We start from the raw sequence: 72,089 nt of genomic DNA on the forward strand, positions 1-72,089 counted from the left end.
GTTGACAAAGGGAAGAAGAATGACAAATGCAACAAAGAATGGTACTGAGTATCAAAAGGTGAAGAAAGAGATAGAGAATGAAAAATTGAAACGGTGGAGAAGAGAACTCAATGAATGACACAAGAAAATGCAAGACTGAAAAATTGAAAGCATGACAAACTAAAATAGAATAAATTATTTAAGAACGGCAACCATGACAAGATAAAAGAAGAACAATGAACCAATAATAATGAAGTGAAAAAGACACAAAGTCAAGAATGAGACTGATACTGAAAACACGTGACCGAAGAGAAATAAAGACTAAACTGGGGAATGACAAAGAAAACTAAAGAATTACAAGAAGAATGTTACAGAAGTGAAGAACATACCGAAGAAACAATAAAATGAAGAATGACCAAACTGAAGAAAATAAAACATAGATTGAACAAAAAGGGCTGATGAGACATGAATAACAGGAATAGAATGAAGCATGAAACAACTGAGATTGCCAAAGAAAAGAATGAGAACCTATGAGTGAAGATTTAAAAAAAATTGCACTAGTGAATGAGAAAAAGACAATGACAAATTTAAGAGACTTAAAGGTGAGAAAATGACAATGAAGAATCAAAATCAGAGAACGTAAGGGACTCAAAAAAGAGCTGAAGAAAGCAACTGATGCAAAAGACAACAATAAAAAATGAAGAGGGAGAATATAAATGACAATCATGATTGGTAATATAGCCTCAGTGTGAAAATTACTTAAAAAATTACTTAACATAACCCAACAATGAAAGAAAGAAAAGAAAGCACAGAAAGAAAGAAAAAAAGAAAGAATAAAAGAATGACAAAACGAGACAAAGAAAGAAAGTGGCATTGAAGTGGAAGAATAGAAGAGAATGAAAATCGAAAATAACGTTGACAAAGGGAAGAAGAATGACAAATGCAACAAAGAATGGTACTACTGAATATCAAAAGGTGAAGAAAGAGATAGAGAATGAAAAATTGAAACGGTGGATAAGAGAACTCAATGAATGACACAAGAAAATGCAAGACTGAAAAATTGAAAGCATGACAAACTAAAATAGAATAAATTATTTAAGAACGGCAACCATGACAAGATAAAAGAAGAATAATGAACCAATAATAATGAAGTGAAAAAGACACAAAGTCATGAATGAGACTGATACTGAAAACACGTGACCGAAGAGAAATAAATACTAAACTGGGGAATGACAAAGAAAACTAAAGAATTACAAGAAGAAAGTTACAGAAGTGAAGAACATACCGAAGAAACAATAAAATGAAGAATGACCAAACTGAAGAAAATAAAACATAGATTGAACAAAAGGGGCTGATGAGACATGAATAACAGGAATAGAATGAAGCATGAAACAACTGATATTGCCAAAGAAAAGAATGAGAACCTATGACTGAAGATTTTTTTAAAAAATTGCACTAGTGAATGAGAAAAAGACAATGACAAATTTAAGAGACTTAAAGGTGAGAAAATGACAATGAAGAATCAAAATCAGAGAACGTAAGGGACTCAAAAAAGAGCTGAAGAAAGCGACTGATGCAAAAGACAACAATAAAAAAAATGAAGAGGGAGAATAAGAATGACAAGTGAAAAAATGCAACGGACCGAAATTCAAAACTGAAGAAAGAGACTAAGAATGAAAAGTAGAAGAATGCAAGGGATGAAAGTAAAAACTGAAAAGGAGGCAAACTGAAACAAGTATGGAACTACCAAAACAACTCTTTCTCTAGCTTACAAAGAACTGTGAAAAAACTATTATACAAACTATTTTAAAAACTATCCCTGTACTCATTTCTACACTCTGAAAAATAGATATACGAGTGATGTTAAATAGACATGATTGATATGACCAAAGCAAAGGCACACTCCACACTCCACACTTATGTCTCATGAAATAGAAGGAATTCAGGGAAATGAGGATTTAACAGGAGCAAGTGCACATAATCTCCACCAATATAAGTGATTCTGTATTGTTTGCTTTTACACTAATTGGATAACGAACACATGATAAACTACTGAACGCTGACTCATGTCTCATGAAACAGAAGAAATTCGGGGAAATTAGGATTTAACAGGAGCAAGTGCACAGAATCACAACTAACACTTTTTTTTCTAAAACTATTGACGAAAATTGATAGGAAAATCTCTTGCCGATTTCTTCACTATATCCTCACCCCTACACACACATGAAACAGCCAGCTCCTCATCCATCTGCCAATACCGACGAACTAAAACTGAAAAATACAATGATAAATCTACAGATTAGAACTCTCTGAAACATGAAGTTACCGCGCATGGCAAACAAACAAAACAACACCGTAGCTGGCAAAAACGTTGAGGAAATTGGGTGCAGAGACCAACCTACTAGGCCAGGCGGCTGCCGCTCCCGTCCGAATTGACCAGATGTCCACATTTGCTCCTCTCTCCACCGCTCTGAAAATATATAGGAAGGGAAATCAAGCGGGGAGACAAAGCTCAACGACGACAGCGGCTGCTTCTGTGCCTCTCGCCTGGCTCACTTTCTCGCCGTTTTCTCTCCGCTCTCTGATGTCAACGTGTTGGACGTGAAAGCCACGGGAAGAAAAGAAAGTCAATGAAAAAGGAGACGGTAATGCGAAACGGGTTCCGAGCAAACCCGACAAAGAGCGGGCCCAAAATACTGGCGTCAAGATGCGCGCAGACCGTAACCATAGAACGGGCAGAAAAACGACTGTTGACGAATTAGAAAACAGCTAGTTGTACAATAGCAGAAATCTTTTGAAATAGGTGCAAAGTAAACTGGTATATCAAAATTATTTTATGTAACTAAGAATTTAATAAGATTGAGTAATAATTTAGGCGTGGCATGCACAAAACCGCTTTGCGTACGCGCGTGTGCCGGACGTCCTCCCAAGTCCCAACACAGGTAAACAACAGACAGAGAGTACGTACCTTAGCCATGAAGTGATCTTAATCAAGTGAGTGTACCGCGCCATTGATGGTATAGGACCGATTGTCTGCAGAACGGGCACTTCTTGCTTAATTTGTTAAGAAAACACGCACATGAATCTTAGTTGACCAAGAGATGGGTCGTCCCAGGTAGCTAGAGTTGGTTTAGGATGATCAAAAGCCATACGCATGCATGCACCTTTCCCAAACTCTCAATCAAAAGTGACCTTTTCTAAACAAAAAATCGCAGCGGAATCCATTAGTCTCTCACAGATCTCGACAGGCAAACATGGTTCGGCCTATGTATAAATTGGCACTCTCCCGGCCATGTCCAAGAACTCATCACTACTACCACCAATATCGCCACCACCACACTAGCACACATCCATTGTCTCTCCGATCAATTCGACAAGCGGTGCCAACATGGCCTGGCAGCAGGTGGTGTAGCGCTTGCCGCATTGGTGGTGCCATTATGCGCATTCGCAACCGCGGTAGACGCCACGCGCGGGTGTAAATAGACCACCGACGACGGTGTAAGCCAACCAGAAGACGACGATCCACCCAGGGAAGAGGAACCATGTGCTCACGTCCGACGACCCCAAGGATCACACCAAGCCTTGCAACTCCACATTCTTTTTTATAAAGGACTTTTTATTGCTTACAAGGTTTTAAGTATTACATCTAGCCTCTTCATAACTAGGACCAAACAAACATCCAACGTCCAATGGTACAAAAGGTAAAATATAAAAGGCACAATACACATGATCAATGAAAAATTGTAGCACTAGCCAATTAAACCAAAATTTTGAGAGAGAGAGGGGGTCGGTCATTACACTCTAGAACTCCCCCTTAAGTCTATGCTTTTTTGAGTCTTGACATGCGCAGAGAGTGCAGGCCGCAATGTTTTTTATTGTGTTTCTTTAGTTTTGAACCTTGAACATCTGGTTAAAAAAAGAGAGAGGATTGGTTATTACACTCTAACACTCCCCGTCACGCCTGAAGTCCTTTTTTGGGACTCTTGACATGTGCAGCGGGGACGAAGGTAGGCCGCAATACTTTTTTTTGTGTGTTTCCTGGATTTTGAATCTTGAACCTTTGGTTATAAGTTGTATGCACCTAACCAATTCACCCATCGGTTGGAACTTATGGAAAAAGACTATGGAGAGTATTTATATTCAACATTCCCCTCACATCTAGGCTATTTTAGTGCTTAGTGTAGGTTCAGTGCGGACCGCATAATCTTTTTTCTTTTGTTTCTATTACTACGCGATTAGGGTCTTCAACGTAAAACCTCTTGACTCTGATACCATGTAGGATTACTATCCCAGAAGTCTGAACTGAGAGAGAGGGCCAGTTGACATAGGCATCCCAAATGGGCCTGCCGAATATAGTACCCGGGGTTTATTGAAGGCCCACTACCCGAAGAATAAGAAGACTCGAGAGCCCAAGATGTATTTAAGGAAAAGATAGAATTGTAATAGGAAGTGTTATTTGTAATCTGGCGGGATGAGTTAGAAACCATCCCGGACTCTGTAATCCTTGTATAGCACGAATCCCTCGGCTCCACCTATATAAAGGGGGGGTCGAGGGACGAGAAGATCATCGAATCATTGTCTGCAAACCCTAGTTTTCATATTCGTCGAGTACTTTTCGGCTGAAACCTTCGAGATCTACTTGCCCTCTACTTCTAACTAAACCCTAGCCTACAATCCATAGGCATTGATAAGTTAATCCCTTGTCAATTGGCGCCGTCTGTGGGGATTAGAGGCGTAAGGATCTGATCTCGATGGCACGTTCAAGATCTTCGACATCGTCAACCGGAAGCAACACTATGGATCGAGGTAAACAAATCGCTGCTGGTCTTGTTGATTTTGTTCCTCACCCGCCCTCCCGTTTGGATGCATATGCGTATCTGGCGGAGCCCTTGGAGATGACGTTCGGAAGGTTCCACTTTCGCGTCGAGAAGGAAGGATCGTATCGTATCGAAATTCCGATTTCGTCGGGATCGTCGGCGGTCGATTCTGATTTTTCAAGCTATGCATCGTCAACCCGAGTCGAAGAAGAAACTTCGGCAACACGTTACGTCGGCATCGAGCAAGAGAGAAACTCGCCAAGATCTTCCAGCAACGCATCGTTTGAGTCATCCGCGGACTCATATATAAGCGATGGCTCAAGCGATGTCGACAGTTACGACTTCATCGACAAATCTCTCACAGTGGGCAAGGTCTTCATCAATCTCAACAATGATGTCACCGAACCCAACATAGATCTAAGTACAAAATATCATCAGATTTATGCTATCGAAAATCAAGAGGAAACATCGGAGGCTTTCGACGAGTTGGGAAATCCTTTTGTCGATCCCTCAGATCTAAGGAGAGGTATGGGCACTAAATATGACGGGCCCACACCACGCGTCAGAGTTCAACTTCCACGGGCAGCTTGGGACAGAGCGGCAAAAGCCTTAGATGGTTCGGAGCCAATGACGACGACGGCTACAGCTCAAGAACTGCAAGCTTATCAATATAGGCTCGCACGAACCGCCCGAGAAATAGAAAAACAGAGCAGCTGAGTTGAACGAGGAGAAAGGAGGCAGCTTACGCATCCGGCGAGGAGAAGGGCAGATCTAAGTAGACAATCTAGAGTTTCGGGTGATAGTCACAGGGAAGATCGGAACAGAGGAAGATCAAGGCTACAACACATACCCGAGGCAGAAAGAGAATACCTGGTTCAAAACCTCGACATGTCCTTTATGACGATAGATACAAGAGGAAATATTATCCCTAAAACACCGGAAGCTGGGTATATGGCGACACAAGCTTACATCCTCGCATCCAAACCACCCCCAGGAGATCCAAGGGAGACATTATACAACATGGCACTGGCAGGAGTTGGAGCTATGGGGACAGCATTCGTAGCAACGCCTCCCGAAGGAACGCCAAGGCAAAATAGTCCACGACCTGCGGCAGCAACGGCGGCAGTTCCTGAAGGACCAAGTGGAGCAAGAGACACAGGAGTACAAGCAAGGGTCGATAGAGCAAGGCAAAGCAGAAGGGATCATCGGCAGTCCCCGGAGCTTAATGACGAGGATATGTGCGGTCTACCATGCTTCACGAGAAGAGTCCGAAAAACTCGAGTCCCTTCGAGATTCAAGTTACCCGATCACTTCAAAAAGTTCGACGGCCTGCAAGATCCGGAGGACTGGCTAATTGATTACCTCGAGACGGTGAAGCTAACTGGAGGAACTAGAGCAACAGCCATGCAAAGTATTCAGGTACATTTAAGTGGAGCCGCACGATCCTGGATCAAAAAACTTCCGCCAGGATCCATCGACAGCTGGGAAAATTTCGAGGACGTATTCGTCAAGAACTTCAGATCCACATGCAAGAAGCTCCGCGTCGTTAGAAGAGGCTGAGGGCGTGTCGACAAAAGCCGGATGAGTCAATGAGAAAATACATCCAAAGGTGGAACATCATAAAAAACTCGGCAGAAAATATATCTGACGAGAGAGCAATAGATGCGTTTGTCGCGGGAATCAGGCGCGGAGACTTTGTCGAGGACTTGGGAAGGACCAATCCAAAAACAGTATCCGCGTTGATGGAAATAGCAAATAGATGGGCAGACGGAGAAGACGCTGTCCACAATAAACGACACAGGTCGCCGAGAAGAAGACCGTGGTCGAAATTATCGATCGAGGCGACGATTTCCTCGGCAGTATCCAAGTTATGACGCCCTGGGGCAAATTTCGGCGGGATTTCGAGCAAATACGGGAGGAAGCAACGAGAGACGATTATCGAGAGAAGCAATGAGCAGCGAAGCGATAATAGGGACGACTCCCGCAACGAGGCAAAATAGTGGGCCAAGGTTTCCAAGACCTTTTGTGTCTCCCGAAGAAATGTTAAATGGACCGTGCCAGATGCATTTTTTCCTCGATAGCAATGGGAAAAGACAGTCAGGACACCTGCAGAAGGATTGTCGAAATTTTCAAGCAATGTTCAGATGCGCAGAAAACGCTCACGCACGAGCAGCACGAGAGAAACCCTCGGGAGCCTAGGAGCGAAGTTCATCTACCGCCACCTCCCGCGATTACAGAGGACAATCGACACCAGCTCAGAATAGCGGCAGCACCTGCACCACCACCCTATGTTGATCCTAACTCCAACGGAGCAGTGTCGATGATTCAGAAGGGAAGGCCGTCCAATAGAGCTCAAAAAGTAATCTCACGACAGTGTTTATGGCGAGAAAAAATGCCTCCACCAACAGTTGAGTACCTTAATTGGTCAGGACAAGATATAGGCTTCACAATAGCAGATCATCCGCAGCAAGTTCCTCGACCAGGGCAGTCAGCACTTATTTTACCAGCAGTTATTGCGGGTTTTGATGTTTCTCGAGTGTTCATAGATGGTGGTAGCAGCTTAAACCTTATGTATGCAGATACATTGAGGAAGATGAACATATCCTTAGCAAACCTGAAGCCAACAGACACAAGGTTCCACGGCATCACACCAGACAAACCAAGCTACCCATTGGGAAAGATCAACCTCGACGTTCAGTTTGGAACCCGAGAAAATTATAGAATCGAGAGACTGGAGTTTGAAGTCGTGGATTTTCCATCACGAGTACCACGCTTTGTTGGGACGACCAGCATATGCTAGATTTATGGCAGTACCACACTATACATACCTGTTATGGAGATTGCCTGGACCCAAGGGACCAATCACGGTCGGAGGGAGTTTCGCCTTAGGCTGATAAGTGCGACAAGGATTTCCATCGGTTATCGAAACCTTCGGGATGCAAGCTGAATACTTGGCATCAAAAAGCATGACCGATTACGACGTATCGCCGGACGTCGGAAGGCCAAACAAAGAATCAACTTTCAACACGGAGAAAAATTCTAAGGAGGTGCAGATTCACCCGACGGATCCAAAAAGACGACATCCATTGCAAACAACATGGATATCGCATAGGAAAGCGCGCTCGTCGAGTTCCTCCGTGAGAACTGGAAAATCTTCGCATGGTGTCCAGCTGACATGCCGGGAGTACCCAGGGAACTTGCCGAGCACCACCTAAATTTGGATCCAACAGCGAAACCAATCAGACAACCTTTGCGGCGTTTTTCGGAACCAAACCGCAAATCTATGCTATCAGAAATAAATCGACTAGAGGAAGCTGGCTTTATCAGAGAGATATCTACAGAAGCCACATGGGTAGCTAACCCAGTGATGGTGCCGAAGAAAAACACGACAGTCCTTCGTATGTGCGTCGACTTCACGTGTCTCAACAAACATTGCCCTAAGGATCACTTTCCCCTCCCAAGGATCGATCAAATTATCGACTCCACGGCAGGTTGTGAACGTCTTTCCTTTTTGGATGCATACTCTGGTTATAACCAGATCAGATTAAAAGAAGATGATGAAGCCAAAACAGCGTTTATTACACCTTACGGCGTGTTCTCGCTACAAGACAATGCCCTTCGGTCTAAAAAACGCGGGAGCAACATATCGAGAGGATGATGCGAAGTGTTTAGCAACACGGATCGGGAAAAACGTGCAAGTATACATCGATGATGTCGTCATAACATCAAAAAAGGGGGCAACGTTGATCGAGGATCTCAAAGAAACTTTTGACAACCTCGACAAATTCTGCCTCAAGCTGAACCCGACGAAGTGTTCCTTTGGCGTCCCAGCAGGAGAACTTACGGGGTTTCTAGTTTCAGCAAGAGGGATTGAAGCAAATCCCGACAAAATACAAGCCATAATAACAATGAGGAAGCCAACGAAGTTGAAAGAAATACAACGAGCTAACTCGGGCGAGTCGCAGCTTTGAGCGAGGTTCGTCGCCGAGGTTAGGAGAAAAGCGTTACCATTTTATGCGCTGATAAAACAAGGAGATAAATTCCAATGGAACGATGAGGCCGATAGAGCTTTCGAGGATTTGAAGCGAAAAATCTCGACACCACCAATCCTGGTGGCTCCAAAAGAAAAGGAACCTCTCTTGTTGTATATTGCAGCCACACCCCAAGTGGTTAGCACGGTGTTAGTTGTCGAAAGAGAAGAAGAAGGGAAAATCCATGGAGTACAGCGGCCAGTATACTTCGTGAGCGAAGTCTTGTCACCCTCAAAACAAAGGTATCCTCAGTACCAAAAGCTAGCATATGGAGTGTTCACGACAGCACAAAAATTGCGTCACTATTTTTCGGCACATCCGATCATAGTGGTCAATGAAGCTCCCTTGTCAAATATACTGAACAACCCAGAAGCTACGGGTCGTGTCTCCCTTTGGGGAATAGAACTTTCCCCTCGGGACATCACGTACGAAAAAGAAAAGCAATAAAGTCGCAAATACTGCCGGACTTCATCGAGAGTGGATGGAGTTGCAAAATACAGGACCTCCAGATTTATCGAGAACCTGGACTATGAACTTTGATGGGTCCAAAAGACTAGAAGGGGCTGGCGCAGGAGTAGTACTCATATCACCTGAAGGCGACAAGTTGAAGTACATCCTTCGGATGACGTTCCCTAACGCATCCAACAACGAAGCGAGAATATGAGGCTCTCATACATGGGATGAAGATGGCGAAAGCCTGCGGAGCAACTCGATTAAAAATCTTCGGCGATTCACAATTGGTAGCTCAGCAAGTTATGAACCAATGTGACGCAGTTAATGATAGCATGATGGCATACAAGGAGGTGTACAATGAGCTCGAGAAGCTGTTTGATGGATGCGAGGTAAATCATATTAGTAGATTGAGCAACGACGAAGCCGATGTTCTTGCAAACATCGGGTCGCAGTGCCTTGCAGTCCCACCAGGTGTATTTTGGGAGGAGATAACAGAGAGATCTACTGAGCCAACAAAATCAAAAAAGAAGGAGAAGAAACCCTCGGGGGCTACCAAGGAGAAGCAAGAGGAAGAAGGAGAAGAGCAAGACCTGGTCATGGTAATACAGACACCATGGATGCAGCCATACATATCATACATCCTTAGGAAAGAAATACCCGACGATCCAGTCGAGGCAAGGCGAGTAATCCGACGCTCCAAAGCTTTCACAGTGGTTAAGGGAGAACTATATAAGCGAAGTATTTCAGGCGTCTTGCAAAGGTGCGTCACACCTGAAGAAGGAAGAATAATTCTGAAGGATGTACACGAAGGAATATGTGGCCACCACGCAAGTAGTAGAGCTATCGTAGCCAAGGTTTTTCGGGCAGGATTCTACTGGTTAACAGCAATTGAGGATGCTAAGGATATAGTACGAACTTGCGACGCATGTCAAAGGTTTGCCGCAAAACCTCACTCTCCAGCAGCAGAGCTAGCACCAATACCTTTGTCGTGGCCCTTTGCACAATGGGGACTTGACATGGTGGGCAAATTACACAAGTCTTGGCCAGGAGGAAAAGAGTATATGCTAGTAGCTGTCGATAAGTTCACAAAGTGGATAGAAGCGAAGCCGATAAATTCACCAGACGGAGCATCTGCAATAAAATTCATAAAAGGCCTCGTCTTCAGATTTGGAGTGCCCCACAGCATCGTCACAGACAACGGCAGCAACTTCACATCCAATGAATTCAAAGACTATTGCAAAGAGGTGGGTATCAAGCTGAACTTTGCGTCAGTTGCACATCCTCAAACCAATGGGCAAGTCGAGAAAGCCAATGGCATCATCTGCAATGGCATCAAGAAACATCTGTTGGGACCTTTAGAAAAAGCTCGACATACCTGGCCTGAAGAATTACCAAGTGTGTTGTGGAGCATCCGAACAACACCAAATACGGCGACACAAGAAACCCCGTTTTTTCTGGTCCATGGCGCGGAGGCAGTACTTCCAATAGAAATAGAGCACGACTCCCCTAGAGTCACAGCATATGATGAAGAAGCTTCAAAGATAGCATTGGAAGACAATGTGGACGCACTCGACGAAGCTCGAGACGAAGTACTATCTCGCGTAACAAAATATCAACAGGACCTGAAGAATTACCACAGTCGACGTCTGCGGCCAAGATCTTTTCAGGTGGGCGACCTAGTTCTTCGGCTCACGCAAAAAAGTCATGAAAAACTCGAGTCACCATGGCTTGGCCCTTACATCGTCACGGAAGTAATCGGAGGAGGAGCATACAGGATAAAGGACAAGAAGACAGGGGTGGAGGAGCCAAACCCACGGAATGTGGCGCAACTCGGGCGGTTCTACGCCTAGAGTCGAAATATAGTCCTTGTAAAACTTCAAATGTACTGAAACGCCCACGAGTTTCCAGACGCACTCTTTTCCTTTTTCGGGGCACCGAGTGGGGCCGGGAAAGGTTTTTAATGAGGCGGGCTCGTGGTGCTACAATATAATAAAGATAGTGGAGATATACTTCTTATTTTTCGACACGCTCGGGGGCTCAAACACCCAAGTCTCAAAATACATACAATATAGATTCACTGAAATATTTCGCCTTGGTACATTAATACCTCGCCAAATATAAAAAAAATCGGGAGACAGCAATCATAAATATAGTGTGTACATCAAAAAACATAAGTGCCTTGGTTTAAAAACCTCGCCATTCAAATATAGAATTTCGACATCAAAAATACTCAAAAATGGGTAATTTACCCATAAGGACAAACAAAGATGTCTTATTCCAGCAGAAAAAATAGATTTCAAGGAAGGAAAAATAGTGCAATCTTCGCCCAGTTAGACTCGGGGGCTTCAACAACATAGAGGACCTCAGCAACATACAATGAGTTCCTTCGGAATGGATCGGCTCATACAATGCGTTCCCATAGGCATTGATGTGGGTCGCAGTGTACCGTTGGATGAGGAAATCGTGTGGTGAGAATGGATCTTCTAGATTCAAGGGCAAAAAAGTATTTTTACTGAGATAGGCGTTACCGTACGTGCGCCAGAAAAGCGGAGGACGTGTGTCCCCCACTTGCACGACGTGTCAACATGGTGGGAACGATGGACCCACAAAGCGAGAAAAATTTCGACCATTGATAGAGTTGAAGAAAATTTGACAAGGGAAAATATGTCGACAAGAAAAAGGAGAATGGCGACAGGATAAGTTATTTGAATGCATCGGGAGCCTTTGGTCAGAAACAAGTTTTTGCCCAAATGCTCGGGGGCTACTTTGACAAATAGTAAAATCTCGAGTATGACAATATAGAAATGTTGAGCCTACAGTCAAGCACAAGTTCTTGGCTGTAGCCTCGGGGGCTACTCCCATCGGGAGCGCTGTTCGCGCACCCGAGAGATAAAAAATAAAAAAGAGAGAGAAGAAGAAGAGAAAAGAGTTCATATTGAGAGATAATGGCAAAATAGCGACAAGGTGGACTAAAATGTTGAGCCTACAACCAAGCACAAGCTCTTGGTTGTAGCCTCGGGGGCTACTCCCATCGGGAACGCTGTTCGCGTGCCCGATGAAATTAACAAAAGAAAAATAGAACAGCAAAAGAGTATATTTCGAGTTATAATTAACTCTACATATACTCCCATCGGGAGAGCAATATAAGTCATATTTGACTCGATAAAATGTGCCATTCCAACAGCCGGAAAAGCACTCGACAATATATTCTCAGAACGCCAAAGTTGCGATCAATTTCTGAATGCCGCAAAATTGCGAAGGTAAGACCCCAGATCTATTCTGTTGGGCGTGGCATCGCCGAAGACTGCGCTCTGCTACTTTTATCCGTATCAACAGATACGAAGAAAAATCCTAACGGACGCGTTAGGTACTCGATAAATTTGACTGGGACTCGACAGAATGGTAAGACCTTAAGCGGCACCTGTCGAAGTTTACACCCGTATCCCGAGATCATGTCCAGGGACGTGATTTTGAAGTAGGTTTTTGCGGATTGCCACTAGAGCAGTTAACTAGTACCTGATCCGTCAGATGAACTAGCCCCAACTACCAAAATCCCTGTACAATATAGAATTTTATGAGAAGAAGTATGAAAGTTTGAGCTTCCGAGTAGAAATAAACAGTAGAGATTTTCCCTGATTCTATGATTCAAGCAAAATCTCGGGGGCTACTGACATAGGCATCCCAAATGGGCCTGCCGAATATAGTACCCGGGGTTTATTGAAGGCCCACTACCCGAAGAATAAGAAGACTCGAGAGCCCAAGATGTATTTAAGGAAAAGATAGAATTGTAATAGGAAGTGTTATTTGTAATCCGGCGGGATGAGTTAGAAACCATCCCGGACTCGTAATCCTTGTATAGCACGAATCCCTCGGCTCCACCTATATAAAGGGGGTCGAGGGACGAGAAGATCATCGAATCATTGTCCGCAAACCCTAGTTTTCATATTCGTCGAGTACTTTTCGGCTGAAACCTTCGAGATCTACTTGCCCTCTACTTCTAACTAAACCCTAGCCTACAATCCATAGGCATTGATAAGTTAATCCCTTGTCACCGGTCATTACACTATTAACAATTAATTTCGAATCAATATGAATGCGTAGGGTGGTGGAGGTCTAGTCTGCAGATTAGCCTGCCACCCATGGTGGAAAATTTCCCTCGCCATGTCCTACAACACACTATGAGAAAATTTCCCTCCAACACAAAATAGGTCGCGATTCACCACACGCTAAAGAGACGGTCATGAATGGAGAAAATCAGTGCACCGTTAGATAACCTGCAAGAGAGAACATTTTTATCATTAAAACCTAGCTAGAGCGACCAAATAATGGCAAGCGCTCTGACCCTAGTAATATTTTATACTGTTGCCACACCCGGAAACATGATCAAAAGGATGTACCATTGTGCCAACAAACATGATGGCACGTCCATCTCCGAGAAAAAATGGGAGCACTACTTCACCGTATGAGGAAATTGAAGTTAACTATTTATCCCCTTATAACCTAATTATACGACTATTCGCGCACTATAATATTAAACAAGATAGCAAATGAATGTTTTTTACTATGATGTACTAATTAGTTAGCAAGACTTGAACTTCGAGAACTTAGAGAGTGAGCACAGTGAGTGTCTGAAAGTGTGAGATGTGTTCCCAAGTGATAACCAATGGGGTCAATTGTTATAGGAAAAATGTTGGCTTGTATGAGTTGGTTTCCTTTAAGAAAAGCACAAATAAAATCTACATTACGCAGTTCAGTAGGAGATGTGCATGGTTAGAACATCTCACAACACTCGGTTTATACACTCCTCGTCACATGGAAGAAAAGGGATTAAGAATAAGGAACTCGGAGATTATAACCCCTAAGTCGTACCTGAGCAAAAAAAAGGTATTTTGTTAAAGTGAGGCGTAACCACCATATTAGGTTTCCAAAAATGATAAAATAGATGTTATTTATAGGGATGACCATTTGTGTGTGACCACATACATGAGAAATTACTCTTAGTGAGTGATCTCAATACCACATACATGATAATCCAAGAGAATTATTAACGCATAAATGTCCAACCATGGCCTTACGCTTCACTGTTTTACATTCAAAGCCCCCCCCCCCCCTCTCCTAGAAAAGCATCCAAGATTTGGATGATTTCCTAAGGTTTTAGTGCAGGATATAACAACACATAAGAGATAAAAGTAATGTACATGTATAAAACTGGTATATCAAACTATTGCATGATTATCGTGAGCAAGTTACTACTCCAAGCTAAATAGAGAAACACAATACACCATTGGGAAAAAATGAATTATACCACCAATATTTTTTCTCAAGAGGTTACACTAGAGAAGATGATGCCGAGGTTGTTGTAGAAAGCTAGGCCTTACTGTCTTGCGCACATGAGGAAGCATCCCGTGTACTATGGGAAAGCTCTAGAGATATGTGAAGAGTATACTTTGATTCCATTATGGAGATGACCAATAACTATGTAGATATCTTGGTGACAGAATAGATGTAAACTGTATCCATCAACTTTATGTTTATTATATGATATCAAATGATATTTGCATATGATATGTGAGGTTCCCTATGAGTTTTACATTCATTAATATAATTTGCAACAAAGTCCTTTTTAGTTTCTAATGCTGCAGAACAGAATGTCCCTATTTTTGCGTACTTTTGAGTTTCAGGGACCTTACGTACATTAAATTTGCCCACACTTTTTCCACCTCATTTTTTCAGCAAATAGAAGAAGATGAGAAAAATAGCTAGAGATGGATCTGCTTGGGCCAGAAGAAGAGGCCCATGGCGTGGTCCCACCCCTGGCCATGCCACGGGCCCATCTCGGTCCTCATGCACCCAATTTTGACGCCCATCAACATGTTTTGATCTAAAACTTGCCATATATAGTCCTGAATTCCTGGTATATAGTGAAGTAGCTTGTATCAATCTCTCGTTGTGTACTTCATTAATTAGAGACACATGAGTTGTCTACATGATTGTCCTCATATCTCCATTACTTTGATGGTAGAACTATTGTTATCAGACACGATTTAAGATGTAATTGATATTTTTATTTCGATGTATTTATAGATGCAATGTTACCCTATTCATGTATGATATGCTCTGATCAAACGTGTATGCAAAAAACCAGTGAGGGGATGTGTGTGTTAGCTGGATTAACTAGGTAGTATGTATGTGGAAGTGACAACAATCTATGTTATACTAAGCTTTTAGATTTCCATTGGTTATCTAACTAAGAATAAATAAATTATTTGTTTTGCTATTGTCTGTCTATTGACAATCTAGATAGACTTATTGTTAAAGTTCTTAAGGCATCATTGTGTTTATCTGAAACTTGGTTTGAGAGGGATTTCCTTTCCAATGAAGTATTAGTGAGATGTATTACATCATCTCTATGATGGACGTGAGGTCCATATGAATTTGTATAAATAAATCAATTTATTTTTCTATCACTCTTTACTTGTTATTAGAAGTTTTATTCACATGCCACATTGTTTATGAGGGATCAAGTAAAACCATGAACCCCAAACTATTTTAATCCATAAGAAAATCATTTAGTTTACGTTGCTTAAATTTTTAATTTCAGCACATATTAATTTCTACAATAAACAACTACTTTGTGCACCATCTTTGATCTACTGTATTTTGTTTTTTTATTACTTACACACCTTTGTACCGTGACAAACAACTAAATGGAGTTGGGGACACACAAAAATTTCTTTTGCATTTGCAAGTTGTATTTAGAGGATAGAGGATAGAAACACTTCTTCTCCGAGAGTTTGATAAAAACATTTATTGATCCCTTGTGGGAAAATTACACTTGTTGCATCACTATTCGCTTGGACTCTCAACGAGTTAGTAAACACATGCAGTTTTGTTTTCACCAATAACACAATTATATGCCACCATACACTTCAATGAGGATGATGCAAGGACCACTAGGTAGATTACCATGGACACTCGGTAGATAGCTACATTGAAAAAGTTTGCATTTCTCATTGGATATAATTATTTTGGTGAGAATCATCGCAATGGATGGAAATATCATGGGGAGTCACATTCTAGTGCAAAGGAAGTATTGACACCTCTTCACATTGAAGGATTATGGGAGGTCTCAGGATCTCCTTCTGATTTATGACATAATGCATCGATTATAATGCAAGTTTGTTGCGTGCAAGGTCGTCAACTTTGATGAGGTCCATGGCTATCTCATTGATCTTATGATCCAAAACCATGAGAGGAAAGGAAGCAACGAGTAACTTGATATGATAAACTTCTATAAAATGAGATGTATCTTGCTATGGTGGAAAGAAGGGCGCCTCCTTTTTGCCTCTTATATATTTTATGAAGCTAGTCTTAGCCAGATGTCATGATACTATATATGGTCAAAACGTCGAGAAACGGTTGGACTTGACCATTTACATGAGAATGGAATAAGGATTAAGAAGTACAAGGAACCTCTAATGGTGGGTTAAGAAGTTGAAGCCTCAGAAGGAAATGATGATAGTGCTCCACTTGTTGATGCAAGGTTGGATGAGGAACCAAGTTGTCTCAAGAAGCTTAAAATCAAGATGAAGAAATTTTCCTTCCCAAGTTGGACATGTATTAGGACATCACAATGAGTAAAATGCATGTGGCGGAAAAATGAGATCATGAGAGGGTTGATATTGTCGAACTCTGGTGCTCGAAGAGTATCATAACCCTCAAGTATCAGTGGTTATCCGAGCATAGTAGGTTGAGTGATGATGTAGAAGCCTATCAGCGTATACACGACATCATGGGGGATGCTGAGGAGTGATCCTCTTGGGGCGTTAGAATCGCTCTTCACCCTTTGTGATGTCTAGGTGCCAAATGGAGAGGAGAGTTTTAGTAGGATGGCCTCAATCTTGCATGGGAAATTATAAGCTCGCCTCTAATTTGTTCAGTATGCGCCTATGAATATTGGTACGTGTTTATTGAACTATGTATATGGTTGTGTGTGTTTAGTGAGAAGTTCAAAGAAACTTATGTATGTCTAAGACAATGTGTTGTTTATCATGTAAAATATTCTTCTTGTCTTAAATCTTGTTTATGGCATGTCATGTTGGGTGGATACTTCTATATATTTTTACCTTCTTTTTGTTGCTCCACCATATGATTTTTGGAAATGCATTGCTCTACCTTATATCTATGATCCTTTGCAAATATTGTTGGTCTACAAAATACAGGGGGTGTTAATTCCAGATGATATGAATTTTGCGTCTAGTGGGATCTATTCTATAATTTCTTGATCCTTTGATCCAATCATAATATATTATGCAAATTTAAGTGTTGTCATAAAAAACCAAACCGAGGAGATGATATAGCATATACCTCCCTAAGTGGTTTTGGTGTAGATGAGATGCTATTTAGCGGACTAATCTTGTGCAGGAGAAATACAGGTATAATTGATGATAGAATAAGACAGTCCGATGACCCTAAAAATGGATGAGCACAAAGAGGAGTTTCCATCTTTTTAGTTTCATTGAGTCGTAGGAAATCTGTAATATTAAGAGGGGTCCTATTAGGAAGGTATGGGGTGTGTTATCAACCTGGTGGTGTACAACATCCCAAAAAAGCACCCGCAAAGCATTCCCATGGTTTGAGGAGTTCACTCCATCGAATCTATTTTTGCATGATCCCAAGACCATTATAAAGTAGGCAGTACCGACCCTTTAACATGGCTAGGGGTAGATGCACTTGTACCACGTCTGGTAGTATTGGGATGGCTACCGGTAGTATCGCGCCCCTCCACAACTGGTAGTAGTGTGGCTAGTACCGAGCACTACACCGGAACATGCCTCCCACCCTTCATATTTTCCATTTTTAGCGATAGTGAGTACCGTAGTGGATTGGTAGTATGTGTGGACGGTAGTACCGAACCTTGGTTTTTAACTAGAGCCCGTCTACTGCCGCCGGAGAATCGTGGGAAAGCTGGCTGAATTTGCATCCAGCGGTTGGACAAGGGAGCCCCTATATAAACTGGGTCTGATTTCCCAAGAGGACTTGCCACTTTCATCTCTCTCGTCCATTAATGCTCTGAGCTCACATCCACTACATTACCGACCATAGTTATCCAAACTCCTTGATCTCATAAGATTTGGTGGAGAAGATCTAGGTCTAGGGCTTCAGCAAAGTAAAAGTAAAATCCCCTTGCATTCCTATGTGGATGTTGTTACTCTTGGGTGCTTGGGCATCCTAGATGGAAGAAGTTGTTCTAGAAGTTCGATAATCACCGTGTAAGCTTCTTTGTCGCATTGCAAACCTATAATTCAGTTGTAGATATACCCTGAACTTATTTGTAAAGGTTTTGATTGCCTCCTTCAAGACCACCACTTAGTGGATTGTGGCAGTTTTATGGTGAGGGCACGTGGAGAATAGGGCTTGGTTGACTTTATGTCGCCAACACTCTTGTAACGAAGACATAATTCCCCTAAAGCAAGCAACCTGGAGAATTAATTACATGATCAGCTCCACCATTGTGGTTACTACATCCTTTGATTACTTGTATCTCTCTTATATTCTTTGTGTACTTTCCATCAAAGATTTGAATTAGTAAAGATAACAAAAAAATTGAGAGCAACAATAAAAAATGTTAATCTCCTATTCACCCCGCTAATAGACAATGCATTATATTGCCTGCTTCATCTAAACATAGAAAATATTTTTCTCTCCATGATACTTATATTGCCTGCAAAATGGTTAATTAGTTCTCAAAAAACATGATAATCATGGTTTAAAATGTTAAACACATTTTGCAATTCATGTTAAACATATTTTTGCACAAAAAGTAAGTACAACTTGACAAGGCAAAAAAGTAAAAAGGGAGAAAAATACAAATTCTGTTTTCAACAAAGCATTAAAAAACTTTATGTTTTAATCCAAACATTTGTTGGTCTGAATAAATCATAATTGTTTTAGAAATATGACCTATAGATAATGGTGTATAATATATTTGCTGGTGTATTCATAAAGTTTAAGTTGTTTTTGAATAACATTTATGCGTATAGTGTGATATGCGACTCTGTTGTGAAACTATGTATTTAAGACAGTTCTTTGCAAAGGAAAATCTACTACTGGGGAAATGCTTGGTGTGGTTCAACACATCTGATATATATCCTAGATTTGTAAGTGTCTCCCCAAGACGAAAGCAGCTGTCACTTGACGTTAGACCAAGATTGTTGAAGCAATTGCGAGAATGTTTGACGGGTTTGCATCGTAGGCTAGCGGGAGTGTCTTTGAGTGTTTTTTTTAATCAGTTTATAAGCACATCACCAAAGTGATTATTCATAGATCTATTAAAAAAATTGAAAGCCAATTTTTTTCTGAAAATAACATTTGGTTGTGGCTCATCTTGCGTAATGAGATGGCCAAAATATATATTATGGCCAAAGGAAAATGAGTGGGTGATACGATTTGTAGTTTCTTTGTTGAGGAGGAAACAATTCATTATTTGTATTTCCGGTGTGTTGCGACTGTGTATGTAGTGTGGCTAGCAATGTGATTACGGCTTGAACTAGACCTGGGAATTACACACAACTTTTCAGGTGGATACCTCAAATTCACTTGCGCCGCTGCGATCTGTTTGCGGATATGGCAAATGAGAAATAGCGCTTGTTTTGAGGATAAACTAGTCAGGTGTCTAGGGGAGCTAATCCACCCTGCTCGTGTTTTCTTAAATATGTTGGATTTGCATAATTCACATGAAAACAATTAGCTGGAATAGGGAGCCAATGTTCTTCAAAGCATTTCTCTGGATATACACAGAAAAGAAAATGAGGATGTTGGACCAAGGACGCTGATTGCACCGATTGAGAGGCAGTGAACCAGATGCCATTTAAGCTGGTGAAAGATGATGTTGGAGGTTTTGTGCTTTCGCTGCTCTCTAAGATTATGTTAAGCTTAGTTCTTGGCTTTGCGGCACTAGGTGCTACTGTAATACTATTGTTTATGCCATGCATGGTTGCATCGAGTTGTTTTGATAGTGTTACATTAGCATTAGGCGGTGCGTTGAACCACTAGTAGAAAAAAGGCCTTCCATCCCAACCCATTAGTCCCCAAATACTTTGACCCGGGACTAATGGGTCTTTAGTCCCGGTTCTGCTGGTGAACCGAGACTAATGCTCGGAACAACCGGGACTAAAGGGCTATGGTGGGCAGCGGCCAGGGCAAGAACCTTTAATCCCGTTTAGTCCCGGTTGGTGTCCCCAACCAGGATTAAAGGTTTTTTTTTCTGATTTTTGGCTCCCCACGCACCTCCACCCCCCCTGTGGATCACCTTTTTTAGCACTGTAAAATAGAAAATAAAATGATAGAAAATTCAAAAAATAAAATGTTTTCAGATTCTTGTATGTTATGCAACCTAGTATTAGGGAAAATTAACAAATTTGAATTTTCACTTTTTTTGCAAAAAAGTTTTGAAAAATGGTAAAACCGCAATAACTTTTGCATACGACGTCGAAAAAAAACGTATAATATATCAAAATGATCGTGGGAAAAAGTTACATTCGAATTCACCCGGGTTAACTCGGTTAGCCAATTTTTAGATTCTCAAAATTCCAAATGGAAATACAAAAGCAGGAAGATTTTAGTTTTTGCTATAAATTATGGATTTTATATTTTTTTATTTTTTAAAACCTAAAATTAATAATTGCATCCTGCATAAAGATTACTTTCATTTTTACCCAATTTTTAGATTTTCAAATTTTTAGGTTTTAGGTTTGGCAAAAAAAAATTAATTAATTAATAAAATTAAAAATAATACAAATTAAAAAGTTAATGTTTATTTATTTATTCAAGATTATTATTACATCATTACTTTTGTTTATTAAAAGAATTATTTGAAATTCAAACAATAAAGAAATGTGACATCGATCAACATGTTAATAGGATTGATATGATACTACTATCACATACATGCGCGCGAAGCACTTGGATGCGGAACGGGATGGAACTCGGAAGTTAAGCGTGCTAGTGCTAGAGTAGTGGGAGGATGGGTGACCAAGCGGGAAATTTGACCACGAGTATGTAATTTGACTAGAGATAAGTGTAGTTAGAGATAGAGACTAAACTATGCAAATACCTGAAATAGTAGAAATTCTGAAAAAATAGAAAAAAAGAGGGAGTGAAAAATAATTAGAAACCCAAATGAATTAAAAAAATTAACTCAAAATAGCCTTTAGTCCCGGTTCGTGTTACAAACCGGGACTAAAGGTCCTTCGCGCCGGCGCATGCCAGCCGCCCACGTGGCGGGGCCTTTAGTCCCGGTTCGTAAGCAACCGGGACTAAAGGGGGGGGCCTTTAGTCGCGCATAATTAGTCCTGGTTGCGCAACCGGGATTAATGGCCCTTGCGAACCGGGACTAAAGCCCCTTTTTCTACTAGTGAACTATTTTCTTTTCGCTGCCCTTGAATGCTGAACCTCAGTTTTTCTTTTTGACGGGGAAATGTTAAACCTCAATTATATTGTCTTTTATTTGTCGGTAGTGAAACCTGCCCTTTTGGTAGTAGGGAAAAAATCCATAAATATATCTCTAAATTATGTAATAGGGATAGGAGTTGGGGGTGCGATGCTGGAAGACTTCCGGTCCTGCATGTCGGCCTATTGTAAGATTGTTGTATGTTTTCCAAAAAGAAGTCTTCAATACATAAAAGGTAACACATCTTCCCATCATCTCAATTTATCTGTCTGTATATATTATTTCAATATTATAACAATTGCACAAATTATGACTACAATGAGTGAGCATGCGTATTTAAAAGACAGTTCTTATCATAATGGCATCCACCGGACACCTTAATTATACAAGGCCAGATATCAGGGGCGGCTAGCCATCGAAACATGGTTTTTAACTGGCCCTGGTAGTGACCATGGAGATCCCGGCCTGGTGGCCGAACCTAGCCACCTTGCAGTCGGTGGCGAAGATATCGGAGGTGACGTAGTTCGGAGCACCACCCATGATTGGCATGTTTGCGCTAACACTGAGCTTGTTGACATAGTCAGTGCGGTAAGTTTGGCCGAGCACGCCGTGGACATCATCGGTCAGGTCATAGAACTTGAAGCCGAGGTCGAAGTGGGCAAGGCTGTCATCCTCCGTCACACCGTAGTTGTGGATAATAGAGTCCTCCACGGTGATGGGTACCACACTAGCATGGATGCTGAACACTCCCTTGAGCTCAACTTTGATGCGGTTGGTCATGGAGGTCCTCGTAACGGTCAATGCCGGCACAGTGGTGGGTTGCCATGTCTCGTCAATCTCGGTGGGGATGTCGACTTGCATGCCATCAAATGTCAGCTCGAGGCGGTCCACATCATCATCCCACATGACGGTCTTCTGGGCACCCATGTATAGGCGGTGATCGGCAAAACGGATGCCAAGAGCCTGGATCCAAGTGAAGTCACGACGCATAGCAGGGTTGCGTTTACCGATGAAATGGGTGTTGATGTGGAGGCCAGCATCAGAGACGACACAGAAGTTCTGATCCTTCTTTCCATGGAAGTAGAAGTTGTTCCCGTCGGCGCCCGTGAAACGAGGGTCCCCACATGATGTGCCGGGGAATAAGTCGCACTCTTAAAAAGAAGGTAGCTAGTAAATGTAAATAGAATGTAGTAGTAGTAGTAATAGCTAGTAAATGGAAATTGAAGCACTTTCATGTGGATCGGAAGAGGGAGGCGGACATGTCATATGTAGCTAGTAAATGTAAATAGGATGCAGGAAGCATAAGTGTGCATCCATGCTTACCACAGTATGTCTTGCAGCCTGGGCAGAGGACCAGGCACTTGCCGGGGCACTTGATGGGGCAGGTGCCCTCGCAGTACTGGCTGTTTTTGTCACCTTTGCAGGTGAGCTGTTGGTCCCTCTTCCCGAACTTCGACAGAGGCGGTAAAGTGGTGCCGGCGGCGTCGACGGCGCCGGCCAGGGCGTACATGCCAACCAAAGCGGCGAACACTGCCACAACCAGCTGCTGCCGGGCCATCTTTGGCACGACAACCAGTTGCTAGGCTGGTTTCTGTGTGGTGGACTGGTGATGATGGTGGACATTTGATGATGGTGCCAATTTATAGTGCCGGGCACTTGAATGAATTGCTAGCTAGCTTATTTGTTTGATGGAATACTACCTTGGATTCAGAATCCGGGAAAGGGGGACGCGTATGGGTTTAGGCACCCTCATAAAACTCTAGCTACACCTTCATCTCTTGGTCAACATATAGGGGGTTCCTTGTTTCTCAGTTAAACAAGATGATTCGATGCCATGCATGGGATTATACGTAGAGACAGAGTACTTGATTAAGATCACTTCGTGGCTAAGCAACTAGCGGTTTGTAAGTTTGTTACGCATAGTTGTAGGACACAATCAGTACTTCCTTATGTTGTTCTTGCCAGCAAGGCCAAACGCAAGAAAAATGAAAATTTTCAATTAGCTCAACTTGCAAAAATAGAATTGCAACCTGTATAAGTCTGGTGTTCCTTTTCCTTGATCCATACCCCCTCCACAGTGGAAAAAATCACATGTACTAAAAACACTCACTTTGTCACTTTTTCTAAAAAGTATTCCAATATAAGTAAACCTAGGGGCGGAGCAATGTTCAAGACCCGCCCAGCCCAGCCCAGCCCAAACACTAAAGAGTGAGGGACAAATTGGTCCAGAAAGCAAAGGAAAATATGGTCTTCATTGGGCAGGCCCACCCAACACTTCTGTTGTAGCTCCGCTAGTGGTTAATCAACATTATTTTTCCTAACCGGCCCTTAATTAGTAGTACAATATTTTTTCCTTTGCTTGGTTGACTAATCCACATTTAAACATAGATGGTAAGATTGTTTGCTTGATCTATATTAGGAAAGTTATTTTGAGTCATATAGTGACTCATTTTTTTTTTGTCCTTTTACACATTTGACCCGTATTTTTCCATGTGGAATACACTAAACCCATGAGCCTAGTCTTTTTTTTCGTCACTCAAATAGTGGGGAATAAAAGTTCCCACTGTGTCATTTTTCATTTATGTAAGGGGCAGAAAATTTACAATGGTACAAAAGTTATGAATAAAGTTTACAATAAGTCAAGCCAATCTTGCGTGCCCTCTTTCAGGCTAGGTTAACCCCATGCCTGACCATCATAATGGATTATTTGAAAATATTGTGAAACCTGTTAATATCATGTTGCATACCGTCAAAAATGATGGTGTTCCATTGATTCCATATACTCTAAAAAAAATGAAACCGTGTCTAGGAGGAACAAGACACTTTTTTAATATAGTAGAAGCGGAACTTGGCGTGACAATTCCGAAATTCATTCCTGACAGTAATTGAACTCCGGTTGTTGAGGTGCGCCACTGCGACCCCAACCACTGGGCTAAACCCACGTCGTCGATTCCATATACTCTAGCAACCAATGATCAGAGCTTCTTTAAAACAATTATTGGATGATCTTTGCTTTGCCTGATCAATCTTCCACCAGAAAGTCTGATTAAAATCACATGAGAAGAATAAGTGTAGTAGAGTTTCATCCGTGTTGTCATCACAGAGCACACATGATTTGGAAGTAACATGGAAGTTCTTCCTCGATGTCAGGTCTTCATTATTTAGACGGTCTTGTATCAACAACCAGAAAAAGAATCGATGCTTCGGAAGGCATGCCGATCTCCATATGCATTTAAATGGTCCAGGGGCTCTGGGAGGGTTGTTGATTAATGACAAGTACACTTTTTTAGTTGGGTATTTCATATGATTGCCATGGATTTTCCATTCATCAGGGGTCATAGATCTCTGATATGTTTCCTGAAGTATGACTTACAAATTTTGACATTGCCGAGCTGCCTCAGTGGATCACAAATTTTGACATTGCCGAGCTGCCTCAATGGAGGACAATGGCACCTGAGGATGCGTGGAGATCCTCCAGATCCATGTGGCATCAAATTTTCCGTCCGTAAAGACATCCATGGATAGAGCATGCAATCCATGATCATAGCCTATAAATACATGCATGACAATACCAACAAAAAAACAACATTTACAAACAATATTGAAAAATTGGAAAAATAACAACCCAAACCAACAAAAAAAATGAATTGTCTCATTGTCATAGAACGCGACATTTTATTATCTAGGGGTAATTGGGAAATTGTACCAACAGGCCAAGAAATACTTCATTGTCTAGATGAGATTAGGAATGTTTGCATAGTCCAAGCCATGTTACGTGGGCTCCACTCGCTTGATGGACATCTATTGGAAATCAATGGATCACAAATTTCTCCATGTCCAACAAGTGAGTTCACGGGTACCTGCCATGTGAATGCAATGGACAGAAAATGCCCTCCATGTCCATGCCAGCAGGTTAGATATTTGTGTATACATGGATCCATGGACAATATTGACATCCATACATATGGTTGATAACATGGTGGGAATTTCATACTAACATTAAATGGAATACAATAGTTTTTTTAAGTATGACAATGTATTTGTAAAAATTAAAAATTTCATAAAATTGCATGTGTATATAAGAACTATTAATATATTAGATTTGAGGTGCATAACAAAATAAGAGATGCAAACTCTCCGTGAAAGCTTATGCGTTGGTTATACATATAAATGATAAAATTTATAAATCCTAAAAATAATCATTAAACAATGAATCTTTCTAAAATTATGGAAGTATATTTGGAAAGTAGGATAGTATTGAATAATTGAAAAATTAAAAACAATGAAGACTTCCCGCGTAAGACTTTCTTTTATGTGTCAAAAACTAAATGTATTTCTTCCTTCAAAGTTGTTCGAGGAAGACTTGGATGAACTTCTCAAACATAAGATGCTTCCGCCATAACAAGATACCGAAGGGACTGCAATACCGATTTCCACGGAAAATGTAAACCCTTATGGCCTGCTTAGTTTGGACCATCCTTACTCAAAATGGAAAATATTTTCGCCTTTTGTGTATTAATGGAATCTCTATTTTCATCTAGCTAATTGTTCCACTTTTTGTTTGCCCAATAATTAGTGTACAGTTGTGCTAAATACTTCACAGTTCACACACGGTAATGGTGCTGCTGAGATAAGATTCTCTCTTCTGTCCGTGACCTTGCATGTGATACTACCACATAGTCAGGTACCCAAGGTGCCTCCCCTGCCGTGAGGATTCTGTGGCGTGTCATGCAAAGAAAGCTAATTAAGTGTTCCAGCTGTGCATATGCACGCAGCGCTCCTTCGAAGCGATGCTCTGCCGCTTTGCGTACGCCCGTGTGCTGGAAGTTTAACTACGATCCTTCCAACGCAAAACACGGCAACACGACACGGGGTTCTGAGGAACTCATACCACCGATGTGTGATCTAACATCATGGCCAGCATAGGATCATCTGCAGGACACTTCAGATTTAATTAAGCAAACACAAACAGGAAACCCCTGTAGAGTTGACCATGAGCTGGACGAGGATGATCAAAAGCCGTACGCTTGCATGCACCTTTCCTAGATTCTCAAGCCAATCACTCATCTAAGTAATCACACTCGAATCTATCGCACATCTCATGGGTAGCCATACTTTGTGCCCTATAAATTGTCACCATCCGATGTCCTAAATATCACATCACAACAACAACAACCACCATCACCACCACCACCACACTTAGCACACATCAATCATCTCACCATTGCCGTGCCAAGATGGCTCGGCAGCATATCGTTGTACTGTTTGCAGCATTGGTGGCCGTGTGCGCCTTCGCAGCTGCCGTGGACGGCGCCGGCGTGAAGGGTTCAGCGGGACCGCCGCCGAGGGCGCCACCAAACACCAAGATGATCCGCCCGGGGAAGAGGAACCAGGTGTCCAGCTGTGACAACCCCAAGGACCACATCAAGCCTTGCAATGCTACCTGCCCAAACCGCTGCGCCGAGGAGTGCCTCGTCCAATGCTCCCCAGATGAGGCTATGAACTGCAAGACATTCTGCCGTAAGCATCTATGGATCCCTTGATGCCTCCTACTATTTACATTTACCTTGCTAAACACTTAAATTTATAACCATTCTATTCCAAGTGTGCGACTTCTACGGTGTCTGCGGAGACCCACGGTTTATGGGCGCCGACGGCAACAACTTCTACTTCCACGGCAAGAAGGACCAAGACTTTTGCATCGTCTCCGATAACAACCTCCACATAAACACCCACTTCATCGGAAAGAGCAACCCCACCATGAGCCGCGACTTCACGTGGATCCAGGCTCTCGGCATCCTCTTCGCCGACCACCGCTTGTACATGGGTGCCCAGAAGACCGTCAAGTGGGACGACAATGTTGACCGCCTCGAGCTCACCTTCGACGACATGCCCATCGAAATCCCTGCCGAGGTTGATGGACAGTGGCAATCCACGGAAGTGCCTGCGTTGACCATCAGGAGGACCTCCACCGCCAATGGCCTCAGGGTCCAGCTCAAGGGAGTGTTCGACATCATCGCCAAGGTGGTGCCCATCACGAAGAAGGACTCCCTCATCCACAACTATGGAGTGACCGAGGACGACTCCCTCGCGCACTTCGACCTTGGCTTCAGATTCTATGACTTAACCGATGATGTTCACGGTGTGCTCGGCCAGACCTACCGCACTGACTACGTCAACAAGCTTAGCGTGAGCGCCAACATGCCAGTTATGGGTGGTGCATCTACCTACGTTTCTTCCGACATCTTCGCAACCGACTGCAAGGTCGCTAGGTTCGGCCGCCACGCCGGAATCTCCATGGTTACTGGTCAGGCCAACTAAAATACCCCGACTTCCACGTGGGCCACCCATCCCTAAGGGCCATAAATAAATTTGTCTTTCACAAATTGGAACTAATGATCAATTGCTGTAATACATCCTTGTTTGTCTTCACAGAGCTCCTTGTAAGGTCGATTCACATATAAGTTAATGAAGGGGTATATTTTGAATTTCTCTCTTTGCCAAACATAGTGTATCTTACTTTTTCTAAAAACCAAACGATTCAAACTTTCATCCAGTATATAGAACAATATTAGTTCATGCTATATATGCCTAGTTTCATTACGATAAGAAACTAGGATGGAAAACCGTAGAAAAAAAGAAAACACCGTTGATACAAACGGTGAGATTTTTGAACCAAACAATGATCCACAACCAAATAACAACCACTAGCTAGGGTGATTGGGAGCAATATCTTCGGAGAATTCACGAAGAAGGAGAATGACACACATAGGTGCCCTCGTCACCATCATTGACCCCCTTCGAAGACCAAGCCAAATGGAAGGGAAGTACTCTCTCGATGATGCTACCGAGAAACAAAATGATGCATTAGAGCGCCATCACCGACATCATGGACACCCCTCTTCATCTATCGGAGCTTCTGGGAGTCCACAGCAAGACCAAGCCGAAGCTATATATGACCACATAAATGATGACGAACCCACCCAATAAGGGTACATTTCATTCAAATGAGTTCAAAAGCACATGAATATGAAAAACACAGGAAAAGAATTTCATGACATTTGAAATCCTACAGGAATCTACACTACTTAAAAAGGAGGAACGTGTTCCCTATTCTGCCTTCCCCTCACTACGACCAGTTTTGGTCGTCACCCCCTCTCCAGGGCGCCCTCTCCATCAATCGCCTACCTGGGCCGCACCAAATGGGCCTCACCAAATCTCGTCCAAATCAATCTCGTCCCAGATTCTCGCACCAGAAATCTCGTCCAAAAATCAATCTCTTCCAAAAATAAATCTCGCCAAACTATCAATCTCGTTCCAGAATCAATCCCAGAAGGAATGTAACCTTGTCCCATAAGGTAATATCAATCCAAGAAGGAATGTAACCTCGTCCCAGAAGGAATGTAACCTCACCGCAGAAGGTATGTAATCACGCCCCAATCAAACTCGTCCTAGAATCAATCTCACCCCATAATCAAGCTCGTCCCATAAGGTAATATGAAGAAACATGGAATCAAGGTTAATGAGGACGTGAATTGCGCCCAGGCAGAATATTTGATGTACAAAAGCAGGAAAATGGCAGAGTATTACGCCCAGGCAGAATATTTGATGCAACCAATCCTCAACCTTACGGAGTAACCATGGCAGTACAACTTAGCCTTGGACGCGCCTGCTCGAAGAGAATAATGGCACCAAGGCCGAACTCTCACTTCGCCTAAAATCTCCACTTGTAACTTCTTCTTTCTACACTATACTGCATCAAAGATTCCATTTGTTAGTTTGACTGATACATGTGTTCTTCTCATTTCTCAGGCATGTTAGTTTCAGATTTGTTGAAGACATGCACACGTACAACCATGGTTGGGTGACGATCGCGAAAATTGTGACCGCGCGAATTAAAGTGACTCGGATGGGAGATCTTATTTACCACGCCATCCTAGCTGACAGAAATGTGAGTCCTCTAATGCATTCTTGGTACCTCTATAACATGAGTTCAGCTATGTAAACGCTTGAATCCAGTTGCTACAGCTTAGAAAAGTAGCACAATCGTTCTAGCACTTCTCTTCCTTGACTAATTGGTTTAGTGTCCAGGGATAACAATGATAAATAACATACTTTTCAGGTATAACGAAGTATTAAGGAAGTAGGTGATGTCTACTTTCGAAGCTGTAACAGGATAGTACCAGATCAACAATTTTGTGTGCATGGTCATGGTCCTTAACATTGCATGCAACAAAATATGCTATGTAAATACTCCTTGCTGCATACATTACCTGCATGTGTTTCTTTAAATTCGTTAGGAGGTAGGAGCATTTCATAATATAAATAAAGCAGTCCAGTAGACATTCCTGAAAATAGGATGAAAATAAGGACCATGAGTTGTCAGGGAGGCAAGAGCAAAGCAGCATAGCAGTGCACAAGCTTCAGAATAAAATGATTTTAGTTCATGTTCCCATAATTGTGTGATGTTCAGGTTCCTATACAAGTTTATCATTGTAGTCCGTGGATATTTTTGTTTGACTATAGAAACCTTCTTTTTCCAAGTAGTACTTATAGCTTGATCAAATTTTGGTTCTCCTCACAGTATAACTTTTTGTGAGAGGCAGAACCTATTTATTCAAGAACTTCTAATATAACTTTGTAATCTCTGTTGCATGTGCAGATATTTAGCCTCTCCTCCCTGTATGTGTTAGCCAGCAGTCAATGTGATGTACTTTCACGAGACTATTTTGTGCATGATGAAAGGATGATCTTCACACTTATGCAAGGACCAGATGGAGAGCAGGATAAATGATATAAAAAGAATTCTTTACTATTGAGTTTTTGTTCTGATGTATTACATGCTGGTCTGGACGTAAAATAATTCTCCAAGTGTAATAAACGATTCTTAGTGTACATATTACATATTATTAATTTGAAGATCACTCCATTGATGTTGAACTATAATGTATATAATCAGAAAACAATCAGAGATATGAAAACAAGAATGGCACCATAGAAGTATAAAGTTGCACGTATGAATGGAAGAATGTAAATGACAGTTAATCCATCATAAGTAAGAAAGTACCTGAAGATAAACACTGGTATTTTGGTTTTTCATTGCATACTCATGGTAGACAGAAGACACTGATGGAACAGTTACCTACACAAATCAAAGCTTCATCTGAATATACAACAAATGTAAAACAAAACATTCACAGTACTGCTATCTTGTGGTGTCAAACTGGCATCAGATATATTTGAATGCAAAGTACGTAAGAGCAACAATAGGAACAGGAATAGTGAGTCCAGTACCATTTTCTCTAGAGGGAGAACTCACATTACTTCAAGAAAAATACTTGCACAAGCTACATGAGATTGCACGCTCGGTTGTCCATGATGAGAACCCAGAAGCCCATTTTGCAGTTGGACATTCCTGATGTTGCAGAGCTCAGGGTGCCAGCTCCATTGTGTGTGGCTGGGTGAGGACCCGTTCCTGCTGTGTTCGGCACAGATGACAAATCGATACTTAGAGGAAGAGATAAAAATGTAAGACACACACATTGCAACTTCAAAACTAAAGGTCACTAAGACATAGAAATATTCAGAACTGATATGACTCAGTTCTGGATGACAGGTACATATATAACTGTTCATATCTTATTTTCAGCGAGATAATTTTGTGAAACTAGAATGTGAAAGGTGGCTACAGATCTGACTCATAGATATAGTGCATATGTGGCGCACGAATATTCTTGTCCTGTCCCAACTAAACTGGAATTTAATTTCATGTTTGAGCTAATGGTCGGATGAAGTGAAGTTTCTTTAGGGTGCAGCAATTTTTTAAGTCAACAACTCACTACAAGTTTAGTTAGTAATTTCTTGAAGTCAAGGAGCATAATAATCCATTTTATGACCTGGTTGACACCTTTGCTACATCTACATTTTCAGTTCATACAGGCTACCATCATAATTAGATGGCAACTACAGATTAATGGGATTCCCTAACATTCATTCATTGAATCTGTTCTGCACAACAAATAAAATACCAGTATACCTTATAAAAAGGGTGGAGCTTAGCCAAGTTAGAATTAACCTGAAGTTATCATTCCCTGAAGCCTTAGCAGACTCCGCAGCATACATCCACTACGAAACAAACCTCCATAGGTTTCTCACGGAGGTCATTTGGCCAGTCGGGATATATGCAAGTATGCAGCATCGGCGAAAAAGTTTACAACTCCATCGTCAGCACCTTCAGGGAGTTCTCCACAATCAAAAATCATGGTATCAGTTGTGGGATGTGCATGATACCAACTTATTGACAATTTGGAAAAGTCATATAAGCTACCCAGATTCAGATATTGGGGATTTCGCGAGTGTGGAGATGAGAGGGGAAGTAACGAACCTTGTAGAGATGCGGACCTGTTGGAGAGGCGCGGAAGCAGTAGGATACGATGATTTGTCGGGAGGGATTATCCGATAGGCCACGGTGAGCGAGGTGGGGAGGGACGTCGACCATCCATTGCTGGATGCTCGCAATACTGCCCGTCGGAGCACGCTGGCGTCCGTCTGCACTTACTCCGATTCATAGGTTTCTCGCGCAGGAGGAGGAGTCCGGTGTTGTGGATCCATCAATCGGGTTGCGGGCGTGATGTTTGCTGAACAGAACTCGCTGCAGCGGTAGGGAGGCAGGGGAAGGTCTGGTTCTTGCTGCAGCGGTAAGGAGACATGAGAGAGGTAGAACTCGCTGCAGCGGCGGGAGGCAGGGGCGGGGATCTCCTCGTGCCGGCCGTGGGGAAGCCGGTGAGGGGCTGGCCCTGGGAGCCGGCGGCCAGGACTCGGGCAGGGAGTGGAGGCGATGGTCGACGCTACTTGAGACTTGCCAAAGGCTATCTCCACTGAGAGTGGAGTGTGAGTACCGAGCGATGTGTCCGATAATCCGATTTGTGCTGCCATGTTTTATCTTTCTTTTCCTGCCTCTCCTTTAATTTCTTCTCCACTTGCTAAGAGTTTTTTCAATTCGGTCAAAAATAGTTCCATCAAAACAAATTCGGTCAAAAGTAATGCTAAAGATTTTCTTTGGTCTAGATAGTGCTAGGATTGCATATTTAAAATGATAAATGTCTTATTTTCTTTTAAATTTTAAGATATTCTACTCCCTCAATCCACTTAAGGGCATCTCCAATGAGGCGAAATCCCCAAAAAAGCGTCTGGGCCCTGGTCCAGCGGGGCGACGCAAAGTGACCGCATAGTTCACGCCAACGCAAACTTGGTCCAAATATGCGGCAGGTTTGCGTCTCCACGGACGCTACGCGGTTCCACAAAGTGACCACATTAGTTGCATCCGGGCCCGGTAGGCAGTAACTAGGTAAGCAAAATATTCCATCATTACTATTGATTGGCCAAAAAGACCATCTTTACAAAGATGGTTAGTCGAGTTAACCTAAAATTACAACGGCCGCACCTACTCGTCGTTGCGCGGCCAACCACGGCCGGGGTTAGTCGCAGTCGTGCTGCCTACTACTGGTCGCCGGAGGGGCCGGCGCCGTCATCGAAGCGCGAGCGCTTCACGCACTCATTGTGTCGCGCACGCCGCCGATCGGACATCTCGTCTTGCCGTCTGCGCCGTTCGAGGGCCTCGGCCAGACAGTAGTCCCACAAGACTCTCTGCACAGCCACCGACGCTTGGGCTGCCTCCGCCTTCTCCATCGTCGCCGCCTGCACCGCCGCCATCTAGGCGTGGTAGTGGGTCCTATACCTAGCCGCCACCGCGACCACATCCTCCCTAGCGACGATGGCATCCGCCAGCTCCCGGTTCTCCTGCTCGACCCGCGCGGGAGAAGGGCCCCTCCGCGCGAGCGAAACCAGATTGGAGCACATGTACCCCCGAGCCATGGCGACCGCATAGCTATGGGCTTCCTCCTCCGATGCCCAAGCCTGACGGCGCTGGGCATCCCCAGCAAGGGTCTCAAAGGACGCGAGCAGAACCTACTGGTCGCCGGCGCACTCAAAGCGGTTGGGTACATCGTCGTCATCATCGATGTCATGGATGATGGCGTCCGCCGGTAGGGCCGCCGGTAGTGGAGGGGGTCACGCCTCTGCGAGCGCCGCCCTGGCCTCGGCGTTTTCCGCCCTGGCCGCCGCGAGACGCTGACGCCCTAGCGCGCGCCCTACCGCCTCCGCAACCTCCGCCTCCGCCTCTGCCACCTCCAGGTCTAGCTGTTCGGCATGAAATGCGTCGGCGGCTACCTGCTCGTCCTCCTCCGGGTGGACCTAGCTAAGGTTGTGCTCGGCCATGGATGGATGTTAGGGCTTAGCTTCAGGTGTGCCCCTCGTCCCCGCCGGTGTCCACCATATATAGCCACGACGGTGCGGGAAACGACATTGCCGTGCATGTCGTTTCCCGCGTGCGAAACGCCGGTGAAACGCGCCAATGTGTTTGGCAAGCACGGGAACAACCGTCGTCGCGCGGGACAGATAATTGCCGGCGGCAGGCCTCGACGGGACGCTAAACCACCATTAATGACCTTGACGGTGGGTGTGGTAAAAAAATGCGTCCGCACCGCTGGGGATACCGACGACGCAAACGGTCGCCCGGGCCCGTATGGCATCTGCGGACCGACGCAAACAGACGCTCGCGGTCAACTTGAGCATCCAAAATGCGTCGGCCTGCTGGAGATGCCCTAAATTAAATCGAATTTAGAACTGAATTCGAGATTCGAGTCAGTTATAAAAGATCGGAGGGAGTAATATCTTTCTGAAGGGCTAAGCGTCCCCGGGGATCAAATCCTCGATACCCCGGATCGCCAGCCATTCGATACGAACGGTAAGGACTGTCAGATCGGGTCAATGCTTCAAGGAAGGAAAAAAAAGAGAACACAACCATCGAATGAAAATTCTCCCGCTCCTCTTGATGCTCACGCACGACATTGTATGCCACTTGTAGCAATATGTGACGTCGCTTGTACAAAATCACCGCCGCCGCCCATTGAAGCGGCCATCGCCATCCATTTTGTGAGACAATAAAACATCCAACAGGAGAGGTTGTTGAGTTGATGGTTATGACGGCCCAGAACAAACGTGTGGGACTTACCACGGAAGAGTAACAAGATGACGTAGAACTTAAACCACGTAGATGCATAACAAAAATGGTGCCTTGTTATTACGTTCATGTATCTTGTGGCTATGTATTAAGTTCTTATGTGATACGGCCCAACCAGCCTTTGGTCCTCTTTTGTATTGTATACTACTTTGCTATTCTATGTACCCACCTTAAAATCTACTCTCATATTTTTGAATTTTCATATGTGAGTTGTGAATTATATATGTGTATTGAGAAATAAAATTTAGCTCCCGTAGCAACGCACGAGCATTTGTACTAGTAAAAAAAAAGGTGGGAATTGGTTGCAGAAGCCGTTTGGTTGCACCACATGAAAAACACAAAAAATTTCTATAGAAATTGAGTACATGCCATAAGAAATTTTCCAAGAGGTCGAACCTCTTGCTAAAAATGCTATGAGCTTGTAGTATAGGAAACCAATCCATAGTAATTTTAAAGGGTTTAATATTTTGAATCAGATGCCCTATATAGAAAAATTTCCTATGAGTTAGAATACTAAAAAGAATCCTTTAGGAATCCTTTGAATCGAACAAACCCTAAGTCTGGGGAGGAAGCCAACTATCTGAACCGATGAACCGCACCACCACCATCAAAAGCAGGACACACACCGCTACCACATGGAACACGTTGTCCACGGTTAACACAAGCCTAGATTGGGCTTGCACTGGTCCAAATCAGGAGGCGGACACACCTCCACTCCGCCACTACCACGTAACCCGGACGTAAGCAACACATTATCGCTAGAGCGGTAAAGGAAGCCACCCATGCCCACAATGCCACTGGAGGGAGATGGTTTGGGGCGGACAGATGGGGCTCGAGCTCACTCAAAGAACGACGCAGTCGCCTCCGACAAGTAGCCACCATTGACGAACCACTTTCGGCGTTGTAGCCAGCCTACACCATTCTCCACCGGAATGTCACTCACGTGTCACCGCCCTTCTAGTACCTACACCGTGAGTAACAAAAATCTCGGCCGACTCCACCGACCAACACTTCGACTAGAGAAACATGCCCCACAGCTCCGTCAGCTCCACATAGGTTTGCCATGTGGAGTCTAGCAAAGACAACAAGAGGAGCACTTCTCCTACCTTCGCTGCTTACAACAAAAATATGAGATCCCTATGGGCGCCAAGATATATCATTCTGAAAACAACTGAAAGATGCACACATATAGAGATACCATTTTGCAACGATCCAAGTCCAATGAAAAATCCAGACTGCCTATTTGTACGGGTGCAGATATACATTTATAGTAAACATCTTGCTACCTCATTATTATATTGAAGACATTAAACTCGTTCCAAAACACAAGTATAATTCAAACTACGGGCAGGCAACAATGGGCTGAAAACAGTTTTCAGGCATGCACATACTACCAGGAAGTTGCAAGCTTGTCAAGATCGGGCAAAGATCAGAAAAGATAAGTACACAAGCAGACAGGAACAGAGATAGCGCACACCATCTTAAGTCTGAAATCCTGAATAATTTAAACACTTACCAGTAATCCATGAAGTTTGTTCTTACTCGGAAACAAAAGGAACAGAGATAGCGTGCATTCTAAAAATCTGGAGGGAGAAGCCACATGGGAGGATAAGGACCTCTCCTCGCGTAGTATCCTACCGCCCTGATCATATCCACACCATCATGGTCATCTTCCTTGAAGTACACAGGGTCGCCATCGTTGTTCGAGATTGCCAAGAACACCAGGTCATCCTCCGGGACCACATTCCTCCCTAAGCAACTACGGTGGATGTAGTAGATGCGGTTTCTCTGCACACCGCCATGCCTGTGCTCCGGCACGTGCACAGCCCTGGAGCAATTTGGACCCAAAAATAGGGCGAAGTCACCCAAGCTTTTCACCTCTTCCCATTTGAACGTGTGATATGCCATCCCCTCACCGGTGTCAACATCAACGAGGTTAAACACCTTGAAGTAAGGTCTGAAGTTGGGTGACCACGGGAACTTCACAGCCATCCCAAGCTTGCCCTTCAGTTCAAAAATGTAACTGACATCCACCTTGTTGTACCAGACATCATGAGGGGGCACCTTGTGCTCTGTGGTGACCGCCGGCCGATTGACACCTGTGACCAGTGGCGCACCATCTTTGTTTATGCCGATCTCCAACTTGACAAGGTCAAAGTACTCTAGCGTGAGGCCATAGAGCTCACCATTCCAGAAGGTGATATCTGCAAGCCCGACACTGTATCTTCGTTCTTGTATTGTCCACCCACCATCTCGACAGCCAATCCTACAGAGCGCAAGAGGAGAAACATCCGTGATGGCGGCGAGGATACAGTCGCTCGAAGTGGGTGGTTTGGAGAATATGATATTCCAAATCATTGTTTTGCAAAGGCGACCAGAGCGGGGAATCCACTTCTGTTTCTCGGAGAGCGCCACCTCAAAGCCTGAGAAGAGGTTCACGATTTTGAAAGGGCCCGGATCATACGTGGCAACCCAGCCACCTTCGTGACAGCCAATGAACCAGTGGTCGATGAAACCTCTCAGGGCCGGGACACGCAGGATCTGGTTGTCCTCATGACAGTAAAGGCGCTTCATCTTGTTGCCATCGCGTGGCAAGAGGAGCAGCCACGGGAGTGCGGGTGGAACGGGATGCCTTGAAGCTGTAGCAAACCACGACTTGCAGACAGCAGCAAAACGCACGCGGCTGCGCGGATCCGGCAACCTGTTGTAGATGAGACCGAAGAGATCCTGTGGAAGCTTGGTAGACCAGCATTGTACCGTCGTTGCACCACTATCATGAACGATAAACTCAATGGAGTCCTTGTAATCCATAAATTCTTTCCACTGATTGCTGATGATTTTCTGGTAAAGAAAAAAAGAAAGTTGTTCAGCACAACTTAGACAATATAAGGAAGATATTCAGGACAAACAGAAACACCTCAGAAAATTATCCCCACGGACCACCAACCTACTCTCAGTTCGGCACAAAATAAAAAGCTAATAATACTCCCTCTGTAGACTCTTGTGTGGCATTTGTGGACTTTGCACCAAGGTAGATGGTAAGACTGACCTCTGATCATTTACGGAGATGAGGGGATACTTTGCATGGGTGGCAGTGCTAATGAATAAGTGCATACAAGGCAGAGAAAGTAAGTACCAGCATCATGCGTAATATACTTCATTTATCCTACATCCATCACATGCATTTATCAAAGAAGCTTTGGAAATATTAAGTCTTACATTTATCATAAAAATGTTGCAATTTATTTTTAAAATCAGTGAAAAATTTCAGTCATACACAGCTCAACACGCTATTTAACTTAAATTATTACACTTTTACCTAGGATAATTTATGTTGGAAACCACAACATAGATGCATACTACAACCAAAGATGACAATCCTTTCAGGTCTATGTTTCTTCGACAATGTTCTTCTGTTCGCAGTACTGCATATATCGTTTGCGGAATTGAAGTTCCTTCAGTTATATATGTTGTACTCTTCAGATATTCAGAAAACCGTATAGTTAAAATAGCGTTTCTCGTATTCAGAACGACATTTGGCACATGCCCACTCGCTCACCACATCTAGCTCGTCCATTTCTATGTCAAGATCCATGATGGGCACCGAGTCTCCCTCGTCCTCCCTATGCATGGTGGACTCACTCGAACTTGAAATACACACACATGATTAGGTGAGGCAAACTGACGAACAGCTTCAGAGCACACACACGCGGGTAAACCACGAACTGAGTATGAGCACACGGTGATTATCCAGCCCCCCTACACACTTGGGGAGACCTTCAAGTTCTATAACTTAGAGTGGAGACTCCTCCAGCAGCAAGCTGTGCAGGTATACAACCTTGCTGGCAAGCGGCATAGACCAGGTCATGCAAGTCACCTCACAGCCCCTGTTTACAACGACACCACTGACCCATCCATGTGTGCTGACTAAAATGCAGTCCTAGTAAGTAGTGACGGAGTCCGTGTTCAGGACATGGCCTACCTAGATGTCCTCTGTCCCCGCTTACAAATAACACAAAAATGAAAACAAGGCTTAACTAACAGTGGACAAGGTTAAAAATTAACAGATCCAACACTAAAACTGTTTAAATTTGACAAGTTTTAAATCTATGATGCTGCAAACTACACTGTTGTTGCCTGTACTGAAACAATAGACTTCAGTATGAATCAACTTATACCTGAGCAGGGTCATTAGCAGAATCTTTAGTCCATACAGCTATCATGTCCTGTGTCCCACGCACGCTGAGGACTGCTCCACAAATGTCATCGCCATATTCAAATCGTCCACCAATCAACGGCAGCAACTAAACATGAAGTTGTGAAAAGGTACTTAGGGTGGAATTTACAGGTAATAAGGTAATTGTCCAAAAGAACAAGGCAAAAGACACTTACCGTATGCACCCACAACGTGTCCGATTTCTCTTTGCCACAACGGATGGTCCATTTACCCCCATTAGCACAAATGGGGTCTTCCAATTTCGGCTCAATCTTATCCTTGAGGCAGTAGAGGTCAGCTCCCACGCCCAATTTGCTAGGGTGGAGGATATTGTTGTAAAGGCTGAAATACCATCCAACTCGTTAGCCATAAAGGAATACATTAATCTAGTAAACGAAAAAGGTTAAAAATTTCAGTAAAGAAAGAATGAATTATCAAAACGAACATATCCTGATTTCCTAAGCAAGCCATTCTCCAAAAAATTGGCCTGAAATATGTTGCGAGTAACAACAGATGTTATCATCAGGGAGAAGACAATCGAGGAAGTCAGCCAATGCACACTACCCACTTAAACTTAATAGGTGGATTTTTCACATGTCTCCAAACACTAGATCGAAAGAGCATCATAGTTAATATCAATAACAATCAGACTGCTGAAGTTTCAGTATACCATGGTAGTACCCAAAATTACTTTCCCGATTGTATGAGGCTTGGAAATTCACTAAGAAACCAGCTGCTACAGTTGATTGAGAGCATCGTATCACCAATTGAAAAGTTTCATGCGTTCCCTAAGGCGAATATGTTGAGAGACATCTGAAATTACAGCATTAACTCCCGCCTACGAGTAATCAGCCGAGAAATCAAGAATACATCGGACTTATGGGATAAAACCTCCAGAATTCGTCGACGGTGGAGAAGGTGTAGACGGTCCTCTCCGAGGCGACCTGCCTTCTGGCCTCCACCTGCGGGCTGACGAGCCAGAAGGCCCAGCCGTGCTCGAGCGTTTGGCCGTTAGCCTGCCCGTGCTCGGCGACGGCGGCCGCCATCTCCGCGTCGGTGGTCGCGGGGATCGTGACGGCGACCTCGGCAATGCCGGCGGCGGCGGGGATGAGACCGTCTAGTGGTAGTTGAACGGAAAAAGCACCGTCATATTTAACTGCGAAAATACACTTTTGATAACTAATAATAAGCTGCTCCTTCCCACCTTCTCTGTCTTCTTTTATAAGCCACCAGATTTATTATCCGGATTTCTAAATTAGTTATGGGATATAACTAATTTAATAGCCTCAATTAATAAGTGTCTTATGAGAGAAGCTTGGGAGCATGCAGCTTATTTTTTAAGCTGGCAAAACAAGTTTTTTTTTTTTTTTGAAACGAGGCAAAAGCTTTGCCTTTCATTGACCTTAGACACATCGCCGTGTTTCTACGAAATTAAGACTGTATTATCAAAAATTAGAAAAGAGCCATTGTGTCTTGTGGTGACCCAGAGAGAGGGGAAATGTATCACTTTTTTTTACCAAATTCAGCTTGACCTAGTTCCGTTTTCCGTATATGAGCAACAGTGTTCCTGAGCTTTAAACATATTTCTTGTAAACAAATTGAAATTAAATACGTACATACGTATGAAGATTTCGAAAGTACGGAGAAAATTTTGAAGAAAAATATGATGTATTTTGAGCTACATAAAAAGATAAAATTCTGACAACTATATGCTCCTATACACATTCACAAATTTACAAATATAGCTTAAAAATACAACTGTATTTGTGTCAAAAAAATACACATTCACAAATTTATTTTCTCTTGTAGCTTAAAATATAGCGCAATTTCTACCAAAACTTTAGACTAATATTCAGGATATGTGTATGTATTCATAGAATAAATTTAATATATTTTCAAAACACAAATATTTTCAAAACCGGAAGCATGGGTGCTCATGTGCACCGAATTTGCTTCCCTAGTTCTGGCCATTATTTATCCACTGCATGTTTGTATTCTCCTTTAGAATTGATATGAATTGTAAGTGCAAATTTTTATCTGAGCTTTATTGAGAAAGTTCTTTTTAGAGAGTTATATTGATAAATGACATGTGCCTAGATTCGAAACGTTTCCTCTACCAAGTCAGTACTAGGTAAGACATCTATACCCATATATCCCTGGTGCACGGTTATATGGTGTGACATGCCTATCGGACTAGCCGCGACGCACGTCCAAAAGTAGTGTATCACGACTTATTCTCTCGCCTGGCTGGCAAATTTACCCACCCTTGGCCACATGGTGCATCCCAATGTAGTGTGCCACGTGCAGGTATCAGTGGTACCCGTGGCGCACGCAATACGGCCATACATCTGCACCAAGGATATATGAAAATTAAAAACTTGAAATTTGGAGCAAGTATATGCGTGGCACACAGGGTACTCGGTGAATCGCCTTTTCAGTTTTCAAAGAAAATTAAAAAAAAATGGTAGAAAATTTTAAAAATAAAATCCTTTGAGATATCAATGAGTTAAGTCCTCTAGTTATAAATAAAATTAACAAACATGAATTTTGACATATTTTGCAAAATGACTTCATATTTCGGCAAAATGGGTTTAAATCTTGCATACCACCTTTGATGAAAAGTTTTTTATATCAAAAGTATCCACAGAAATAGTTACATCCGATTTCAACTGTCTATGATCATTTACCGATTTTTCAGATTCTTCAAAATCAAAAAATAAATTGTGCTTTTTCAGTTTTTAGTTTTCGCAGCAAAAAAAAATCAAAACCTTACCTATGGAGCACCAAAATGGTGGCCATCCTCCATCACTCACTCATTTACTCCCTCATCCACCTCCACTCTCTCTTTTCTTCACTTCCTCCTCCTCCACCACTCTCTCTTTTCCACCACTAGTCATGAAAGCATGTATAGTGGCTGTTGATCAGCATTCAGTTTGCACATGCAAATGATTAACATTCAGTAAAGAATATCCACAAGCTCAATCAATTTTTTTTGCTTCCAATGCACATATCTTATATACTCACACACACACTACAGTAATGCCTACAAAAATGGCAACCTGAAGCTAGCTAGAACCAACTAAAAATCATTCCAAGCAATGAAAGAAAGTACTATTCTTCCATGTGAATTCAAAACATAGTAAAATCAACTACACACTGTTATCTACTTTATTTATGGTGCATAACAACCAATGGCAACAAGGTGCCAAAATAAGTGTTTAGGGTCAAAATAGGTCTAACTTGCCATAAAATAGAGCAAACCACCTTGGATGGTGCAAATATTTGGCACACTTGTGCATGGTGGGGTGCCTTACCCTTTTTTGTTTGGGTTTTCAAAGTTGTTTATGTGCTTCATGGTGATCTCATGGTTGGGAAGTACCAAAACAAGGGTTCTAGGGGCAAAAAAAAGGTCTAACTTGCCATAAAATAGAGCAAACCACATTGGATGTGCCAATATGTGGCACACTTGTGCATGGTGGGGTGCCCCACACTTGCTACATTGGTATTTCCAAGTTGGTTGTGTGTTTCACGGTGATCTCATGGTTGGGAGGTACCGAAACAAGGGTTTTAGGAGCAGAAAATAGGTCTAACTTGCCATAAAATAGAGCAAACCATCTTGAATGGTGCCAATATTTATCACACTTGTGAATGGTGGGGTGACCCACCCTTACTATCTTGGGATTTCCATGTTGGTTGTGTTTTTCATGTTGATCCCATGGTAGAGAGGTGCCAAAATAAGGGTTTTAGGGGCAAAATATGTCTAACTTGCCATAAAATAGTGAAAACCACCTTAGATGGTGCCAATATTTGGCACATTTTTGCATGGTGGGATACCTCACACTTGCTACCTTGGTATTTCCAAGTAGTTTGTGTGTTTCATGTTGATATCCTAGTTGGGAAGTGCCGAAAGAAGGGTTTTAGTCGCAAAATAGGTCTAACTTGCCCTAAAATAGAGCAAACCACCTTGGATGGGGCAAATATTTGGCACACTTGTACATGGTGTAGTGCCCCACCCTTGATATGTTGGGATCTCCAATTTGGAAGCTACATACGAATAATCCACCGGGTGCGGATTTTTGGATCATGAGTGATACAAAGCGTTTTTTAATGTTTCAAAAATAATGATTCCAAGTTTTAAAAAATACGCTAAATACTTCTAGATGTTGGAAATAATGTAATCTAGCGACCCGAAAAATCTACCATGTATTGCAAAAAAATGATAAAAATCTCCCCTCTAAAGTGGTGAATAGTGCAAGAAAATTGAACCTCTAAAATCTGAAAGATTTCGTCATTTTGTTTAAGCCCAAATATAAGGTATTCGGGTTTATGTCAAGAATTTCTTTTAGAATCGTTTGAACATTGAAATAGTGGTTTTAAATTTCGAAAAAAAAATAAAGAGCTTCAAAGCGAATTTCCGTAATCCAGCAGATATTTGTTCAAGACTCAAGAGTACGAACTAGAAGAAGGCTGGTGTGGTTTGGCAAAAAAAGAAAAGGCTGGTGTGAAATCCAACCCTATCCGGAGCGTACTCTCCGAATCGGCTGTGCGTCACTATATGATTCGGTTTTATTTTTGTTACGACGATACGACGGTACAGTGTGTCAGTGCAACATATGAGAGGTCGACACGTCACTGCATCTACTCTCGCGCCTCTCTGCTCCTCCCCTCACAAGCCTCGTCTCCCGTATCAGATGCAAGCTTCTTGCCAACAAACATTGTGTAGGGTTTAAAGTTTGTATGTTGGTAGAGTATATCATTATCTATCTTTATGATTTTTTTAGAATTTTTTGGAACATTGAAATCATGGTTTTAAATTTTGAAAATATAAGAGCATCTCCACCGACGTCCCCAAATAGTCGTCGACAGAGGCGCCGGCACTTCCGTATGGGAGGCACCGACACTACATCCTCTATTTGGGGGTGTTGTTCCCACACTGGCGTACCCAAACCGGCGGCCCCGATAGATAATTTGAATTAAAATCTCAAATAAAAGCATAGAAATTCAAATAAAGAGAAGAAACATTCCATAAACTAAAACATAACTGGGAACATGGTTTATACGAAGATATAATTTGGAACATGATTTTTCACAAACTAATGCATAGTTTGAACCATGGTTGACACAAATATAAAACATTACAAAATAATGAAACCTAACTAGTGTTGGCATCGCAGGTTTCGTGTGTTCGCTGCCAAGAAAGAACACTCCAGTCACCCAAAGTGGAAAATATAGCTAGTGACGGTACCCCTGTTGGTTCTTTCGAGGAAGAACATCCAAAAACATGCATGCCTATTTTCGTTGCGAAGAAACAACACTCAGTCGTCCTCCTCATCGGTGTCACCGTGGTAGTACAGGTGGCAGCGCGTCTCATCGAACACCTTAACGCTCATATCCCCCTCGCCAAAGTAGGAGAACGTGAGCACGAAGCCGGCTTCGAGGTGGTGGTAGCGCACGAACTTTTCCCAGACGATGTGGAGGTACATCTTGCCGCGTGCATCGCGGATCACGTCCACAATCCACCCGCAGCAGCCGCAAGGCAGCCTCCCGCAGATGCAGAGAGGCTGGCAAGTCGGCGAACTTGTCCGGCAGCCTCTGGATGCCGAGTGGGTCACCATTGAGGACGACGACGAACTCGAACAGCACTTGCTGCTACACCTCCTGCAGGTCCGATGATGAAGACGATGGCGTCGCAGGCGACGACGAGCGTGCAGCTCTGGCGGCCACGACCACGGCCGCGACCTCGGCCTCGACTAGACATGGCATCATCTCTTCAAATCGTGGCGGCTAGGGTTTGGGAGAGAGGCGCTAGGGTTTATGTGGGAGGGACGATGCGAGAGCGTTCTTTATATAGGCGGGAGGGAGGCGGGGGAGCGGTGGCGCTCATTACCGTTAACACGGAGAGCTAGGCGCGACATGATGGTTCGTTGGGCGTCCACGAAAACCGCACCGCCGCTGCGCGCCAATAACTCACGTCGCGAGGTAGGCGACGGTTAGGTTAAAATTGAATGTACCGCTGACGCGTCGGTCGCGCCACTCGCGAGGCGCCGGCGCCCGATTCGCGTCCTTGGCCAAGGGGCCGGCACAGGGTTGCTGACGTTTCTATTGGCCTCGAAAAAGCGTCAGCTCTAGTTGGGATGCGCCTGTATGAGCTCATTTTCGCTTCGGTCCCCAAATCACTATCGGGCCGCTATGGGGCGCACCAGTGAAAATGCTCTAAAGAGGTGCATGTGACCCGAGCTCCAAAGCGAATTTCGTAACCCACGAGATATCTGTTCAAGAGTACGAACTAGAAGAAGGCTGGTGTGAAATCCAACCCCATCCGGGGCGTACTCTCCGAATCGGCAGTGCGTCACTATATGATTCGGTTTTATTTTTGTTACGACGATAGGACGGTACAGTGTGTCAGTGCAACATATGAGAGATCGACACGTACATACAAGCAGCTACGTACCAAGCTAGCCCCATCACTGTATCGACTGTCGCGCCTGCTTCTCCCCTCACGAGCCTCGTCTGTCGTCTGTCGTCTCAGATGCAAGCTTCTTGCCAACCGCCTTAAGTGCCTCAGGTTGAATTTGAGCAGCGCGAAATTATGTTGGGCGAGATGGCAATGTTTTTCCGTTGGTTTGGGATTTTTGTCACCGGATCCGACAAAATGGCGGTTCGAATTTAGAAATGGTTAATCTAGGTGCGAGACTGAGATGTTTATTCCGTAATGCATCTTATCTCTCCGCAAGAAATCCTAGGATCTACAATAATGCCACAGATCCGTCGAATGCATAGTTTCGCAATGGTTTTCCGTTGGTTTTCGTCACGGGATCCGACGAAATGGCGGTTCGAATTTAGAAATTGTTAATCTAGGTGCGAGACTGGGATGTTTATTCGCTACTGCACCTTATCTCTCCGCAAGAAATCGTAGGATATATACAGTACAATAATGCTACAGATCCGTCGAATGCCTAGCGGCTTTGAGGGTAAAACCACAATGTTCGAACCTCCTTGAGCAACGCAATGGATTTAAGCATCTCAAGTAGTGCCGTAGGAAAAGAAACATAATGATAGATAGATCCATTAACTGAAGACACAAGAAGAACAGAGGATAACAAGGAACAGAGGAATAGCTAGCTAGCGTGCGCTTACATCGTCGGCCGACCACGAACAAGCAGCATAATTAGGGAATGAAATGCATAGGCCCTGAGCCAACAATCTACGAGGATCCGCCGGGCAGAATCTTGACGGATCCGCCGGGCAGCAGCTGGCCGAGTTGGCGGGTGAGCTGCTCGTTGGCCGCGGCGCGCGCCTCCTCCTTGGCGCGGACCTGGGCGGCGGTGCTCTCCGGCATCTTGCTGATGGCCATGAAGATGGGCCGCAGCGGCGCCATCGCCTCGTTCACCGTGGACACCGCCCGCTTGAGGTCCTCGGGGTTGGTGCTCGCCGGGCTGTAGCCGGAGAACACCTTGACGGCCTCCGACATGGCATCCTGTCGCTGCGGGAGGTCGTCGTCGTCCCTGCCGGCGGAGAATGCTCCGACGCGGTCGGTGCCTGCCATGGCGGCAACAAGGGCGAGCGTGAGGAGGAAGGGGATGAGCTTCTGAGCTATGGTGATGGGAGGGGAGCGGATCGAGTAGTGCGTCTGCTGGGAAGGAAGGTGATGAGTATATATGGTTGAGTGGTGACCCTGGCAGGCACACTGCCGGGACGTGGCTCTCTTTTTCTTTTTCTTCTTTTCACACCCGGAGCATACGTTCCTAGTATTTTGACAAAAATTTCAAATGTGCTATAATATTAAAAACTCATATAACAATGTCGCACTGTTAGACTGTATATACATCTAGAGTCGTTGTATTGTACTACCCTGTATTTGCACCCATGTACACTATATCATGCCAAACCCTAGAAGCGTATTGTGGGTTTCTCAACTTGTCTTAGAGCATTTCTAAACCCGAAAATCCCGCCGGAACTGAAATTTTTCGGCCGATTTACGGGTTCTGCCCGAAAACAGCGCAGAACGGAGCTCGAATCGGTGGGCCGACATGTATAATTTGTTTGGGGGCCTGATAAAAGCGAGCGTCGATCCGTATAAATATAGGCCGCGGAGGGGAGTAGGGTTTTCCCGCCGCCGCGTCCACTTCCTCCGCCACGCGCACGCTTGGACTTCCAGCGAGCAATCGCGCAGCTGCCCCACCGCTTCTCCACTTCCTCCACCACCACCGTGACCGCATGGCTGGCTCGAGCAACGGCGGGAGGGGAGGCGAGCGGATTGGCGGGAGCAACTCACCCCCCCCCCCCCCGTCTTCCACTCCAAGGAGGGGCGGCGGAAATGGAAACGCTCCGAGGGCGCGAGGAAGCGTAGCGCGCGGCGCTGGACCAACTGGGGCTTGACGCCGCCGGGAAAACTCGCCCGCTACGGAAATAGTGGCGAGGGTCCTTCCTCAGGCGCGTCCGGCCGTGCGCTAGCGCCACCAGTCGCCGACATCAGCTGCAACGAGGAGGAGGAGGAGGAGGTGCCAGTGCGCACCGTCCTCCATTCGGGGGACTACATCCCCAATGACGAGGAGGAGGCGACGGCGATCCAGCAGGTCTCCGTCATGTCGGGGGCCGATGTGCGCGTGCTTCCGCCGCGAGGAGGCGGAAGCCAGCCGTGCCGTGCGCGAGTACGAGGTGGCGCAGAATGAGGTCGTCGACCTCAACTCCGAGTAGCCCGCTGACGGCGTAGTCCTCCGCTGCGCATACAGTAAGTCGCCGCCGGGCGAAATTAGATTAGTTTAGGAACTGGTCACCGACGACCACCACAAATGTAGTCTATTTTTCGATCCAAACTATCGAAATATGCAAGTACTATGTTTGAATTTTAGTTTTAAACTTGTTTGCGATGATCAGTTTACCGGCAAAATTTGAATTCGAGTTTTTTCGGTTCCGAATACGGGTGCTTTTCTGCGTCACCTCCAAAACCGCTCGCATTTTGTTTTTGGGGAGATTGAACTAAGTTTTTCAGTTCCAAAGAATAGGGGCTCTGCTAGAGATGCTCTTACAAGGTATCAAGAGCATAAAAGCGATCTATGTCCTTCGCTGCCACCTCATCGACCGCTGCAGGTATGACGATCTCCGCGTCGGTCTCGACCGTCTCGACCACCTCCATATTGTTTGTGATGGGTTCCTTGCGGCGCTTCTCGCCGGCTCCATCCCGCCGCCTCTTGCGCCATCGCCGATCTCAACGATGGCCACGGGTGTGTCCTTCTCCAGCGTCGCCGGCTCTAGAACTTTGGGCACGCGTTGCGTGGCATTTCGCTTCGCTCTGATGACCCACAAGTATAGGGGGTGTATCGTAGTATCTTCGATAAGTAAGAATGTCGATCCCAACGAGGAGCAGAAGGTGTTGACAAGCAGTTTCGATGAAGGTTTCACTGTAAAGGCTCACGGACAAGTATTCGGGGGTTTTGATGTAACAGATGAAATAAGTACGAGTAAGTAAAATGCGAGAGAAATAATTGCAGCGAGTGGCCCAATCCTTTTTAGCACAAAGGACAAGCCGGTTTGTTTACTTATAATGACCAAACGTTCTCGAGGACACACGGGATTTTAGTCTAGTGCTTTCGTTACATACAGCTGATTAATCTTCATTGTTTTGATAAGTGTTGTGTGGGTGAACCTGTGCTAATGTACCGCCCTTCCTAGGACTAATACATACTTGTGATTATACCCCTTGCAAGCATCCGCAACTACAAGAAAGTAATTAAGATAAATCTAACCACAACCTTAAACTCGAGATCCTGCGATCCCTCCCGCATCGATATACCAACGGGGGTTTAGGTTTCGTCACTCCGGCAACCCCGCAATTGGCAAACGAGTACAAGATGCATTCCCCTAGGCCCATAAATGGTGAAGTGCCGTGTAGTCGACGTTCACACGACACCACTAGAAGAATAACACCACAACTTAAATATCATAACATTGAATATTACTCAACCATAGTTCACTACTAACAATTAGACTTCACCCATGTCCTCAAGAACTAAACGAACTACTCACGAGACATCATATGGAACATGATCAGAGGTGATATGATGATGAATAACAATCTGAACATAAACTTGGTTCAATGGTTTCACTCAATAGCATCAACAACAAGTGTGAATAGATACCGGGAGAGTTTCCCTATCAAACAATCAAGATCAAACCCAAATTGCTACGGCGGTGACGAGGTGCTGCGGAGGAGATGGCGGTGATGATGGTGGAGATGATGATGATGGTGATGGAGATGATGTCCAGCTCAATGGCGGTGACGATGGCGTCGATTTCCCCCTCCGGGAGGGAATTTCCCGGCGGATTCCTCGCCCGCCGGAGAGCTCTTTTCTCTCTCGGTGTTCTCCGCCCCGCGAGGCGGCCGTAACCCCTCGTGAGGATTCCTCCGTGGCTTAGGTCTTCGGGACGAAGGGTTTCGCGAAGAAAAGGAGGCGAAAGGGGTCGTGGGCCCCCCAGACCACATGGCGGCGCGGCCAGGGCATGGGCCGCGCCGCCCTAGGGTGTGGGCCCACCCTGGGTCCTCCTGGCCCCTCCTTCTGGCTCCCCTCGTCATCTGGAAAAATAGGATTTTTGGTAAAACTCCCTTCCACAGTTGATCTTCCGAAATATTGCATTCTGACGGTGCTTTTTCCAGCAGAATCTGGCTCCGGTGCTTGATCTCCAAATAATCATGAAATATGCAAAATAGATGAAATAACATAAGTATTGTGTCCCAATATGAAATATATCAATGAATAACAACAAATTATGATATAAAATAGTGATGCAATTTGGACGTATCAACTCCCCCAAGCTTAGACTTCGCTTGTCCCCAAGCGAAACCGAACTCGGAAACAGGTCCACATGTTTATGGAGTGAAGAGTCGATAAATAAAATACGGACAAGAAGCATCATATTCATTCACACAAGACATTATAGTAAACAACTTCCTCATATAATTCAATCTTGAAACAAGTATAAGGTAGTCACAAATAAAGGTGCATAAGGAATCATAATTGGTGATGGCAAACTTTGTTCTTGGTCAGAGAACATTTAACAAATTATATTCATCTATTGAGCAAGTGCTCTCATATTAAAAGCTTATGGTAAACTTGCATACTCAATCATATTAATCATTGATGACTTTAAAAGCTATATTCATTCAAGGTAAAACTTGTACTAAACAAGAAAGAGTAAAGACATGATGAAGCAAATCACAATATAATAGTTTAATCACAACAACTCAAATGCTTGCTTGAGATGGAGGGAAATAGGTTTACTGACTCAACATAAAGTAAAAGACATGCCCTTCGCAGAGGGAAGCAGAGATTAAATCATGTGCTAGAGATTTTTCAATTTTTGAAATCATATAAAGAGAATAAAAGTAAAGTTTTGAGAGGTGTTTGTTGTTGTCAACGACTGGTAGCGGGTACTCTAACCCCCTTGCCAAACAAACCCCCAAAGAGCGGCTCCCATGAAGGACGTTATCTCTACCGACAAGGTAGATCATCCCTCTTCTCTTTTGTTTACACATGTATTTTAGTTTATTTTAAGGATGACACTCCCCCAACCTTTGCTTACACAAGCCATGGCTAACCGAATCCTCGGGTGCCTTCCAACAATCTCATACCATGGAGGAGTGTCTATTGCAAAATTAAGTTGCTTACTGATGAATCAGGGCAAAACATGTGAAGAGAATTATTAATGAAAGTTAATTAATTGGGGCTGGGAACCCCGTTGCCAGCTCTTATTGCAAAGTTATAGGATAAGTGGATGAAGCCACTAGTCCTTTAGTGGAGACTGCCTAACAAGACTGAAAGATAAAACACCACATACTTCCTCATGAGCTATAAAACATTGACACAAATAAGAAGTAATAAGTTTTGAATTGTTTAAAGGTAGCACATGAAGTATTTACTTGGAATGGCAGACAATACCATGTAGTAGGTAGGTATGGTGGACACAAATGGCATAGGTTTGGGTTCGGGTTTGGATGCACGAGAAGTATTCCCTCTCGGTACAGGTCTTTGGCTAGCAAGGTTAATTAGCAAGCATAAGAGTTGAGGTGAAACAAACAAATATACATGTGATAGAAACAATCATGCATCTTACTTGTAAACACAAACAGTTTTAACTTTAGAATACTAAGCTAAGAACTGATAAGAAAGATAATAATATCTTCTACATGTACTTCCTCTATTCATCTAAAACTCAAAGTGTTGTTGCTATTGACCAATGCTAAGTTTGCCAAAACCAAATAGATTTACTCAATACTCCCAAAGTGGTACCAATACTAAAACCAAGATCAATCATATAGTAGAAATTGCAAACTAAAATAAGGTGTGCAATATGTAAATGATAAGACTTCTCATTAATATTCCATAACGATAACTCACACCAAGGGATACATAGACAAACTAAAGGAGAGATACTCCACACCGCAACCCATCTCATACGATAACTTCCCTACTCATGATATGACACTACTTGATAGTAAACAAGTAAAAGGTAATGATAATGTGATACCGCGGCACTCCCCAAGCTTGGAACAAACCAAGGGGATGCCAATACCGATGATGGATTACTCCTTTGGTGATGGTGGTGATGAATTCCCGTCTTCGGACTTCCAAGATAGAGGCTCTCCATCAACAAATGACATCTTGGTCTCGGGAATCCCGAAACTAGCAGACACGGCTTATATGTTTAAACCTCGTTTTCATACTCACAATTCTGATTATGAATGTCGTAGAGTTGAGCTTGGAGTTTGTTGGTGGTGTCGTGAAGTGAGAGGATGTCGCCCCATAGCTTTGCGGCTTCCTTCTCGTGTTCGAGCAATGAGTTCGGACACAATCTTGTGAAAGATATCCACTTCACGCTCGGCCATCTTCTTGTAATTGAAGACCTCTTGTTCTAGCTTCTCCATCCTGTCTTCCAAGCTTCCTTCTCCTTTGGGACCATGAACATCTTTGATCTGCAGTTTTCCCTCGGCGAGCATCAACTCCTTTGGATGCATCCTCAGCTCCTCCTTGTACAAGTTGCCAACATCCTTGCAGGAGTTGTCCTTCGGAGATCCCGATGAAGACATGATGGCTCTAGATCCAAAACAAATCCTGACAGAAACAGCTCGAAACAAAACACGTCGAGAAAACGATATACGGACCTCCAGGGGTCCGGGGGATTTTATAATAAAATTTTTTCAGAACAAACGAGGCGGCGAGGCGGCCAGACCACAGGGGCAACGAGGCGGCCAGACCACAGGGCGGCGCGGGCCCAGGCCAGGCCGCGCCGGCCTGTGGTTTCGCCCCCTCGTGCGTCTTTTCCACTCCGTTTCGAACTCGTAATTTTTCTTATTTTCCAAAAACAACAAAAATAATGTTCGGAAAGTAAATCGCGAACTTTTCATTACCGAGCATCGTTACCTATTCAAAGTTGAGTTCTGGCGGACTGTCAATTTGTCCCTTGATGAAAGCCTCCGGTGTTTCCACTCGAATAATATCAACATCAACATTATAAGAATCACCTGAGATATAATGCTTGAGTCTTTGTCCATTCACCACTTGCGTGGCATTGCCTTGGAGAGAGCTAATTTTAATTGCTCCCGAACGATACACCTCCTCAACAACATATGGTCCTTCCCATTTTGAGAGTAATTTTCCCGCAAAGAATCCGAGACGAGACCGATACAATAGGACTTTATCCCCAATATTAAACTCTCTTTTGATGATCCTTCTATCATGCCATTTTTTAACTTTTTCTTTAAAGAGTTTAGCATTTTCATAAGCTTCACTTCTCCATTCATCTAGAGAACTTAATTGTAGCAACCTCTTATCACCTAAGCAAGTTTAGGATCTTTATTTAATTCTCTAACGACTCGATAAGCTTTGTGTTCTAGTTCTAAAGGTAAATGACAAGCTTTTCCGTAAACCATTTTATAAGGTGACATTCCCATGGGGTTTTTATAAGCAGTTCTATAAGCCCATAGTGCGTCTTTCAATTTACTAGCCCAATTCTTTCTAGATTTATTAACGAGTCTTTCCCAAAATAGATTTAATTTCTCTATTTGATAGTTCTACTTGACCACTACTTTGAGGGTGATAAGCGGAAGCAATTCTATGATTAATACCATACTTAGCAAGAGTTTTTCTAAAACCTCCATGAATAAAATGAGAACCTCCATCGCTCATAATATATCTAGGTACTCCAACTCTAGGAAAAATAATATCTAAAAGCATTTTTAAAGAGGTCTCACCATCGAGCACTTTTTGTAGGTATGGCTTCCACCCATTTAGTAACATAATCAACGAGCAACAAGTATATGAGTGTTACCTTTTGAAGAGGGAAAAGGTCCCATGAAGTCAAATCCCCAACAATCAAATGGTTCAATAACAAGAGTATAATTCATAGGCATTTCATTGCGTCCGGAGATATTACCAACCCTTTGACATTCATCACAAGATAAAATAAACTTCCTTGCATCTTTGAAGAGAGTTGGCCAATAAAAACCTGATTGTAGAACCTTTGCGCGGTTCTATCTCCGGCGTGATGTCCCCCATAAGCACTCGCCATGACATTTACTCAATATCTCTTGTTGTTCATATTCGGGAACACACCTTCGCATAATACCATCCACTCCTTCTTTATATAAGTGTGGGTCATCCCGGAAATAATGCCTCAAGTCATAAAAGAATTTCGTCCTCTCGCTGAGCTGAAAAGGTTGGAGGCAAGTACTTGGAAACAATAAAGTTAGCATAATCAGCATACCAAGGACTCGTCTCGCGAACTCACCTTTATTACAGCTAATTGTTCATTTGGAAAACTATCATTAACGAGAACAGGATCATAAAGCAATATTTTCCAATCTAGACAAATTATCAAGCAACAGGATTATCAGCACCTTTCCTATCTACAATATGTAAATCAAATTCTTGCAAAAGAAGTACCCATCTAATAAGCCTCGGCTTAGCATCTTTCTTTGTCATAAGGTATCTAATTGCAGCATGATCAGTATGAATTGTAACTTTTGAATCAACAATATAAGATCTAAATTTATCACAAGCAAAGACTACAACTAACAATTCTTTTTCAGTAGTAGCATAATTTCTTTGAGCAGCATCAAGAGTCTTGCTAGCATAATGAATAACATTTAATTTTTTATCTACTCGCTGTCCAAGAACAGCGCCTACAGGAAAATCACTAGCATCACACATAATTTCAAATGGTAAATTCCAATCAGGAGGTTCAACTATAGGAGCAGCTTGTTAAGGCTTTCTTTAGAGTTTCAAAAGCTTCCTTGCAATCATCATCAAAAACAAAAGGTACATCTTTTTGAAGAAGATTAGTAAGAGGCTTTGAAATCTTGGAGAAATCTTTAATAAATCTCCTATAAAACCCAAAGCATGACCAAGAACACTACGAATACCTTTAACATCCCTCGGATAGGGCATCTTCTCAATAGCTTCAACTTTAGCTCTATCAACTTCAATACCTCTCTCGGAAATTTTATGTCCCAATACAATTCCTTCATTAACCATAAAGTGGCATTTCTCCCAATTAAGAACAAGGTTAGTTTCTTCACATCTCTGCAAAACTTTATCAAGGTTTCGCAAGCAACTATCAAAAGAATTCCCATAAACGGAAAAATCATCCATGAATACCTCTACAATACTTTCACAAAAACCATGAAAAATAGCGGACATGCATCTTTGAAAAGTAGCAGGAGCATTACATAAACCAAAAGGCATACGTCTATAAGCATAAGTTCCATAGGGACAAGTAAAGGTGGTTTTCTCTTGATCTTTAGCTTTAACAGCAATTTGTGAAAATCCAGAATAACCATCAAGAAAGCAAAAAATGAGTATTCTTAGATAACCTTTCTAGCATTTGATCAATAAATGGTAAAGGGTAATGATCTTTCTTAGTAACTTTATTAACTTTTCGAAAATCAATGCACATTCTATACCCTACAACTACTCTTTGAGGTATGAGCTCATCATTATCATTAGGCACAACAGTCATTCCTCCTTTCTTAGGAACGCAATGCACAGGACTAACCCATCTACTATCAGCAATAGGATATATAATACCAGCTTCAAGAAGTCGTAATACCTCATTTCTTACCACATCCTTCATCTTGGGAATTAGACGACGCCGAGGTTCAACAACAGAGCTTCGCATCATCTTCCATATTAATGGCGTGTTGGCATATAGAGGGAGAAATCCCCTTCAAGTCATCAAGAGTATAGCCAATAGCACTTCGGTGTTTCTTCAATATTTGCAATAATCTTTCTTCCTCAAACTCTGTAAGTTTAGAACTAATAATAACAGGATATATTTTCTTATCATCAATATGAGCATATTTAAGATTATCAGGCAAAGGCTTTAAATCAAAAACAGGATCTTCCTTTGGTGGCGGTGTTGTACCCAAATCTTCCACCGGTAAATCATGCTTGAGAATAGGTTGGCGAAGAAAAATCTCCTCAAGCTCCTCTCTTTCTTTCCTAAAAATTTCACTCTCGCTATCCTCCAAATGTTGCTGCAAAGGATTGTTAGGAACAAGAACAATAGATGCACACTGCTCCATTTTAAAATCATTACTAGGCAAATCAGCTTTATAAGGAGTTTTAGTAAATTTAGAGAAGTTAAACTCATAAGATTCACCAACAAATTTAGTCAAAATTTTCTCTTTCTTGCAATCTATAATAGCTCCACAGGTATTTAGAAAAGGTCTACCAAAAATGATAGGACAATAATCACTAGCAGCAGAACCAAGTACCAAAAGGTCAGCAGGATATTTAATCTTACCACATAGAACTTCCACATCTCGAACAATACCAATTGGTGAAATAGTTTCTCTATTAGCCAGCTGAATAACCACATCAATTTCCTCAAGTTCACAAGAATCAATTTCGTGCATAATCTCCGTGTAAAGCTCATAAGGTATAGCACTAACACTTGCACCAATATCACATAATCCATAATAGCAATGATCACCAATTTTAACGTATAGCATAGGAACACTAGCTTGTTTGGGTTTATTAGGATGTGAAACAATATTAGAAGCATCTTCACAGAAAATAATATGACCATCCTCAACATTTTCAGTCACAAGATCTTTAACTATTGCAACAAGCGAGGTTCAACTTTTATTTGTTCTTCGAGGTTCTCTAGGTTTCTTTTCACTTTTATGAACCGCACTATTTATAACAGAGTACTCTTTCATTTTAGCAGGAAAAGGAGTTTTTTCAATATAAGCTTCAGGAATAACACGATCAGCAGTTTCTATTACAACACACTTATTAATAGATTAATCAATTTTATCTTTATATGGTTCATGATACTTATCAAAATTCTTCTTAGGCAATTCATAATGAGAGGCAAAAGCTTTATAAAGGTTTGCAGCAACTTGGGAATCAAGGCCATATGTAGCACTAATATTACGAAATGTATCAGTATCCATAAAAGCTTCAATGCATTTATAATCATAAATTATACCTGATTCTCTATCTTTGTCGTTCTCCCATCCTTCAGTATTTTCTTGGATCCGATCAAGAAGGTCCCTTTTAAACTCTTCTTTATTGCGTGTAAATGATCCAGAACAAGAAGTATCTAGCAAGGTCTTGTCTTGAAAAGAAAGTCTTGCATAGAAATTATCAATAATAATATTACCAGGAAGCTCATGAATGGGGCATTTGAGCATTAAAGACTTCAATCTCCCCAAGCTTGGGCAATACTCTCTCCATCATGAGGCCAGAAATTATATATGCGGTTCCGATCTTTGTGAATTTCACTTGGAGGATAAAATTTGGAATAGAATAAAGGCACAATGTCCTCCCAATCAAGAGAATCACCATTCTTCAACGAATTTATACCAATGCGCCGCTTTACTCGTACAACGATATAGAGAATAGTTTCTTCCTAACTTCATTCATAGCAATACCTCGCACATTTGAATAACCCGCATAATTCATGCAAAAACAGTGAATGATCACCAGGATGGACAGTTCCATCCCCTTCATAGCGGTTATCCATAACATGTTCAATAATTTTCGTAGGTATTTTATATGGTATTACTTCCTCACCTGGCGCCTCATCCACTACCGTTGCAGTAGTAGTAGATTTCCCAAATAGAAATTGAAGAGAAGATCTCTTCATAATGACTTATAGCAGCAGGCAGAAATAAAATCAGCACAAACAAGTAAAGGTTTTCCTTACCAATTCCACTTACCAATAGCGCTTCACTCACCGGCAACGGCGCCGGAAAATAGTCTTGATGACCCACAAGTATAGGGGTGTATCGTAGTATCTTCGATAAGTAAGAATGTCGATCCCAACGAGGAGCAGAAGGTGTTGACAAGCAGTTTCGATGAAGGTTTCACCGTAAAGGCTCACGGACAAGTATTCGGGGGTTTTGATGTAACAGATGAAATAAGTACGAGTAAGTAAAATGCGAGAGAAATAATTGCAGCGAGTGGCCCAATCCTTTTTAGCACAAAGGACAAGCCGGTTTGTTTACTTATAATGACCAAACGTTCTCGAGGACACACGGGATTTTAGTCTAGTGCTTTCGTTACATACAACTGATTAATCTTCATTGTTTTGATAAGTGTTGTGTGGGTGAACCTGTGCTAATGTACCGCCCTTCCTAGGACTAATACATACTTGTGATTATACCCCTTGCAAGCATCCGCAACTACAAGAAAGTAATTAAGATAAATCTAACCACAGCCTTAAACTCGAGATCCTCGCGATCCCTCCTCGCATCGATATACCAACGGGGGTTTAGGTTTCCGTCACTCCGGCAACCCCGCAATTGGCAAACGAGTACAAGATGCATTCCCCTAGGCCCATAAATGGTGAAGTGTCGTGTAGTCGACGTTCACACGACACCACTAGAAGAATAACACCACAACTTAAATATCATAACATTGAATATTACTCAACCATAGTTCACTACTAACAATTAGACTTCACCCATGTCCTCAAGAACTAAACGAACTACTCACGAGACATCATATGGAACATGATCAGAGGTGATATGATGATGAATAACAATCTGAACATAAACTTGGTTCAATGGTTTCACTCAATAGCATCAACAACAAGTGTGAATAGATACCGGGAGAGTTTCCCCTATCAAACAATCAAGATCAAACCCAAATTGCTACGGCGGTGACGAGGTGCTGCGGAGGAGATGGCGGTGATGATGGTGGAGATGATGATGATGGTGATGGAGATGATGTCCAGCTCGATGGCGGTGACGATGGCGTCGATTTCCCCTCCGGGAGGAAATTTCCCCGGCGGATTCCTGCCCGCCGGAGAGCTCTTTTCTCTCTGGTGTTCTCCGCCCCGCGAGGCGGCCGTAACCCCTCGTGAGGATTCCTCTCGTGGCTTAGGTCTTCGGGACGAAGGGTTTCGCGAAGAAAAGGAGGCGAAAGGGGTCGTGGGCCCCCTAGACCACATGGCGGCGCGGCCGAGGCATGGGCCGCGCCGCCCTAGGGTGTGGGCCCACCCCGGGTCCTCCCGGCCCCTCCTTCCGGCTCCCCTCGTCATCCGGAAAAATAGGATTTTTGGTAAAACTCCCTTCCACGGCTTGATCTTCCGAAATATTGCATTCCGACGGTGCTTTTTCCAGCGGAATCTCGGCTCCGGTGCTTGATCTCCAAATAATCATGAAATATGAAAAATAGATGAAATAACATAAGTATTGTGTCCCAATATGAAATATATCAATGAATAACAGCAAATTATGATATAAAATAGTGATGCAATTTGGACGTATCACGCTCCTGTCATCCCTGCCCTTCCCGACGTTGGGTGCTGCTGACCCCGGCGCGATCCCGACGCGAAACCTTGGTGCGTCATATGTGGCGGCTCCAGCCGCTCACGTCTCGCCGCAATACGCTAATCTCTCAATGGCTCTGAAGACATATGGTGTGCCTCCATAACCCTATGGTGCTGGTCTATGCGGCCAGCCGCTGTTCTATGGTGCGCACTCGACGCCCCCTGCCCCGTACATGCCGCCGTCTGAGCCGCCTTCGCCGCCACCATCTGGACCTGCTCCGGTGGCCTTTGATGTCGGCTCGGTCCCATCTCCTGCCCCGGTTAACTTTGTGCACCTCCTGACGGTGAAACTAAACGCCGACAACTATCTGCTCTGGAGTGCTCAAGTGCCGCCTCTCCTTCGCAGCCACTACCTCGAGGGTTTCGTTGATGGCACTTTCATGTGTCCCCTTGCCGTTGTCCAAGTGACCACGTCCGATGGTGTTCCCATGACGGTCACCAATCCTGCGCATAGCCAGTGGGTGGCCCAGGACCAAGCTATACTTGGCGCTATTCATTCCTCGCTTACCCCTTCCGTGGTGGGCATGGTCGTCTTTTCTGCATCGTCTCGCGACGCGTGGAGTACCCTCGACTCCAGCTTCTTGTCATAGTCCATGGCACGCTCCATGGCCATTCGTACAAAGCTTTGTGAGATAAAGAAGCTTGACTCCACTATCACCACCTTCTACAACAAGGTCAAGGAGATGGCGGAAACATTATCATCCATTGGGCAGCACTCCGTGATGAGGAGTTCACCTCGTTCATCCTCAACGGCCTCGAGATGAATATGAGGCGCTCGTCGGGAACATCAATGGTCGGGATACCCCGATCCAACCGCATGAACTCTAGACGTGGCTCCTTAGCTCCGAGCAGCAACGCCTGAAGCTTCGCCCTGAGGGGTTCTCTGCCGACGCCTCGGCCAATGCCGCTTTCCGTGGTGGTGGCCGGCCTCCTCAGCAGCCTTGGCCACCCTCATCACCGCGCCCCAAAACCTCGGGTGGCCGTGCTAGGTCTTGGTTGTGCACCTCCAGTGGTGCCAAGGCTCCATGTCAACTCTGTGGCATTGAGGCCATATCGCCTCCCGATGCCATCGTCACTTCAAGCACGAATTTCTGGGCATTGGCAATGATGACTGTGGTAATGAGAAGCAAGCGGCGTTGGCAACATAGGGGTCTACATCGTCTTACCCTGTGGATCCGGCATGTTACATGGACACTGGTGCTACAGATCATCTAATGCACGAGCTCTCCAAGATCAACCCGCGTGACTCCTACTCCGGTCACGACCAGGTTCGCACTGCTGATGGGTCAGGTATGCATATCTCTCACATTGGTCAGGCATCACTTCTTACTCACACCTCGAAAACAATTCGTCTTCTTAATTTCCTACGTGTTCTCTCGATCACTCGCAATTTGATCTTTGTTTCCAAGCTTACACTTGACAATGATGTATTTGTTGAGTTTCACCCGTTTCATTTTTTGTTAAGGATCGAGCCACGCGGGACGTTCTTCTTATAGGTCGGAGTCGCCATGGTCTTTACTCCCTTGATGTGCCAGCCTCCCCCCATGTTTTCACTGGCGTTCATGTTTCCCCGTCGTAGTGGCATTCTCGCCTTGGTCATCCCGCCACTCCTATCGTCCACCATGTTGTTTGTCGTAATGAGTTACCTTTTGTGTCTAGCCATAAGGAGCTTGCAGTTCAGTTATAGTTTTCAGTGTCCAGTCATGTAGTTAAAGCTCCACTAGAACTTATTTTTTCGGATGTATGGGGCCCTGCCCAAACATCTGCCAATGGTCATAATTATTATATTAGCTTTATTGATGCCTATAGTCGTTTCACGTGGCTTTATCTTCTTAAACGAAAATCTAATGTGTTTGATGTCTTTCTTCAGTTTCAGTTCAGTCCCATGTTGAGCACCTTCTTAAGACACAAATAATTTATGTTAAAGTCTGATTGGGGAGACGAGTACCGTAACCTTAGTTATTTCTTTCAAAAACATGGAATCACGCATCGTGTACCGTGTCCACACATATCAGCAAAATGGTGCTGCTGAACTTAAGCACCGCCAGATAGTTGAAACTGGCTTAACTCTTCTTGCTCATGCGTCTATTCCGTTTTGTTTCTGGAGTGACGTCTTTACCACAACTTGTTTTGTGATTAATAGGCTTCCTTCTCGTCTTCTTAACACTCCAGTTGAGCTTGTGTGAGGTCCCTGATTTTTTTTTCGAGAATTACGGGGGGGATTAAATTCCCCACCGCTTGTTATATTACTCGAGTTGACTTTGGCAGTCACAACATACAGTAAGGGAGAAGGGGGTACAGGGGGATTTAGAGTGTGTCATACAACATCTACATAGCAGCAAGGAGGATAGAATTCCGAAGACCATCTATACTCTCACGGTCATGGATCTTGTACCGCCAACGCCAAATCACAAGGTCGGCACCCGCCCGACGGAGCACAAGGCGTGCGGTGGAGGGCTTGGCGTTGAAAACGAGGTCGTTCCTCGCTTTCCAAATCGACCATAAGATCGCTGCAATGCCAGCGCGCCAAATAGAAGAGTCCACGGCAGTCGGTGGGGCGAGGTCCCAAATGGAGAAAACACCGCGGGGGATGGGCACCCCAAGCCTGGCCCAGACCTCCACAGAGATGGGGCAGTCGAAGAAGAGATGCCTCCCAGTCTCAGTGTCAGAACATGCCGCGCAAGAGTCGGAGGGCGCGCAGTTCTTGAAGAAGAGGTTGGCTCTCGTACTGAGCCTGTCGATGTCGGCGAGGTATGCGAAGATGCTGATCTTTGCAGGAAGCTTCAGCTCCCAAGCCTTGCATGCCGACGCGTCAGGGGCGCGACGCGGGGAGAGCATGCGGTAGGCCTCGCGAGAGCTGAACGGGGGGGTCGAAGGAGAGTCGATGAAGCGGAGATCCGGCCCGTCGACGAGATCGACGACGTCCACATAGCCCTGGACAATGGCCAGCTCATGCGTTGCGACGGAACTCAGTCGCGGCTGTAGTGAGAAGCCCGAGGCGACGACCGTGGCCACAGTCGCATGTGGCCTGGTGACGTGGGAGAAGAGCGCCGCGTACCGCTCGGCGAGCGGTCTGCCGGGGAGCCACCTGTCGAGCCAGAAGGAGGTGGTGGTGCCACTCACTATACCGGCGCGTGTAATAGCACGGTAGAGCGGGAGGCATTCCTGCACAATTCCGTCGAGGAAGGACGGGGTAGAGGTCATGTCGCCGAGGTCGCGCCCTGAATGTTGGCGAAATCAATCTTTCCAAGGAAGCGAGTCAGTCTGGTGTAGTCTATGGACAAAGTTTAAAAGGAGGCACCTGTTCTGCCGGTGGAGATCCTTAACACCGAAGCCACCCTCCTGCTTAGACAACAAAACTTTATCCCAAGCAATTAGACAACGAGCACCCGAGCAAGAATCCTTGCCGGTCCAGAAGAAGGCGCGCCTCCTCTTATCTATACTTTCGAGCACACCCTGTGGAAGCAGATACGAGCACATATAGTAGGTAGCAAGGTTGTTCAGCACAGCATTACATAACACGAGGCGCCCACCCGAAGAGAGGAGTAGAGCACGCCACCCCGAGAGGCGACGGTCAAAGGAAAGAATGAGCGGGGCGTAAGCCGAGATGGAAAGTTTAGTGGGAGAAAGCGGGAGTCCGAGGTAGGGTTGAGGGAAGGAGGAGACAGGACATCCGAGAGAGGATGCCATGAGAGCCTCATCCCGCGGAAGGACGTTCATGGGGATAAAACAGGATTTGTGGAAGTTTATCGCGAGCCCGGTGGCTGTGGCGAAATCATCAAGAACAAGCTTGAGATGCGACGCGGCCCCAGCGTCCGCCCTGCAGATGATAAGCGTGTCGTCCGCATATTGGAGGACGGGGCAGGGGGTGGTGGGTGAGAGAGGGTGCGACAACTTGCCCAGGGTAAATGCGTTGCGGATCAGGCGTTGAAGGACATCGGCCACAAAGATGAAGAGGTAGGGGGAGAGCGGGTCTCCCTGACGGAGGCCATTTTTGCAGCGGATCCAATCACCGGGAACCCCGTTGAGGAGCACCGCAGTATGGCCACGTGAGGTCCCTGATTTCACCTTTCTTAAAGTGTTTGGACGTGCGTGTTGGTCTCATCTACGTTCATATAATAGCCACAAACTTAAGTTCCGCTCCAAAAAAAATGTGTTTCTTAGCTACAGTTCCACACGTAATGGTTACAAGTATCTTCATGTACCCTCTAACCGTATCAGTAGCTTACCAAATGGTAGTACGCATATTATAATAGATATGATAGGAATTGCCTATTTCAGTCCATCAGTAGCTTACCAGATGGTAGTACGCATAGTATAATACTGTAGATAGGATAGTACGCATAGTTGCGGTTACTTATGTGTTGGTACCGCACACGACGAATGCTTGTCTAGATCAATGAGGATATCCAGGCATGCATCTCACACATGCATGTATTAAAAATATGGTTAGCGATGGTTACTCTAAGACACATGTATGGATATCTTCGTAGCTCAGCAAAGAACTTTTTCAGACATTTTTCGTTTGGCTATCTATGATTTCATTTTGAAGGGAGGGTCTGGTGTAGCGGTAGAGCCTCACCGTCTGTGACTGAGAGGTCCCAGGTTTGAGTCGCGGTTTTTTCACATTCCACTTTGTAAGGTAAGGTTTGTCACTAACACCTTCTCCAGATCCCGCACAGTGCGGGAGCTCTCAGCACTGGGTACATCCTTTTATCTATGATTTCATTTCTAAACTCATGGTTAGTCGTAGACCCCCGACACATACTCTCACATACATGCATGGATATCTTCTTGGCTGGACATAGAACTTTTAGTGCACGGCAATTTTCATCTTGACCATGATGTTACTACTAAAATCACGATTAGAGATACACCAACGATGGTTATTCCTGGACTTCGTCGATGGGGTGCGGCATATGTTGGTAATGATACTCTTTTGAATCCGGCAATTGTGGAGGCTTGACGTCTGTTCCAACACGCGTCTAGGTACCGTTGGAGTTTGGCGGCGGTCGGAGTGCAGATAACCCTTGGGATAGTTTTTATATTTCTAAACTTTAGCGGGTTTTTTTTCTTCTGCAAAGCTTTTTAGGACAACTGTTTCCTGGTCTATCTAGTTGTTTCCATGTTTATGTACTCATGTAACTTGATTTTCTATTAATGAAATACGTGGTTGTTGTGAAAAAACTGAAAATTAAGCCTAGTTTTCACTCAACGAATGTAAATTTATTTTCGTTTACATATTTAACTTTCGCCAATGTTTCTAGATTGCATCTATAGAGTTCTTTGTTGTGAAACAACGCCAGCCGATGAAACAAGTCGGTCCATGAGGGAATCATACACACGTACCACTAGCTACACATTACGTATACACACGGATACAGCGTCCGGTGGGGTCACGGTCAACATGATCTATGCGCAAAGACCAACAGCCAACAGAGATAAAGGCCGGGCGTAGCGTAGTGGCAGTCACACCTCGCGTTGCGCAGCTGCCGGGGCATTTTTTAGGACTGGGATTCAGTGACTGGCTGTCACGCCGTAACTGGACGGCTCATCCGCCTCACATTTTCCATCTGAGGGCTCCAATCAATCGATCTCGAAATTTTGCTAGATTTATAATTTTTTTGCTCCGCTCAAAATATAAAGTATTTTTGATTGAAACTTTTTCGTACTTACAACATGATCCGTTGGCAACAAGTAGATTTTTAGTTTTGAATTTTTTAATGATTTTGAAAAAAATAAAAAAAATATCATCAAAAAATTCAAAACTAAAAATCTACCTATTTCCAACGAATCATGTTATAAGTATGGAAAAGTTTCAATCAAAAATAACTTATATTTTGAGCGGAGCAAAAAAAGATAAATCTAGCAAAATTTCGAAATCGATTGATTCGAGCCGTTAGATGAAGAATGCGGGGCGGATGAGAGGGCCAGTTACGGCGTGCAGCCAGTCACCGAATCCAAGTCCCATTTTTTACCGTTTCAAGCCCCACCTTTTGCTTCACAGTGATGCATCCGAGCATGCACTAGTACCACGGGACCCGGTTGACAGTTTCCCATCTCCATCATTTGCTCCATAAAACGCAACAACGATAGGGTAGCCTAATCCAGTCGATGCACCGCTCATTTTCCCCCTCCCCTCTCTCTAGGAGCTGGTTAACGATAGGCACCGGAGTAGATAGGATTAGTTGTAGGTCCAGATCTAGTCTAGTTCTTTGTATTACCCTTGTGGAGACTGGGGTTATGCCCTTGGGGGCCTGGCCACGACGGAGATCGTGCTACTCCTGGTGGCTTGTGGTCGTGTGGCTGCTAGCCGCGGCGCTCCGATGGTGGGAGCCGGAGGTGGAAGGCGGCGACGCCTCCACAACCCCCTCAATAAAGCACAAGGACTTCTCTCTCGATTTGGATGACGCTGGCCCGGATCTTCCCCTTCCTGGCCACCAAGGTGTTGGAGAAGAAGTTGAGATTCTCGATGGCGTTGTCTTTGGCAGATCGACGGAGAGGCGTCATCCGTGGCGGTGGTTCTGCATCGACTTGATCTTCAAAGCTAGAGGTATTCTTGCCTCTTCTATCCATGGCCGGCATGGCGGCCTTGCTTCGTCAAACTCCAGATCGGAGGCCCTGCAACTTCCTTCCTCCTGGAGCTCGGCACGTTGCTGCTACCAAGTGGTGTGTTCCCGGTGCCTTCAAGGTGTCCAACAGCGACGGATCTTCGCCGGAAGTGGTTGTTCGGGCATCTGCGCCCTGTTCCTCGGTGGCGACGCCTGGAGGACGACGGCGACTCGTGGTGGAGGCACACAGGGACTCGATTGCATTCCTATCTTAAGTTCTAGGGTGTTTTTTGCAAGAAGGCAGGCTTTATCTTCTAATTACTGGTTCTTTAGGGCGAGTGTTCTACAAGGGCTTGTCTGTAAATTTTTACCCACCACTTATGTTAATTGAGGTTCTTCCGGGGTCTTCTAGACCCCTTCTTTGTGCAAAAAAAAATCCAGTTGATGGGGTCCACATGCACGATTCAGTCAATATTCTAGCTCACATGCACCATCCACCTTGGCATTATGCATCTCAAAATGCATGTACTCTACTTTAAGAAGGTTTCTTTTCTAGAGGGCCAACTAGCCCTTTCTATTTATTACTAGTCATAATTATATAGTCTATGTATTACTTTTTAATATCTATCACTTTTTTTACCGACCTGCCCTCCACAAAATTAGGCGCCACCGTAAAATTGGCCCAATTCACTTATTTTTGTTGCCCTACCCCGAATAGAACCACCGCCACCCAGCTAGGAACATCAAGTAACCCCCATCAATCTTGGGTCACCAGCGACCTCTAGCTCCTCCCGCCGGTGAAACTAGAAGCGGTGTTTTCTTACCATGTGTGTTATGCGTGTGCCATGCTGATGAACTGTATACTTTCGAATATAAAGTCTGGCCATTATCAACCGGATAGTGCATATTAATATCTCCTCCATAACACAAGTGGCAGAATTACAGCTAGGGTGTTATGTAGGATTCCACCTAAATCCTATTTGTAGTACTTTGAGAACCAACCTCAGGTTGGGTGGTTAGGTGGATGGTTGTATCCCCAGCCCACCAGAGTTCAAACCCCAGGTTTGACATCTGTGTGTCTCATAAAGGCGGAATATTCATTCAGTGGGAGGCGACGTTCCCGTCGACAGCGAGGCGCATGTGGTGACTTCGTCAATTTCAAGATCCAATCCGCCGGCTCAGTCTTCCGGAGGTGCTCATAGGGGTAGGGTGTGCGTGTGTACGTTCATAGGGGTGAGTGTATACGCGTGTATGTGAGCGTCTGCGTTTGTACTGTGTTTCTCAAAAAAAAAAAATATTTGTAGTACTTTTTTTTTCTTCTACGATTCATATTACTTGATGCTAAAGTAGATATATCTACAACTAAAACGTGTCTAAATACATCTATGTTAACATCAAGTATTATAAATCAGAGGGAGTAGTGTAAATTTGAAGATTTTTTTGTTTGCATAAAACAGATAAAAATTACCGCGTGTGGGACTTAAAACTTTACAGCTTAGCTACGGCAACCACAAAATAGCACTAGTGGAATAATAATCCAATAAAAATGGCAGAAGAGATGACAAAGGACAACAGATGAAATCGTGAGGCGCTAACATGCATGCATGCTCCGATGCCCACGAACAAAGATCTGTGGTGGACAGGACGTAATATATGTGAAGTATCGGACCCACATTAATGCATACTCCTACTGATCGTCGTCGTTCTTGAGGTAGTCGTCGGGGAGGTGTCGATTCAGCAACTCCTTGGCGGCGGCGCGTGCCTCCTCCTTGCTGAGGACCTTGGAGGCGCTGCTCTCCGTCGCGTTGTTGACGCCGGCGAAACCAGCGTCGTTGGCGCAGGACGGGCATCCGTGAGGCAGGAGCACCTTGAGCTGGCGCGTCAGCAGCTCCATGGCCGCGTCAAACGCCTCGTCCTTGATGCGGACCTCGGAGGCGCTGCTCTCCGGCATCTTCCGGATGGCGCGGAAGATTGCCTCTATCGGCCCCATCTCGCGTTTGAGAAACATCGCCAGCCGATGGATCGTCGCGGCGTCGGTGGGCGGTGGCTGCCCCCAGCTAGGGTTGCCCAACCGGACGACGTGCGCCATGGCCTCCCGCCGCTGCGCCAGGTCGTCCTCCTCTGCGGTGGCGGCAGCGACTACTCCACCATTGCTGGCGGCGACGAGACCGAGCGTGAGGAGGAAGAGGAGGAACTTGGCCATGGCGAGCCGGATGGGTTGGTACATCTCTTGGACAAGCAAAGTGAGTATATATGGTATGGTGGTGGCACACCGAGGTCACGTTCCGCAACTGCCTCCTGCTTGCTAGTTAGATGGTGCAGTGTATAAGAGGCATGAGTGGCAGTCGAAAGAGCGTGTGACTACTTCTTTGAGAGGCATGCACTGGGGCCATTGTTGAGCCTTCATCTTGATGTGAGTGGTACTACCACTACTACGTGTGGTAAACTTGATTACACAGTGGACTACTACTGGACTGTGTTTCTTATCCTATTCTTAAGAAGTTGTAGTTTTTTATTTGTGACGAAGCAAAAGAGTTGTCACTTTTGTTCGGTAAATAGAGAAAAACTGATCGAAAAAAGAAAGACTTCAAGGAGCCGTACGCTTCGCCATGTGAGTAGGACTAGGGCATCTCCAGCGGCGCGACGCAAATGGTCGCTGAGCGACCGTTTTCGTCCACCATGACCGGAAATGCGTCTGGGCCCTGCTCCAGCGGGGCGACGCAAAGTGACCGGCCCGTCCGCGGAGACGCAAACCTGGCCCAAATATGCGCCAGGTTTGCGTCTCCGCGGACGGTCGGCGGTCGCGGAAAATGTCCGCGTTGGGTACATCCGGGCCCGGTCGGCAGTGACTAGATAAGCAAAATATTTTTTCATTACTATTGATTGGCCAAAAGGACCATCTTTACAGAGATGGTTAGTCGAGTTAACCTAAAACTACAACGGCCGTACCTACTCGCCGTCGCGCGGCCTACACCGGCCTCGGTTACTCGCGGTCGCGCGCCCTACTGCGGCCGCCGGATGGGCCGGCGCCGTCGTCGAAGCGGGAGCGGTTCTTGCACTCCGCACGGCGCGCACGGCGGCGAACGGACATCTCGTCCTGCCACAGCGCCGTCACCGTCGCAAAGGCAACCTTCCTAGCCGCCGCCTCCGCCGTCGCCCGGGCCTCCTCCTCTGCCGCCGCCAGGACCGCCGCCGCCCGGGCCTCCTCCTCCTCCGCCGCCGCGTCCTCCTCCGCCGCCACCGCCGCCTGGATCGCCGCCACGTCGGCGACGAAGCGGGCCCTGTCCCTAGCCGCCGCCGCCACAGCTTCGTCCCTGGCGGCGATGGCGACCTCCAGCTCCCGGTTCTCCTGCTCGACCCGCGCGGGAGAACGGCCCCTACGCTGGAGCGAGTCCAGGTCAGAGCACATTAACCCCCTAGCCATGGCCGTCGCATAGCTGGCGGCTTCCTCCTCCGCCACCAAAGCCTGGCGGCGCTGGGCGTCCCCTGCCAGGGACTCGAAGGACACGAGCAGAACCCGCTGCTCACCGGCGCACTCGAAGCGCCTGGGCACGGGGGGGTCGTCGTCCGCGATGTCGTGGATGACGGCTTCGGCCGGAGGGGCCGCGAGGGCCGCCCGCGCCTCCGCGAGCTCGGCCCTGGCGTCGGCGAGCTCGGCCATGGCGTTGGTGATCTCCGCCCTGGTCGCCGCGAGGCGCCCTTCCGCGTGCTCTGCCGCCTCCGCCTCCACCTCCGCGACCTCCGCCTCCGCGACCTCCAGGTCCAGCTGCTGGGCCTCAACGCCGGCGGCAGCTACCTCGTCCTCCTCCTCCTCCGGGTGGAGCTGGCGGCAAATGTCAACAACTTGCTCCCAACTCATGTGGTCCGCCATGGATGGATGGTAGTGTGAGGTGTGCCCGTCGCACCCGGCGGTGTCCACCGTATATAGCCATGGCGGGGCGGGAAACGGCGTTGCCGCGCAGGGCGTTTCCCGTGCGCGCGAAACGCCGGCGAAACTTGCGAATGTATTGGGCGCGCGCGGGAACGATCGTCGTCGCGCGGGAACAGTTAATCGCCGGCGGCAGTCCTCGACGGGACGTAAAACACCATTAGCGACCTTGACGCTGTCCCCAGATAAAATATGCGTCCGCACCGCTGGAGCTACCCCCGACGCAAACGGTCGCCCTGGACCACAACGCGTCTGCGGACCGACGCAAACGGACATTTCGGACGTCCGAAATACGTCGCGCCGCTGGAGATGCCCTTAGGATGAATTTGGCCATGGCGAGTGGAGTGAATGGGTTGATCGGTGCATCTCCCTTTTGACGAAACTGCGTGAGTAGCTGCACGAAGCAGCGCGTGACTAATCTGTGCATCTTTCTGACGAAACGGCGTGAGTAACCCTGTGTTCACCTTGTGTGCGCCTGCAGCTAGCGCTGGTACTGTATAGTGTGAGCCGGCCGGCCGGCCGACTGGTTCTCGACTCATTTGCCTGCTCCAAGTCAATGGTGTACTACCAATATTATTCGAAATATCTTCCCTATGCCAATTATTGATTCTAATTTTGTTCACTTTGGCCATCCTCTTATCATTCCTGGAAAAGATAGAACTGCTGCTTATAGCTTTGTTTTAGACAAATTCAAATCCAAACTTTCAACTTATAAAGCAGACCAACTTTCTCATGCAGCTAGATTGGAATTAATTAAATCTATTTTCTCTTCCATTCCGGTCTACTACATGTCTAACATTCTCTTCTCGAATTTTTTTTATTGCAAAGCTCACCTCTATTATTAGGAACTTTTGGTGGACAGGTATCAGACAAGATTCAAATTCCAGGAGTCTATGCCTTAGGGCATGGAAGGACATATGCACACCAAAAAAAGAAGGAGGGCTAGGTATTAGAAATTTGCAGGCTATCAATCAAGGGCTTATTGTTATGGCAGCTTGGAGACTTGGAGACCAACCAAATACATTTCTCCATCTTGTTCTGAAATCCAAATATTTTTATGACTCCTCTTTTTGGCGCTCAAATTTAAATGCTTCAAAGTCAGCTTTATGGGCCTCAATCCTTAAAGTTTTGCCTATCCTTAAAGCCCATTCATTTTACCGAATCACTCTGGGCCAGATTTCTATTTGGAGCACACCTTGGTGTGAGGGATGGGTTCAGATTCATGATCAACCTGGGAACTATTCTTATCCTAGCCAAGTTAAAGACTTACGGATCCCTGGGCAAAAAAGATGGAATGAGCCGCTTATTAACAGTTTATTTCAGGTACATATGGCGGAAGCAATAAAAAAACACTACAATTATCAATACTCAAGACGAATATTGTCTTTGCTAGAGATTGACACCAACAGGCAAGTGCAATTCCAAGAGTGCATACAAAGCTTGCCTTGAAAAGCTTTTGGATCAAGGAGAGCCGATGCCAAGACAGGTTAGTACTACCAGTAAACAACTCCTTCAAGCAATTTGAAAAACCACAAATATCATTCCTAGGGTAAAAACATTTGGTTGGAGAATTATAAGGAAAGCTATTTCTCCGGGAGCGAGAGCTGGTAAGTATAGCAAGCACATTAGTAAATTTTGTTGCAGATGTAGCTTGGAAGAAACATATCAGCACCTCCTTTTCCTTTGTGCTTTTGCTAGAGCAGCGTGGTATTTGCATCCCTGAAACCTAAGAATTGATCAAATTGTTTCCCCTGATGATTCCATCTCCCAAATTGTTAACAGGCTCATTAGTATGAATCATCCTTACGGTTCACTTGAAAATATTCTTACTTTTATGTGGTGCTTATGGAAATCCAGAAATGATTGCCTATTTAATAAATAAAATCTAGAATTGCTTGATACCCAGCAGGTTCAGAGATTACAATCAAAAGCAGATGTGCAGGAGGAGCTGTTATCACCAGAATTTGACCGGATCAGAGGTGGGCCGCGATTGAAGATAGGTTTGAAGAATATACATAGAAGGAATACATGAATCGGCCTTATATGCAAAGTTTGGGCTAATTTGCCCGTGTATCTGTAATATAGTAGGATACGTGTCGATTAGACAGAGTTTTGGGCTCGTGCCCGGTTGGGATTATTCCCACGTTAGAAAGTCTACGGACTATAAATATGTATCTAGGGTTTATGAAATAAACAACAATCACGTTCACCACAAACCAATCTAGGCGCATCGCCAACTCCCTTGTCTCGAGGGTTTCTTCCGGAAAGCATCATACTCGCCTAGATCGCATCTTGCGATCTAGGCAGTACACGTTTATTCGTTGTTCATGCGTTGCTCGTGCTTGAAGCCTTTTTGATGGCGAGCAACGTAGTTATCATAGATGTTTTAGGGTTAGCATTGTTCATCGTATCACATGCTATCGTCGTGCGACCCTTAGACATCTAGCCGCCCTTACACCTATCTTGGATGTAAGGGCGGCACCCCGCTTGATCATTATTTAGTAGATCCGATCCGTTATGATTGCTCCTTGTTCTTCAAGGATTAATTTAATATCTGCATAGTTAGGCCTTACAAACGGGTTGAAGGATCCGATGGCGCGTAGGGTGTAGTTTGCTAGCCCTAGACAGGATGTTCCGAGGATCAACTTCGTGTTGGTTTTTAGGCCTTGTGTAGGGTCGGTTTACGATCACCGTGCGTGGCCGCCAGGCTCAATCACGAGTAGGATGCTCCGATTAAGCGGTG

The 72,089-nt window shown here is 44.5% G+C and overlaps 3 protein-coding genes across 3 annotated transcripts; 1 reads left to right on the forward strand and 2 right to left on the reverse strand.

Annotated features, from left to right (window-relative positions):
• Positions 1-22,160: 22,160 nt before the first annotated feature.
• Positions 22,161-23,289, reverse strand: LOC124659945. Its single transcript, XM_047197749.1, has 2 exons — positions 23,055-23,289; positions 22,161-22,882 (listed from the first exon to the last, which is right to left on the reverse strand). The coding sequence occupies exons 1-2, from the start codon at positions 23,287-23,289 to the stop codon at positions 22,161-22,163; spliced, it is 957 nt and encodes a 318-aa protein (XP_047053705.1).
• Positions 23,290-26,968: 3,679 nt separating this feature from the next.
• On the forward strand, positions 26,969-28,052 carry LOC124660075. The gene is made up of 2 exons (XM_047197868.1): positions 26,969-27,251; positions 27,337-28,052. The coding sequence occupies exons 1-2, from the start codon at positions 26,969-26,971 to the stop codon at positions 28,050-28,052; spliced, it is 999 nt and encodes a 332-aa protein (XP_047053824.1).
• Positions 28,053-36,170: 8,118 nt separating this feature from the next.
• Positions 36,171-40,074, reverse strand: LOC124662139. Its single transcript, XM_047200021.1, has 4 exons — positions 39,920-40,074; positions 39,205-39,370; positions 38,991-39,116; positions 36,171-37,653 (listed from the first exon to the last, which is right to left on the reverse strand). The coding sequence occupies exons 1-4, from the start codon at positions 40,072-40,074 to the stop codon at positions 36,388-36,390; spliced, it is 1,713 nt and encodes a 570-aa protein (XP_047055977.1). The 3' UTR covers positions 36,171-36,387.
• Between the last annotated feature and the right edge of the window lie 32,015 nt (positions 40,075-72,089).

The sequence above is a fragment of the Lolium rigidum genome, chromosome 6 (genome assembly GCF_022539505.1).
Source record: "Lolium rigidum isolate FL_2022 chromosome 6, APGP_CSIRO_Lrig_0.1, whole genome shotgun sequence".
Classification (NCBI taxonomy): domain Eukaryota; kingdom Viridiplantae; phylum Streptophyta; class Magnoliopsida; order Poales; family Poaceae; genus Lolium; species Lolium rigidum.

What these genes read in the sequence shown, in the direction of transcription:
- LOC124659945 (XM_047197749.1), bottom strand. Translation starts at nt 23,289, where the DNA reads ATGGCCCGGCAGCAGCTGGTTGTGGCAGTGTTCGCCGCTTTGGTTGGC. An exon ending in AGGCTGCAAGACATACTGTG is followed by an intron (nt 22,883 to 23,054) that starts GTAAGCATGGAT and finishes CTTCTTTTTAAG; the next exon opens with AGTGCGACTTATTCCCCGGC.
- LOC124660075 (XM_047197868.1), top strand. Translation starts at nt 26,969, where the DNA reads ATGGCTCGGCAGCATATCGTTGTACTGTTTGCAGCATTGGTGGCCGTG. An exon ending in GAACTGCAAGACATTCTGCC is followed by an intron (nt 27,252 to 27,336) that starts GTAAGCATCTAT and finishes TTCTATTCCAAG; the next exon opens with TGTGCGACTTCTACGGTGTC.
- LOC124662139 (XM_047200021.1), bottom strand. Translation starts at nt 40,074, where the DNA reads ATGGCGGCCGCCGTCGCCGAGCACGGGCAGGCTAACGGCCAAACGCTC. An exon ending in ACCGTCGACGAATTCTGGAG is followed by an intron (nt 39,371 to 39,919) that starts GTTTTATCCCAT and finishes ATGGTATTTCAG; the next exon opens with CCTTTACAACAATATCCTCC. An exon ending in CTGCTAATGACCCTGCTCAG is followed by an intron (nt 37,654 to 38,990) that starts GTATAAGTTGAT and finishes TTTCTTTACCAG; the next exon opens with AAAATCATCAGCAATCAGTG.